Source organism: Schistocerca gregaria, chromosome 8 (assembly GCF_023897955.1).
Source record: "Schistocerca gregaria isolate iqSchGreg1 chromosome 8, iqSchGreg1.2, whole genome shotgun sequence".
Taxonomy (NCBI): Eukaryota; Metazoa; Arthropoda; class Insecta; order Orthoptera; family Acrididae; genus Schistocerca; species Schistocerca gregaria.
The window spans coordinates 438,808,100-438,880,188 of NC_064927.1; the positions used below are offsets into that span (position 1 = coordinate 438,808,100).

Sequence of the window (72,089 nt, forward strand, 5' to 3'; positions counted from 1 at the left end):
TAGTTATCATACTAATATAAGATCGCTGATAATGTTTTCGTGAATTTTAAATGATTAGAGTTGCAGATCTCTGATATGGATATTTAAAAATATCACTATCGGTCCACGAATTACGTGAATGAGTATCGATATATCGACGGGAAAAATATACACTCTCCTGTCTACAAAAGTAATGGCTGCACATTGTAAATAAACATCTGGTTTTAGAGTCGTATATTTAGATTTCACTTGTTGTTACATATTCTGTACATCAACAGGCAAGCAGACTGTTTATAGCTCTTAGAGCAAGAACTGAAAGGAAAAAGATGCACGTTCACGCTTGCCAATAACAACTTTACTGTCATTCGGTGTCGTCACATATTGGATTTGTCCTGAACATTTCATGCTGACTTCCCTGATTTTATGTTTCTGTTAACGCCAACGACGTGGCAGCTGCAGTGTCAAAATTGAGGGGATGAAGTTAATCGTTGCAGGTACTGCTGGTAGCGCCGATCGTGGATTACGTCATCATTTCTCCTCAGACATCTCCGCCCGCAACTGTTTTTGGAGAATGCCGATTTGAACCAGTAGAGTTAATTTGTTTTTTAGAGCAACTGCTGTGGTAGTTGTCCACATCGGAAATCTTGTGATCCCATTCTCACCTCGACTCGCCACTGCCATTTGATTTTTTCTTTGTGCCACCTATAATTGGTTCACGCAGTCAAAGGGGAAGTTTGGACGTCATGAACGCTCAAAAAGTAGTAAGTCTCCTTCACGTTGTCAAAGTAAAATTGTGTTCTACGATAATTTGAAAAGAACAATTTCAAATATTTACCAAAAGTTACGAAAAAAATATAAAATAAAAATATCGGCGCTAGATATTTCCATTCTGTTATCTATATACCGGCGCAAAAACAGCCCCCATTTATTTCGATGTTTTTGGAAAAAACGACATGTGAATATTTTATCGACTGGCTTGCTAGTGTATACCAGGCGTGAAAAGCATTAGATGCTATAACTATGAAGTGTAATATAGCGTTACCTACCGAGTTTTCCAGGGGCCTCATTGTTTGTCTCCATTTCGCCAGTTGGTCGAAACGGACAAAATCCAAAATTGTGTGATATTTGAAGGTGACCGTGGTCTGACACTGGACTGCATGTGGCGTGACGGCAGGTACACCAGTCGTCGTCATACCAATCGAGTACTTCTGCCACCGCGAGACAGGATTTCCGTACTGAATGTCAAGCACATTGCACAGCGATCACATCCACAGATCTGGGCGTGCCGTGGGATACAGTATCCAATAACTCGAGAAAGAAATGAGATACCGTTCTGCTCTCACTTTGAAATAAAATTGCGATATCTTATCTACAATTCATTGACTGCAATGCTCGAGCTAATATCAACCACACACAAAGATTACACAACACGTTTTCACCTCAGCAATCACTTTAAAATTTCGTGCATTGTTTTTCTTAATATGATGCAGCGCAGTAAGTGTGACGCATAACGAAAATAAATTCAACTACTTATCGACCGAAGATGTCAGACTTTAAGATATGCAAATACCAATTTTTTTTACGAAATAGTTTTCGTAAAATCGGATGACAATTATTTTTTGTCGCCCGGATAGCAGTCTCTCTCAGATACACGAGAATTTGGCGAGCAGTACAGCGTTTACAGAATTCTCCTCAGCACGGAATGCACAGAGCGCGTCTTTTCAGGGTGCGTGTTCGGCATCAGTGCCTTGCCTTTCACTGTTTCACTATAAATGTTTTCAAAGGCTTCGTCAAGTTGGTTTCACCTAATCACATAAGTTAACAAATTTCGGAATCGCGTATTACTTGAACGGGTGACCATCTAGGAATATAGTGTGTGCTTTGCACAGGACCACCAAAGTCGTCTAACTGGCGTGCAGTTGAGAAACTTACACCAGGTTGTTGCGACAGTGCACTCAGGAGGAGTGCCTTCCTTCTTAGGTGCACTGCACACGTCGTGTAGGCAAGAGGGTATACGCGATTCTCGGCGCAGGGAAAACACAAAACCAGATTTTCCAGGCAAGGCTCCCTCCGAGAGTTGTGGCATAAATACAAACTAAAAGTCCGACAGCAGTCATGAAGTGTCATACAATTCAACATTCACAATGTGTTCAGAGCTCTGTGTACGTACTGAGAGGAGTTTACATCGGTTAAGATTCGCATCTCCAACGATCAGCTGTAGCGTGAAAAGTGCAGTCGATGTGTACTTAATAATGAAGAAGGTGTAAGTGTATTACGCTGACAGAAGATGGGCGCATACCCGAAACGCGTATAGGAACAAATAAAGTTATGCAACAAGTGTGCCGGTTGCAGCACTTCTTCAAGTAACTTCGTACTGGTTCTAACAGGCCTTGCACGAAACTGAAGCACAACGTCGGACTGCATTGCTTTTGAACGTTATGATCTTCTGTTATACACATCTCGATCACTGTGGATATTATAAAAAAGATAAATGCTACCTGTACATAATGATATTAGATTCATTCCTACGCCAGGAATTAGTAATTTTAGACAAGAATTTACTGCGTGTTTCAAATATTAGATGTGTGATGAACTTGATTACAGTATGCGTTTAGCCCAATTCAGGAAAAAAATAACTGTTCTACATTAATGAAAAAAATATGGCTTAAGAACCTGTTCTTCTAATACGCATTTGGGTATGTGTGAAAAAGTGTTTCACCGTTTTCTATCTAGGTTCTTTCCCTTTAATCTCTATGTGAAGCATAGTGAGGTTGATAGAGGTATCACACATTGCATGTCTGTCCTGGTATATACGTATAGTTTCCATCAATGTTTTGCAGGTTTTGAGCTTCACGTGTAGGTTCCTTTCCCCGTATTTAAAGAGTTATTCATTTTTTGTGTTTCATAAAACAGACCACTTTCCACAGGTTAAGCTGCACACTACACTGGTCTGTTTTCGAGGTAATGAGTGTTGTCAAAATTTGTAGAGTATGTTTCAATACTGATCCTAGTCCTACTGCAGTGACGGTTACTGTTGAAATTTATTCTATTTTGTGAATTCTGCGACAAATTTGGCTGAGTACACATCCCTGTTCACAATTATCTCACAGATTTCCCTTGTGGGTTCCTCCTGCTTTAATGGTGATATGCGGATCGCGTCTAAAATCAACACAAATTGAGTATTTTATACATGTTTCGATCTTATGATGGGTAGTGTACAAAGGCATCGATGTAAGCTGGGTTCCTGTTTCTTCCCGCTGTTCATTAAACAATGGTGAGAAATAACAATTCCATCTACGGATATGTTTCACATTCTGTTACGAAACTAATTCTAGAATTTCCAAAAAAATTCGGTGAACCTGTACAAAAAACCTCTGCTATGATCATGATTGTACATCCATTAGAAATTTTATACATCTCAAAACGTAATTACAGTAGGTTATTTTCAAGCTCAATTTGGTTTATGTATTGCTATTATAAAAATTCATATCACAACGTAGACACTCATAGAAAAAGAATTTTCATTTGTTGCCAGTATTCGGTAATAACATTTCAACAAAACACATTTTTGTTAAAAAATGCTATTAACTTTAAATTTAGTGGATGATTATGTGGGTATTGTACCATTGTGCAACCAGATTTATCGGAGACAGTTATTCCGTGAAATACACCTAGAATGTTGTTGCTTTTTCATGTAAGCATGAGTTAATGATTCCAATCGAAACAATAGCAGCAGCGTCACTACAACCGGTTCTTCCCTTACACGTGCAGTGCTTGGAAATGACTTGCGATATTTTCTTGGGCTGATGTAGACAAGGAATCGACACACGTTACTTGCCAGTCATAATTTCAGTGAATTACCGCAATCTAATGTGTTTCCAAGCAATGACAGTGGCCAGAAAGCAACTAGGCAGTGAACATTTAGTTGTGATGTAATGGGCAGCGTGTTTCTTGCTGTGATCAAACGTTTGACGGACAGAGACATAAATGTAATCTGTTTGTCCAATTTTCAGTATAGTATTGTTGCTCCGAAATTCTGAAGGTAGGTATATAGCACTCAGTGCAGTGTACACTAGGGAAAAACTATTTCATGTGGGAAAATTACACCATAATCACATGTCTGTCAGATACGTTGAACAGTGTCATGTCTGCTTGATGACAAATAACAACGTGTTTGTTTTTATGTCCAAATTGTCCATAGATTTACTGAAGGCTAAAATTCTGGATCGTATGAGTCATGCAATAGCAGATGAACAACTGGATTCAAGAAATGTTACAGTGGAAGAGGAAAAGTTGTAGAAGATAGTTGTGTACTGTAATTTGTTAACCAGTGCTGCAAAAAGTGGTCCTCAGTACAAGTACCTTCATCATGGGTCAACAAATTCAACGATTCCGTACAATAACAACGAGATTAAAGCCAGAGTAATGCTTCGCACTGTCAGAAACTCAAAACCACATCGTTGAGCAAGACAGAGAGATTTTACTTCACCTCATGATTACATTGGTCAATGATGGCCAAGTGAGTATCTAACAGGATTCACAGACGAAAAGAAAAGGAATAAAACGCACCACAAAGTAGTTATGCAAATTTGTCACAAATTGATATTCATGCAGGTATCTACAGAAAACGGAAAACTGTAAACTTTGGCGGCCGATGGGTGGCTAAGGGGCGCTGCAGCGCAATTTCACCCCACAGATGGCAAAGGGTAAACAACTGCCTTGTCGATACCAAGAGTGTTAGTAAAATATCGATAACCGATAAGTCAATTTTCTTCAAAATATGTAGATAAATATTGTCGATACTACTTTCCCTGCCTTATCGATATAGCGAGACGAATAGTAACATCGTGTCCCAATATTTTTATGTTTATTCTTTTTCGCAAATTTTCGCAAATTTTGGTAAATATTTTTAATTCTTCTTTTTAAATTGTAGTAGAACATAATCTATTTAATTGTTGGCAACCGCTTTCGGCCCTTTCCTCGCACCATTTCAGGCTTTTGACCGCCATTATGGCTGCTCGTGTCAGAAGACGGAGCGAGACCCGTAAAAGTGACAACTGTACGACTACCAGTGGGCGAGAAATAAAGAGAAGGAGAAAATGCAAGTGGGTTAGAGCGAATGATAATGACAGCCAGAGTCTATGACAGTGACAACGAGGAAGAGAGAGATGTTGGCAGTGAGAAGAAACGACAAAAGTGGTAAGGAATGAATGAGATAGTAGTAAGAGAGAACGAGAGGAAATGAAGTGCTAGGAGATGAGAGGGGACTATTAGCAGGACAGAACGAAGGAGACTATGGCTGTGAGACGGGATGTATTGATAGAGAGACACAGGAAATTATGACAATAAGTTGATGTGAATGAGTGAATGAAATGAGCAGGTGGAAGTGGATGAGTGTGTACGTCTTGACGGGATAGGGTAGTGGGTCTGAGCGAGTTACAGTTAGGGGAGCTGGTGGGAATGAGAAGTGAATGTTAAAAAGAGAGCGAATATATTTGCATGCCATTATTTGTGGGAACATTTTTAAAGGTACTGACGGTGACAGAATGAGGCAGCTGGTACATCACTTTTTAGAGTCTTGACGACTGACGGTTCAAATGGCTCTGAGCACTATGGGACTTAACACCCTAGAACTTAGAACTACTTAAAACCTAATTTTCTAAGAACATAACAAACATCCATGTCTGAGGCAGGATGCGAACCTGCGACCGTAGCAGTCACGCAGTTCCGGATAGAAGCGCCTAGAACCGCTCGGCCACCGCGGCCGGCTGACGATTGATGGTCACAAAGTTAATTAACAGGTGGATTTTCGCTTTTTTGTGCTCAGATAGGATCTGTTTTTCGCTGATGTAATTACTGGGGCAACGCTGCCCTTAGTGTGACCTAGTAGACGGCCTTTACCAGCGATCTGTGCGACAGCGGAGCTACATGGGATGACCGTCAAGGAGCCCCCGACTGGGATCAGTGGAAGAATGATATGAATGTAACATTGTATTAACAGAGTCTCGTACTGTCTTCAGATGTATACGGTATTGCATGTACGCACCAGGGCAGATTTGTTGTTATTAATTTCAACTGGAATAATACTGATTCATGTTAGTTAGGGAATGACGACGCAACATTATGTGGGAAAAGGAAATCTATGTTACCAGTAATTTGTTGCACTTTTGGAGTTCATTGGTAGTTCGACTTTATTGACTACATTACGTAATGTACTGGCTTGATTTGAAGTTAATATTGGTCAGTTACATTCTTTATTGTGTGAGAAAATATTCACATGAAAGTGATAGTTTATTTACACTTAGAAAGAGCTATAGACTCTGTCCCAACACTGATCACGAAGTCTGATAAATATAATGAATATCCAGGGCTAGTTAACTGAGGTAAATGGCAAATTACAGGAGGATGCATATTTTTAGGCCCATTTCTGTAGTGTCTACTAGGGTCGATGACTCTTACTGGCTGCATCCATGTTCTTGGACTGTTGCTGCACTAAGATAGTGTGGTTGATGTCTTCGTTGGTCAACGGGGCTCAGTTCGAAACCGGATTCATCACTGAAGACAATTCTACTCCTGTCAGTCAGATTCCAGGCCTGTATCGTATCTGGCGACCCAAGGACAGCAGTGGGTTACCGACCGCACTGTCGCTCACCGAACAGCCAGACAACCACTGTAAGTAGGCTCAGTCAGTGTCACCCATTCACAGGAATCTGTTGCATAACGATCGGATTTACGATTCCAGTTTTATGGGACCATTCGGCAAGACTGTTAATACGATAACAGGGTATGGGGCCTGAAGATGGCAATATTGAGTTGCCGAAACTACTAGCATTTGAGATATAAAATAAAATAAACCAAAACACACGGCTGTTGGTAAAGTTTTTTCAATTAAAAAACCACGAGTAATGGTCTCGGGTGCCGTTTCTTTTCATAACGAGTCCCCTTCGGTTATCATCTGCGGCGTCTTTTGGCACAGTGGTAAGTCGACGACATTCTACGCTCCGACTTGTTGCCCTTTGTGGCAAGCAGTCTTTGGCTTATATTTCAACAAGGTAGTGCCCTGACGATTATTACTGCTTGTCTTCGTTCTTGCCAAACGCTACCTCGGCCAACGAAGTTGCCGGATCTCTCCCCAAAGGAGAACGTTCGGAGCATTAAGGGCAAGGACCTGCAACGAGCGCGGGATTTTGACTATCTGACGTGCAATTTGAAGTTGTTAAGTGGTCTAGGTGTAGCGTCTTTGGTTAGTAATCAAAACGTCCTTGGTCTCGGGTTCAAAACCTGCCACCACTTATATTATGATTAATAATCATCATTTGCGGCCGAAGACTTCCGGCATAAGAAGTTAACCTCATTCCGCCAACGGCCTTGTCAAAGAGGGCGGACGAGCGGACGAAATTCAGGCTCTCTCTTATCCTTGTGGTACCACTAAAGGCAGAAGAATCAGCAACGACAAAGGGATGAGGGTACAGAGGGTAATGGAAACCATAACATTAACGATACATAACGTGTATCCACAGGAAATACAGCCTGTAATTGAATAAGAGTCATAATGATCCCTCCTTTAGCAAAATATTTCGGAATAGTCCCCCCTTCGAATTACTGGAAAGGGACTAACAAATGGGAGGTGACCGTGAGCAAAAGATTGAATAATTAACGAAACGATAACCTTCTACGAACCGAGGAATGGAATGTCAGAAGCCTGAGTGTGGTAGGAAAGCTAGAAAATCTAAAAATGGAAATGTAAAAGCTCAATCTAGATATGGTAGGGGTCCGTGAAATGAAATGGAAAGAAGACAAGGACTTCTGGTCATATGAGTACAGCGTAATATCAACAGATGCAGAAAGTGGTATAATAGGAGTAGGATGCGCTATGAATAGGGAGGTAGAGCAAAGGGTATGTTAAAGTCAACAATTCAGTGATAGGGTTGCTCTTACCAGAATCGACAACAAACCAACGTCGACAACGATATTTCATATGTACATGCCGACATCGCAAGCTCAAGATGTAGAGAAAGTGTATGAGGATGCTGAAATAGTAACCTAGTACATAAAGGGAGATGAAAATCGAACATAGGGGACTGGAATGCAGTTGTAGGGGAAGTGTTAGCAGGAAAGATAAAGGAGAATGTGGGCTTGGGGAAAGGAGTGAGAGATCAGAAAGACTAACTGAGTTCTGTAATAAGTATCAGCCAGTAACAGCGCATACTCTGTTCAAGAATCACAAAAGGAGGAGGTGTACTTGGAAAAGACAGAGATTCTGAAATCAGAAACTGGATTGTAAGGTGTACCCAGGAGCAGGCATAGACTAAGATCACAATACAGTAGTGAGGAAGAATGGGCTGAAGTTCAAGAGATTAGCTAAGGAGAATTAATACGCCACGAAGTGGGGAACGGAAGTACTAAGGGACGACGAGGTACAGTTGAAGTTCTCTATGGCTAAAGATATCACAGAAGTTGTAAAGAAAAACATAGGTACAAAGAAGGTAACTCCAAAGAAATAATGGGTAACAGAAGAAATACCTCAGTTGGTCGATGAAAGAAGGAAGTACAAAAATTGTTGAAGGAAATTCAGGAATAGATAAATACAAGTCGCTGAGGAATGAGATAAATAGGAAGTACAGGGAGGATAATACGAAATGGATGCATGAAAAATGTGAAGAAATTGAGAAAGAAATGATTGTTGGAAGGACTAACTCAGCACACAGGAAAGTCAAAACAACCTTCGGTGACATTAAAGGCAAGGGTAGTAGAATAAAGAGTGCAACGGGACTTCCACTGTTAAATGCTGAGAGAGGGTAGATAGGTGGAAAGAGTACATAGGAGGCGTCTATGAGAGGGAAGATTTGTCTGATGTGATAGAAGAAGAAACAGGAGTCTGGAAGAGACAGGTGATTCAGTATCAGTAGAGCTTTTGAGAACTGCGGATCGAAAAAGCAGAAGCGGTAGACAACATTCCATCAAAACTTCTAAAATCATTAGGAGAAGTGGCTACAAAACGACTCTTCACGATGGTGTGTAGAATGTATGAGTCTGGCGATATACAATCTGACTTTCAGAAAAATTCCGATGACTACAAGCGAATTGACTCATAATCAGCTTAACAGCTCATGCATCCAAGTTCCTAACAAGGATAATACACAGAAAAATGGAAAAGAAAATTGAGGGCGTTCTAAATGACGATGGGTTTTGCTTTAGGAGATGTAATGGCACCAGAGAGGCAGTTCTGGCTTTGCGGTTTATAATGGATGCAAGACTAAACGAAAATAAAGACACTTTCATAGGATTTGTTGACCTGTAAAAAACGTTCGACAATGTGAGATGGTGCAAGATGATCGGAATTCTGAAAAAAGTAGGGGTAAGCTATATGGAGAGACGGGTCATGTACAATATGTACAAGAGCCAAGAGGGAATAATAGAAGTGAACGACCAAGAACGAAGCGTTCGGATTAAAAAGGATGTAAGAGAGGGATGTAGTCTTTCGCTCCTACTGTTCAATCTTTACATAGAAAAAGTTATGAAGGAAAAAAAGAAAAGTTCAGGAGTGGAATTAAAATTCAAGGTGAAGGGATATCAATGACACGATCACTGAGTGAAAGTCAAGAAGAATTATATAATTGCTGAATGTAATGAACAGTCTAATGAGTACAGTTGTGGGTTGACAGTAAATCGAAGAAAGACGAAAGTAATGAGAAGTAGCAGAAATTAGAACAGCGAGAAACTTAACATGACGATTGATGGTCCCAAAGTTAATGAAGTTAAGGAGTGCTGTTACCTAGGCAGCAAAATAGCGAAGGACGGACGGAGCAAGGAGGACATTAAAAGCAAAAGGGGCATTTCTGGACAAGAGAGGTCTACTAGTATCAAATATAGGTCTTAAAATGAGGATGAAATTTCAAAGAATGTACCTTTGGATCACAGCATTGCATGGTAGTGAAAAAACCGGGACAGAAGGGAACCGAAGCATTTGAGATGTGGTGGAACGGACGAATGTGGAAAATTAGGTGGACTGAGAAGGTACGGAATGGGAAGGTTCTGCGCAGAATAGGAGAGGAAAGGAATACATGGAATACATGGAAAACACTGACAAGGAGGAGGGACAGTACGATAGGACATCTCTTAAGACGTCAGGGAATAAGTTCCATGGTACCAGAGGGAGCTGTAGAGGTCAAAAATTGTATAGGAAGATAGAGACCGGAATACATTCAACAAACAATTGTGAACGTAGGTTTCAAGTGCTATTCTTAGATGATGAGATTGTCACAGGAGAGGAATCAAAGGCGGGTCGCATCAAACCAGTCAGAAGACATAACCTCCCTTCCCCCTTCCCTTACCCCACACAAAAAAAACGCACCATTTGGACAGAATCTGGCACGATGGTAGTCTAGAGGACAGCCAACAACTCTATTAATCAATGCCAAGCCGAATGACTGCTTGTATGATGGTCAGAGGTGGACCATCGCGTTACTGACTTGCTCAGTTTGTGAAGTTCATTATTTAGAATAAAACATCCAATTTTTCTGAAATAGTAATCATTTGTATGTACATCACATCTTCTATTGGTTTTCGTCACATTTGTTAATTCCTTCTTGGTGTGTTGTTCTTTCTTTTTCCTTGATTAATTTCGCTACTGCTGTGTACAAAGTCCTATGGTAGACAACAATGTCACTAGATGATGGAAACATTCAGGCACAGTTTGCAGCTGGCACCAATCAGTTCTGATTCATCGCCACTCAATTCCACAAAGTAGAGCGCAAATTATATAGTGGATAAATATAGGCAAACCGCCCCCATGTTTTCAGTTGCGTATCTAGTTCATATCTCGTGCATTTCCGGTCTACAGTTATCATCAGCCGACGCAAATCAACAGTGGCTTCCGTAACTTTATTTATTTATTTAGTATGGCATCAAGGATACATTACCGAAATTAAATAACAATGATGTTAATGGTGGTATACCCATGGGAAAGTTACTAAGATACGGCTAAGTAGTCTACAGATAAAGACTGCTTGATCTCTGGAGATTCGTAATTACCTCATTACCTCAGGATATCCCACATACTAGAGGATACATAACAATGAGCCACCGTAATAGCAAATGGCTATATACGAGTGATCGTTGGATAGTTAAACGCCGAGAATCTACTGAAATTCATATTCGAAGACTTTACTTAATAAATGTCACGGACAGCAGACTGAACGAAAACTCTGTAGATTAGATACCATAGTTAACTTTCATTGTGTTAGCTGAGTTAGATAATAGGACTTGCACATAGTGCCACGCACTAGGCTGTCAAATCTGTGTATTATGTACGCAGTCTTTTAATAAATATCTCTTGCATGTTTCACATTGTATTTCTCGTATTACTTGTGAGTAGATTCGTTGCAAGTGTGCATGCCAGATACCTTCTACCCAATCGCCTATTCTGTGTAGGCGGTTCGCTCAATGCCACATTGTGTGTTTGGCGTTAGACTTGCTTCATTGACTACAATACCCTACAATACCCTTCTCAAAATATTCTGATTTGTCTTAGTATATATCATTATGAACTGTGACGATGTCAAATATTTAGGCACATTGTGCCTCGACTTAAAATTATACTGTAAGATGTCCTAAAACAGCATGTTTGACGAAATCCTTTAAGCAATTAATTGGGCAACGTATCTCAGCCATCTGGTGAAAAACAATCATTTCACTTAATTTTTTAAGGCAAAAACATTTTTCAGTGTCAGTGTCTTGTTACAGTAAAACATTATTACAAGTTCTTCAGAAACGAATCATGTCGTTACCTAAGAATATGGAAAGGTAAATGAGCTGTGTGCGAAATACAAAGTATTGTTGCAACATATATTTATTTTTCACAAATTCGAGAATAAGATATTTTAAGTCTGGAACATAGTACAATTCCTTTCATATACTTTGTGCAGGCAGCATTCATGCGTTGCAGTGGTTGCGAGGTGAATGGTAGTAACTCTTGTTCCTGTCAAAGTCCTCTTCACAGTCTACTAGACTGCCTCATGGAGCCGTTAAAATCAAAGTAGAATACCTGTAAAACAAAAATAACAGATCTAAATCAGTGTAAATAGCCAGAAAACAGTAACCAAAAGAAAGTTAAAACAGCGCAAGTAATTTAGAGGGATTTTGCATTAAGCCTTACGAAATCTCTGACAACTTCAGAGAACTTTCTACCTTGAAAAAACTTAACGAATAATCGCTAAGAAGTGTACCTGCTTAAAAAAAAAATGCTGCCATCTTACTAAACTAAAAATGTGAGCAAACAGAAATTCTTGTCCGCGATCGTCAGTGAGATTTGGCTGCAGAGTCGACGATGCATATATCCTTATAAAGAATAAGGTAAGGTAGTTATTCCACGTGTTATGACATAACAGTCTGATTTTTCCATTAAATACGTACTACAGCCCAAAATAGGTAATATCCTGAAATATCGTATTAAAACCGTGTAGTGTAGCTTTCTAGTGCGCTACAGATATTATAAGACCTATAATGGTAAGGTTAAAACTGAAAGAGACTCATAAAATCGTAGAATATTTGGTTTAGTGAATAGGTTTTTAATTAAATTTTGGAAAATTGTGTTAAGTTCCTATGGGACCGAACTTCTGTGGTCATGTGCCCCTGGGCTTACACACTTCTTAATCTAACTTAAACTTACTTACAGTAGTTACAACACACACACCCATGCCCGAGGGAGGACTCGAACCTCCGACGGGGTGAGCCGCGCGAACCGTGGCAAAGCGCCTCAAACCACGCGGCTATCCCGAGCAGCTTCTAATTAAAACAGAGTAAAAATATACTTCAGGATTTTTTATCTGTTCCGAGACGTTAGATGGTTCAAATGGCTCTGAGCACTATGGGACTCAACTGCTGTGGTCATCAGTCCCCTAGAACTTAGAACTTCTTAAACCTAACTAACCTAAGGACATCACACACATCCATGCCCGAGGCACGATTCGAACCTGCGACCGTAGCAGTCGCACGGTTCCGGACTGCGCGTCTAGAACCGCGAGACCACCGCGGTCAGCGAGACGTTAGAGATTTTGGAATTAGTACATATTCAATAGGTACAGAAGTATCCTTGGATGATAATTTTTAAATAACTTGAAATTATTAATTTTCAGAAAAAAATATGGGACTGTAGATAGGTTCTTTCAGATGAAGCAGAACGCCATGAGCACAAGGCAGGGCTGCCATCCGTCCCGATATATCGGAACCGCCATCATTATGCACGTTCTTATCCCGACGTGACCCAATTTTATCCCTATGTTGCAAAATACTGCTACGAGCTTAGCTCAAGTACTGAAGTAACGCCATATGTTAGCGAAAATTGTAAAAGCAGCCTCGGTTTTATTTATGTCAATAAGTTTATGTTGACAAGTTCGTCTCACAGATGGCGTCGCATGTTGCATCTCCTGTATCGATGATTCAAGCACCTTCTGGATCCGGCGCTATCATTCGAGAAAATACCAGACTTATGCAGTAGCACCGGGCTGGAACTATTTAAGTAGCTCCACGCCTAAGAATCGGGCAGTTCCCATCTGAATAGGGATCTGATAAGACGATTCTTTCTAATCTCTATACGAACAACGAGCGCAAGTTTGAAGTGTTTACTGTGGGTATATAGGGCGTAAAGCGTATAGTGACATGGTTTCGATAGGTAAAGTCTTATGGTTGACTTTTTAACGACTATCAAAGTTATCATAGCTTAGAAACTGCCAAAGGATGGAAAGAGAAACCATCACTGTTCGGATGATTACACACAAGAGTGGTCTTTTTTCAGGGAAGGACGTACGGATCAGGAAGCGTTGTGTGAGACTTGTAGCTGTTTCATTTCAGAGACTCACGAAAGTAAGGCAAATGTGAGGCATCACATTTCTACGAGGAATCTTAGGAATAGATACGCAGTAGCATCGGCATCAAAACCTAATTCTACAATCGTGATTAATGAAGATGCACAGGAACAACTGTTCGTTCCCGCTACAGAACTAACAACAACTTATAAAGTTGTCAAGCATCACCATTTCTTCAGTTGTCGTGGCTGTACCGTAAAACTGAATGCTGCAATGTATCCTGACTCCAAAGTTGCCTAAAAGCAGTCTGCAGCCAGGAACAAATCTACAGCGATTGTTAAAAATATTCTCACACCACACTCCGTCTCCGAATGTATAAATCCATTGCAAGACGTTTCATTTTATTGCATTTTACGGCATAGGCGCCGACGCATCGAATCACATTGGTGAAAAGATGTTTCCTTCAGTTGTTCAATACTTCACTGAAACTGACAGAATTCAACATAAGGTGCTGAAGTTTGATCGCTGCCTAACGAAACATAGGAGACAATTGCAAAGTTTTGTCTATACGCTTTAAGACAACTGCAAATTCCATTAGGTAAATTAATCGCTTTCTTTCTTTCTTTCTTTAGGCAATACAAGTACCAACTTCGAAGGTGTTCACCGACGTGGCCAGCAGAATGTATTTCACCATGTTACCATGTTAAAGAAGAACTAGGAAAAATGTAGAAGGAATTGAATGTCCTGCCCATATTCTCGACAATACTATGCCAAGCCCTGCTGGAGACCTAATCAACATTGAAATTAATTATTTTTCAATACACAAAGTACGAACTGAGAAGAGTTCTGCATGTACGTTAATGTCAATCATCAGACTCTTTTATCTCAGTCCGAAACAAGATGGCTGCCGTTGATGCCCGCAGTTGACAGCATTCTTAAGCTTTGGATTCCATTGAAACAATTTTTTACCTCCGTAGACAGTCCACCTAGAATAATAACAGATATTTTCATTTTTCTGCAGTCAAACTTTGCTCAGTTTAAAAAAAATGTATAAAAGGCGTGAAGAAGATTAAAGTCTCGATAATTTAAATAAGAAATACACTCCTCGAAATTGAAATAACAACACCGTGAATTCATTGTCCCAGGAAGGGGAAACTTTATTAACACATACCTGGGGTCAGATACATCACATGATCACACTGACAGAACCACAGGCATATAGACACAGGCAACAGAGCATGCACAATGTCGGCACTAGTACAGTGTATATCCACCTTTCGCGGCAATGCAGGCTGCTATTCTCCCATGGAGACGATCGTAGAGATGCTGGATGTAGTCCTGTGGAACGGCATGCCATGCCATTTCCACCTGAGGCCTCAGTTGGACCAGCGTTCGTGCTGGACGTGCAGACCGCGTGAGACGACGTTTCATCCAGTCCCAAACATGCTCAATGGGGGACACATCCGGAGATCTTGCTGGCCAGGGTAGTTGACTTACACGTTCTAGAGCACGTTGGGTGGCACGGGATACATGCGGACGTGCATTGTCCTGTTGGAACAGCAAGTTCCCTTGCCGGTCTAGGAATGGTAGAACGATAGGTTCGATGACGGTTTGCATGTACCGTGCACTATTCAGTGTCCCATCGACGATCACCAGAGGTGTACGGCCAGTGTAGGAGATCGCTCCCCACACCATGATGCCGGGTGTTGGCCCTGTGTGCCTCGGTCGTATGCAGTCCTGATTGTGGCGCTCACCTGCACGGCGCCAAACGCGCATACAACCATCATTGGCACCAAGGCAGAAGCGACTCTCATCGCTGAAGACGACACGTCTCCATTCGTTCCTCCATTCACGTCTGTCGCGACACCACTGGAGGCGGGCTGCACGATGTTGGGGCGTGAGCGGAAGACGGCCTAACGGTGTGCGGGACCGTAGCCCAGCTTCATGGAGACGGTTGCGAATGGTCCTCGCCGATACCCCAGGAGCAACAGTGTCCCTAATTTGCTGGGAAGTGGCGGTGCTGTTCCCTACGGCACTGCGTAGGATCCTACGGTCTTGGCGTGCATCCGTGCGTCTCTGCGGTCCGGTCCCAGGTCGACGGGCACGTGCACCTTCCGCCGACCACTGGCGAAAACATCGATGTACTGTGGAGACCTCACGCCCCACGTGTTGATCAATTCGGCGGTACGTCCACCCGGCCTCCCGCATGCCCACTATACGCCCTCGCTCAAAGTCCATCAACTGCACATACGGTTCACGTCCACGCTGTCGCGGCGTGCTACCAGTGTTAAAGACTGCGATGGAGCTCCGTATGCCACGGCAAACTGGCTGACACCGACGGCGGCGGTGCCCAAATGCTGCGCAGCTAGCGCCATTCGACGGCCAACACCGCGGTTCCTGGTGTGTCCGCTGTGCCGTGCGTGTGATCATTGTTTGTACAGCCCTCTCGCAGTGTCCGGAGCAAGTATTGTGGGTCTGACACACTGGTGTCAATGAGTTCTTTTTTCCATTTCCAGGAGTGTATCTTAATCGACAGTCAAAGATGTCTGAATCAATTTTATTGGCATGCAAACCAACTTCTTGGAGTTGAAAAAATGAAAGATGATGAACCCTAGCCAAGATATAATTAATTTGATTTGGATATCTGAGGAAGAGACAATGGATTTCTACCCCACAGAATTTGCTTACTTAAAGAAATTGGCTATTTCTTTTAATAAATAACAAGTACCGGTATTTGATTGGATGACGCTATCTGAAACAACGGATTAGGTAATAACTGAAAACACTATTATATAACTGTCTAAAAACAGTGAAAGGATTACAGACGACAATTGTATGTATCTGAAGATTTTTTTAGAATCTAACCATGACTCGGAAGACTGGAAGTCTAAACTGTCCAAGGGAAAGAGCTGGGTTTACTAGTAGGTTTACTTTCTTAAGAAAAATGGAAATCCTGCAAGTAAATACCAACTGCTAAAATTAAGCGAGTATTTGTTTTCTATTCTCATATGCAACGCCATTGTGGAACGAGCATTTTCGCTGATGTCGGTACAGCGGACTGATGAAGGAAATCGATTGCTGCCGGGGATTGTGGAATCAGTCTTACAGTGCCAGTTTAACTACAAGCTGACTTGCATGGAGTTTTACAAATACATAAAAGGGCAAAATGACTTGCTAAAAAAGGTGAAATCCTCCGAAAATTATGGTGTTACAACTACTTCTGTTGCAATACGTTCCATGTAATTGTGTCCCAAATAGAAAGTATATTAAATAAATTTTTTACTTCATTTCTACAGCCCCATCTCTGTATGTCCCGACGATGTCCCAGATAGGTAAGACAACACTAGCATAAAGCTAGTTACTTCGGTTGGGAGACTGTTAGAGACTTAGGTAACGGACCATCGTAGCTGTGCACAAGACCGTTAATCGTTAATTAACGCAGTTAAATTTTTAAGTAACTGATTAATTTTTAAGTTAATTTAAAAAAAACTGTAATAACAGACTTTAACATCGGCTGAATTTCTTTCAGTCGGTTAATAGATAATTAGGTATCTATTATTTATGACAGAAATGACGTCTCGGCGCGCAAAGAGCTCATGTTCTGACAAGTCCAGGTCTTATAGATGTATTGCTACGCCGGGGTTCGTGCGATTCGTGATTCGTGTAAACAACAAAGAGCGAGAGAGAGTAACTAGTTGTAGGCTGTTCATTGTTGTTTGTTTACTATGCTCACGTTAAGTACTTTTGTTAGTGGATTGGTTGTGGAAACTAAAGCATTGAGTCGGATTTTCTGTAAGCAAAAACGTTTAGTCTTCTAAACGAGCCTCGCTTTCGGGTATAAACCTTAACATTTTGATGTTTATGATGGTAAATCTTAAAATAGAAAGATTTCCCAAAGTCAGGGAGCGCGTGTAAGTGAGTAAGACTAAATAATTGTGCGTCATTACATACCTAATACATGGTAAGAGTGTACAAGGCACAGTTGTTACTGATGAAAGGTTTTATATTACTAATCCTTGAGCGGTTTTCCCTTGCTTATTTCATTACTGTCCTATCGATCAGGGGACCATTATGATCATATGGACTTGTGACCTTTGTTTTCAAAGTGTATTTGAATATCCTACTCACTTGATTGTTTACGCGAATCACGTGCACGCCGGCGTAGCCACACATCTACACAACCCGAACTTGTCAGAACATGATTTTCTTGGGCCCCACGGCGTCATCTGTGTCGTAAATAGTAGATACCTAATCAACAGTTAAAGGAGAGAAAGAAAGTCAACCGAAGTTAGTCTTTACGATAAAATTAAAAATCAATCGCTTACTTGAAAATTTAACTTCGTTAATTAGCGGTTAACAGATTAATTTTCTTGTGCCCAGCTATAATGGTCGGTTACCAAAGTCTCCAACAGTCTCCCAGCAGAAATAACTAGCCTTGTGCTAGGATTGCCATATTTAACTGGGACCTCGACGGCACACTCTGAGATGCCGCTGTAGAAATGTGGACAGATGACTACAGTATTTTACTCACCTATGGCTTCGGACACAACATGAACGTGCACGCAGCATTCTTGCCATCTGCGCTGCATTTACAAATGTTGCAGTCGTCCTTGAACGTTGAATTCGGCTTGCAGGACACCTCTGTAACAAAACGTTGGTAGCTGCTACACCAGTGCTGGTCTACAGGTGTCCGCAGATTTTGACAAGAGTGAACCCATGCAATACAAAGATTGCCGTTCATCAGCGTCTGACGCTATGTTTCAGCTTTATAGAGAGAAACAGCTCATGTGGTATCGCGTCTGCGTTAGTCAACAGAAAACATCGACGTCATTTAATTTGCAAACGAACGCCACGATGAGAACATGAGATTACCGAAAATGCACACAAAACGTACATTTAGTAATGGTACGTATACATGTATACATACATACACACACACACGCACGCACACAATGGCACACATACAGACACACACACACACACACACACACACACACACACACACACACACATTTTAAATTGTCGCAGTATCCTTCAGTTTAATCAACATATACAACTAGCATTTACAGAGTTACAACAGTAGTTAATTCAGTATTGTAACTAATTCCTTAAGACAGAGGTTGAAAATACCGCTCCAATTGTAAAATTGTTTTGTTATTACGACCCGTTTCGGTCTCTTATAATCCCATCCTCAGGTGTTGCAACTGTGCTGTGACCCCCGAGCGCCGCGGTGGACATGTACTAGGCGCGGTGTACTACCTATGAGCGAAGAAACAAATTGGAATAACCATTCAAAAACAGAGTAGTTCGTCGAGTAATACATGTTGGGAATAACCACGAGAGGCAGAAAACACGTAGAGGGTTAAGGAAACAGATTGGAATGCAACAAGTAATTATGACCATAATCCAAGTAACATGCACATAGGCAGGTGAATGGATGGGAGACAGACATCGGAAACTCTACATTGGATACCGAAATACAAGGACAATCGAGACTGTGGCCTCACGGACGGTGGGAAAATGACACGAAAACGTCTAGGAGTCGTATTATTGGAGACACCAATGCACAGAAAATTCTAGACAGCTCTTTTACGTATCTATGGTTATCAAACAGCTGCTGCTATTGATGATGAAGCTATTATTAGACAATGTCGGACGAAGCATGCAAATGACAGTTACTCTTCTATGTGATGCGTACATCATAGCTTTCATCAGTAATTTATTTTACCACTGTTTATATGAAATTTATACATATTTCACTAAAACAGGGTAAGACTGATAACAGCAGAAACGAAAAGCACTGCGAGTGATTTACTATGAACAGCTTAGTGACTGCTTATTATTGCCAAGAAAGAAATAATGTCCACAGCCACCACAGTGTTTCAAGTTTATACATAGTTCTGCAGAGAATGAAAGAATGACGAGATAAAAAGTAGTTCTGAGATCGTTGTGGCCCTGAAAATTTGATTGCGATGGGAAACCGGAATTTCGTAGCAGAAAAATGAAGAGAACGAAAAATGATAAGATACCTCGGACTGGGGGAAAAGAAATGGAAGAGGAAGCCGCTTGGTAGAATTTGGCACACAGCACAATTAACCGTCACTAGCACTTAAAATCATGAAAGAACGTACTACACGTGAAAGAGGTCTGGAGACACAGAAAGGTTTGAAATAGCTTCCAAAATAGTAAGACAGAAATCACGAAATAACGTTTTAAACAGTAAAACATATTCAGTGACAGATGTGTCGACTCTGACCATAATTTACTGGCTATGAACTGTCAGTCAAAATTACAGAAATTGTATAAAAGTAGGACATCCCGGAGATGAGATCTGTATAAAGTGAAAGAACCAAAGGGTATTGAGAGTATCCAAAAGAACAACTGGGAATGAAACAGAGGTAAGGAGCACAATAGAAAGACGATTGGATAGCCCTGAAAATCGAGATAATGAACGATGCAAAGGATCAAATAGCAATAAAACAAAGCCGAGTAGGAATCGTTGGATAATGCACGAGATACTGAATCTAATTGAAGAAAGTAGAAAATATAAAAAACGCAGCAAATGAAGCAGAAAAAAGGAAATGCAAAGTCTAAGAATGAGATTGACAGGAAGTGCAAAAAGGAGAAGCAGGAATGATTAAGAGAAGAATACAAGGATGTTAAAGCAGGCATTACTATTGTAAGGATAGTAGCAGCCTATAGGAAAATTGAAGGGTACCTTGGAGAAGAGAGAAGCAGCTGGATAAATATCAAGAACGAGGATGGAAAATCATCATTAAGTAAAGGAGGGAAGGCTGAAAAGTGAAGAAATATGTAGAAGGGCTCTGAAAGGGAAACGAACTTTAAGACAATATCAGAGAAAGGGAAGAGGAAGTCGATGAAGATGAGTTGAGAGATACGACTCTGAGAGAATAATTCGATACAGCACTGAAGGACCTAAGTTGAAACAAGGTCCCTAAAGTAGACGGTATTCCCTCAGAGTTATTGAGATACATCTACATCTACACCCATACTCCGCAAGCCAGCTGACGGTGTGTGGTGAGTCATAATTATAATAACAGAAATTAATAAGTAATGGTTACCAAATACTGGTGCGGGCTATTTACAGGGAATAGAAAAATCGGTAGAAGCTGAGCTCGGGAAAGATCAGTTTGGTTCTCGGAAGAAGATAGGTGCACGTTAGCTAACACTAACCCAATTACTTACTTCATAAGAGATGTTTATAGCATATGCAGATTTACCAAAAGCTTTTGACAATTCTCTGGGTAACAGCAATAAGGGATATGCAGTGAAAGGCTATCTGCAACTAAATAAAATATCCTAAGATTTCAGCCGCGTCAACTTGTTAACTGCCCTCGAGGTTTCGGCAGAGATCTCCTCTGCCACTGTGAAGTAGTTGATTGTGTTGTGGATGACGCTGCCGTGCTTACATAGCCACGCTTCCACCAGTGACGTCACTGGTGCTCATTCCTGCACCATTTATATGGTAACGCTTTGGTGGCGCGACAACCACGCCCGCTTCAACTTCTCGATAATAGGATGCCAGGCCACACTCAGCAGCAGTCTACTGTCTTTATCGACCGTTTTGTCCAATATTATAGTCTCTACTGTTTCGTCTATTCCGCTGTCTCACAAGCTGTTGTTCCGTTTAACAACAGAAGTGTCGTCGAATGCAAGTCGGTGTTCGTTTTCCAATGTATGTTCCGCTACAGCAGATTTTTCGGGGTAGCGTAACCGGAAACACCTTTCACGTATTATGTGGCGTTGTTCAACAGTGTGGACAGTCTGACCAACATAAAACTGCCTACATCCGCACGGTATTTTATTACATTCCAGGTGTTCTGAGGCCTACATCGTCTTTCATAGGCTACATCAGTTGCCGTATCTACGCTGGGTGCCTGAAGACGGTAGATTTGATGACTCTTAAGAATCCGTCTAATCTTCCCCGTTATTGGGCTACAAAACTGTAAAAACACCGTCTTCTTCGTGTCTTTTTCGGAGGCCTTCTGATTTCGTGGTTTACATGAAACTGCTTCCGAAATCAGTCTGTTGTAACCCTTTCCCCTGAAAAAACTACACACGTAGCACAGTTCACTCGACATGTTTTCGGCGTCTGTCACGGTTTCAGCTCGACGTACCAAGGTCCACAGAACGTACCGTTTCCGTGCTGGTTGGTGGTAGCCGGTGGCTTGCAGATACGGCTCCGTGTGGGTGCGACTGCGATAAACATTGTGGCCGAGACTCCTGTTCGGTTTACGGCGGACAACGATCTACAACTTTATGTGGTCGTGAATGCTGATGACGTGTACCCGGAACTATTCCAACATTTTATGTCCATGACGTCGTAGGACGAAGGTATCGTCGACGTAGCGATAAAAACAACAAGGCTTTGCAGGAATCGTGTAGAGGGTGATGTGTTCGAAATGCTCCATAAAGAGATTGCCTGCAACTCATGCTAATGGGCTCCCCAAAGAGACGCCGCTCGCCTATTTCAAATATGCAGTTACAAAAAGGAGCGGCCGAACTTTCATGAAACATTCCTCACACACAAAGAAAGAAAATATGTTAAGTGGACATGTGTCCGGAAACGCTTACTTTCCATGATAGAGGTCATTTTATTATTTCTCTTCAAATTACATTAATCATGGAATGGAAACACACAGCAACAGAACGTACCAGCGTGACTTCAAACACTTTGTTACCGGCAATGTTCAAAATGTCCTCTGTTAGCGAGGATACATGCATCCACCCTCCGTCGCATGGAATCTCTGATGCGCTGATGCAGCCCTGGAGAATGGCATATTGTATCACAGCCGTCCACAATACGAGCACGAAGAGTCTCTCCATTTGGTACCGGGGTTGCGTAGACAAGAGCTTTCAAATGCCCCCATAAATGAAAGTCAAGAGGGTTGACGTCAGGAGAGCGTGGAGGCCATGGAATTGGTCCGCCTCTACCAATCCATCGGTCACCGAATCTGTTGTTGAGAAACGTACGAACACTTCGACTGAAATGTGCAGGAGCTCCATCGTACATGAACCACACGTTGTGTCGTACTTGTAAAGGCACATGTTCTAGCATCACAGGTAGAGTATCCCGTATGAAATCATGATAGCGTGCTCCATTGACTGTAGGTGGAAGAACATGGGGCCCAATCAAGACATCACTAACAATGCCTGCACAAACGTTCACAGAAAATCTGTGTTGATGACGTGATTGCACAATTGCTTGCGGATTCTCGTCAGCCCACACATGTCGATTATGAAAATTTACAATTTGGTCACGTTGGAATGAAGCCTCATCCGTAAAGAGAACATTTGCACTGAAATGAGGATTGACACATTGTTGGATGAACCATTCGCAGAAGTGTACCCGTGGTGGCCAATCGGCTGCTGTTAGCGCCTACACACGCTGTACATGGTACGGAAACAACTGGTTCTCCCGTAGTACTCTCCATACAGTGACGTGGTCAACGTTACCTTGTACAGCAGCAACTTCTCTGACTCTGACATTAGGGTTATCGTCAACTGCACGAAGAATTGCCTCGTCCATTGCAGGTGTCCTCGTCGTTCTAGGTCTTCCCCAGTCGCGAGTCATAGGCTGGAATGTTCCGTGCTCCCTAAGACGCCGATCAATTGCATCGAACGTCTTCCTGTTCTGGAAACCCGTCTCGATACAAACGTACCGCGCCACGGCATCTGTTTGACTGACTGCAAAACCACGTTCGTGATGAACACTAACCTGATGATGCTACGTACTGATGTGCTTGATGCTAGTACTGTAGAGCAATGAGTCGCATGTCAACACAAGCACCGAATCCAAATTACCTTCCTTCAATTGGGCCAACTGGCGGTGAATCGAAGACGTACAGTACATACTGACGAAACTGAAATGAGTTCTAACATGGAAATTAAGCGTTTCCAGACACATGTCCACATAACATCTTTTCTTTATTTGTGTGTGAGGAATGTTTCCTGAAAGTTTGGCCGTACCTTTTTGTAATAACCTGTATAAGCACGGCAGCGGCACCCGCATGACAGTCAACCACTTCACAATGATAGACGAGCTATCTGCCGAAACCTCGTGTGCAGTTAACTACCTGACGCGGCTTTAAACCCGAGAACGTCATATTAATGGATATCGGCGCGAGGGCCTGCATTCGTACATATCTCTAACTTGTTTAGAAACCAGACTGCAGCTACAAGAGTGGAAGGACTTGAAAGATGAGCCTTTCACAATGTTGAACAAAATACACTACTATATTCTGAAGATACCAGGGATAACGTACAGGGGGCGAACAGTTGTTCATAACTTGTACAGAAACCAGACGGCAAATAATTTGTCGAAGTACATGAAAGCTAATCTATATTTAAGAAGTGAGTGAAATAGGGTTGCAGCCTATCCCCGGTGGTAGGCGATCTATACACTGTGCAAACTCTAAATAAAAGGGAAGTGAAATTAGGAAAAGTAGTTAAAGTTCAGGGAGAAGAAATGAAAGCTTTGAAATTTTCCGATGACGTCGTGAACCTTTCGGAGACTCCAAAGTACTTTACAGAGCGGTTGAACGGAATGGATAGCGTCTTGAAAAAAGATGATAAAATGAACGTCAAGTAAAACAAAGATAATGGAATGTCGTCAAACTGAATCAGTCGATGCTGACAGAATTTGATAAGCAAATGAGATACTAAAGGCAGTAGATGAGTTTTGCTATTCTGGTAGCAAAATAACTTATAGTGGACTCTTACACAGAAGATTATAGGAACCAGTCACATTTTAAAATTCTATATGTTTACTTAAATAGCGCCGTTACCGGTTTCGAACCGATAGGTTCATCTTCAGACGGCTAGGTCACGTTTTACATTACATTTTGAATTTTGTTTCCCCGCCTGGTGAAACTTCCTTGGGGTGGTGATGCCATTGGCGCGGATTCTTCAATGGCATCACCACCTCAAGTACTCAAGTATCGTCAGATAGGGAAACAAAACTCAAATGGTAGTGTAAAACGTGAACTAGCAGTCTGACGATAAATCTATCAGTTCTAAACTGGCAACGGCGCTATTTAAGTAAATAAATAGCGTTATAAAAAGTGGCTGGTTGCTGTAATCTTCTGTTTGAGAGCCAACCTATATTTTGTACACAACCACGGGCTCAATGTCAGTTTTTGAGAAAATAGAGAATAAATGATAAGGGGACAAGTAGAGAGGATGCAAACTGCCGACTGGCACTTCTGCAAAAGACGAATATGTCAACATCCAATATTAATTTAAGTGTTAGGAACTCTTATTTGAAGTTATTCGTCTGTGGTGTGGCCTACTAAGGGAAACGAACCGCTCGACCACTCCGGCCGGCTCGACACAGCACTGAAGGACCTAAGTTGAAATAAGGCCACTAGAGTAGACGGTATTCCCTCAGAGTTACTGAGATACTTTGGAGACTCATAATTATAAAAACATAACTTAATAAGTAATGGTTACCAAATACTGGTGCGTGCCATTTACAGACAATAGAAAAATCGTTAGAAGCCGAGCTCGAGAAAGATCAGTTTGGTTCCCAGAAGAAGATAGGTGCACGGTAGGAAACACTGAACCAATGTATGGAAGTGCAATGTGGACAAAAAACACTTCAGACAAGAAGACAAGAAGAGGACAGAATCTTTTGAAACGTGGTGCTGTAGAGGAGTGTTGCAGATTAACTAGGTAGATCCAATGAAAAACGAAGAGACAGCGAAACGAATAGGAGAAAATATAAATGTATGGCACAAGTTGAGTAAAAGAAGGGAGCGGATGATTGGACACAGCCTGAGTCATGAAGAAGTCGTCAGAATGGCAATAGAGTTAAGTATGGGAGGTGGTCTAGGGGCAGCCGGCACGGTAGCTAGCGTGTTCGGTCAGAGGGTTACGCGCCCTCTGTAATAAAAAAACTGAGTCAATCGATCAACAACAAACATAAATGGATGTCTTACGACGTCCGCCCCGAGCAGATGCAACGATCAAAAGCGAACAAAGTGAGATTGAAAAAAAAAAGGGTTAGCGTCTTTGATTCATAACCACAACGTCTTCGGTCCTGGGTTCGATACCCGCCACTGCCTAAATTTTGATAAATAATCAGTATTAGCGGCCGAAGACTTCCGGCATAAGACGTCAGCCTCATTCCTGCCAACGGCCTTGTCAAAGAGGGCGGAGGAGCGGAAGTTCAGGGCACTCTTGTCCTAGGGGTGGGAAATTGCCCCTAAAGGCGGAAGAATCAGCAATGATCAACGACATGAGGATGCAGAAGGCAATGGAAACCACTGCATTAAAGACACGTCACGTGTATCCACAGGACATGTGGCCTGTAGTTGAAGAAGTGTCATGATGATCTCTCCATTGGCAAAAGATTCCCGAATAGTCCCCCATTCGGATCTCCGGGAGGGGACTGCCAAGGGGGAGGTTACCATGAGAAAAAGATTGAATAATCAACGAAAGGATAATGTTCTACGAGTCGGGCGTGGAATGTCAGAAGCTTGAACGTGGTAGGAAAACTAGAAAATCTGAAAAGGGAAATGCAAAGGCTCAATCTAGATATACACTCCTGGAAATTGAAATAAGAACATCGTGAATTCATTGTCCCAGGGAGGGGAAACTTTATTGACACATTCCTGGGGTCAGATACATCACATGATCACACTGACAGAACCACAGGCACATAGACACAGGCAACAGAGCATGCACAATGTCGGCACTAGTACAGTGTATATCCACATTTCGCAGCAATGCAGGCTGCTATTCTCCCATGGAGACGTTCGCCCCCCACACCATGATGCCGGGTGTTGGCCCTGTGTGCCTCGGTCGTATGCAGTCCTGCTTGTGGCGCTCACCTGCACGGCGCCAAACACGCATACGACCATCATTGGCACCAAGGCAGAAGCGACTCTCATCGCTGAAGACGACACGTCTCCATTCGTCCTGTCGCGACACCACTGGAGGCGGGCTGCACGATGTTGGGGCGTGAGCGGAAGACGGCCTAACGGTGTGCGGGACCGTAGCCCAGCTTCATGGAGACGGTTGCGAATGGTCTTCGCCGATACCCCAGGAGCAACAGTGTCCCTAATTTGCTGGGAAGTGGCGGTGCGGTCCCCTACGGCACTGCGTAGGATCCTACGGTCTTGGCGTGCATCCGTGCGTCGCTGCGGTCCGGTCCCGGGTCGACGGGCACGTGCACCTTCCGCCGACCACTGGCGACAACATCGATGTACTGTGGAGACCTCACGCCCCACGTGTTGAGCAATTCGGAGGTACGTCCACCCGCCCTCCCGCATGCCCACTATACGCCCTCGCTCAAAGTCCGTCAACTGCACATACGGTTCACGTCCACGCTGTCACGGCATGCTACCAGTGTTAAAGACTGCGATGGAGCTCCGTATGCCACGGCAAACTGGCTGACACTGACGGCGGCGGTGCACAAATGCTGCGCAACTAGCGCCATTCGACGGCCAACACCGCGGTTCCTGGTGTGTCCGCTGCGCCGTGCGTGTGATTATTGCTTGTACAGCCCTCTCGCAGTGTCCGGAGCAAGTATGGTGAGTCTGACACACCGGTGTCAATGTGTTCTTTTTTCCATTTCCAGGAGTGTAGTAGGGGTCAGGGAAGTAAAGTGGAAGGAAGACAAGGATTTCTGGTCAGATGAGTATCGGGTAATATCAACAGCACCAGAAAATGGTATAACAGGTGTAGGATTCGTTATGAATAGGAAGGTAGGGCAGAGGGTGTGTTACTGTGAACAGTTCAGTGACCGGGTTGTTCTAATCAGAATCGACAGCAGAGCAACACCGACAACGATAGTTCAGGTATACCTGCCGACGTCGCAAGCTGAAGATGAACAGATAGAGAAAGTGTATGAGGATATTGAAAGGGTAATGCAGTATGTAAAGGGGGACGAAAATCTAATAGTCATGAGCGACTGGAATGCAGTTGTAGCGGAAGGAGTAGAAGAAAAGGTTACAGGAGAATATGGGCTTGGGACAAGGAATGAAAGAGGAGAAAGACTAATTGAGCTCTGTAACAAGTTTCAGCTAGTAATAGCGGATACCCTGTACAAGAATCACAAGAGGAGGAGGAATACTTGGAAAAGGCCGGGAGATAGGGGAAGATTTCTATTAGATTACATCATGGTCAGACAGAGATTCCGAAATCAGATATTGGATTGTAAGGCGTACCCAGGAGCAGATATAGACTCAGATCACAATATAGTAGTGATGAAGAGTAGGCTGAAGTTCAAGACATTAGTCAGGAAGAGTCAGTACGCAAAGAAGTGGGATACGGAAATTCTAAGTAATGACGAGATACGTTTGAAGTTCTCTAACGCTATAGATACAGCAATAAGGAATAGCGCAGTAGGCAACACAGTTGAAGAGGAATGGACATCTCTAAAAAGGGCCATCACAGAAGTTGGGAAGGAAACCATAGGTACAAAGAAGGCAGCTGCGAAGAAACCATGGGTAACAGAAGAAATACTTCAGTTGATTGATGAAAGGAGGAAGTACAAACATGTTCCGGGGAAATCAGGAATACAGAAATACAAGTCGCTGAGGAATGAAATAAACAGGAAGTGCAGGGAAGCTAAGACGAAATGGCTGCAGGAAAAATGTGAAGACATCGAAAAAGATATGATTGTTGGAAGGACAGACTCAGCATACAGGAAAGTCAAAACAACCTTTGGTGACATTAAAAGTAACGGTAGTAACATTAAGAGTGCAACGGGAATTCCAATGTTAAGAGCACAGGAGAGAGCAGATAGGTGGAAAGAATACATTGAAAGCCTCTATGAGGGTGAAGATTTGTTTGATGTGATAGAAGAAGAAACAGGAGTCGATTTAGAAGAGATAGGGGATCCAGTATTAGAATCAGAATTTAAAAGAGTTTTGGAGGACTTACGGTCAAATAAGGCAGAAGGGATAGATAACGTTCCATCAGAATTTCTAAAATCATTAGGGGAAGTGGCAACAAAACGGCTATTCACGTTGGTGTGAAGAATATATGAGTCTGGCGACATACCATCTGACTTTCAGAAAAGCATCATCCACACAATTGCGAAGACGGCAAGAGCTGACAAGTGAGAGAATTATCGCACAATCAGCTTAACAGCTCATGCATCCAAGCTGCTTACAAGAATAATATACGGTAGAATGGAAAAGAAAATTGAAAATGCGCTAGGTGACGATCAGTTTGGCTTTAGGAAAAGTAAAGGCACGAGAGAGGCAATTTTGACGTTAGGCTAATAATAGAAGCAAGGCTAAAGAAAAATCAAGACACGTTCATAGGATTTGTCGACCTGGAAAAAGCGTTCGACAATATAAAATGGTGCAAGCTGTTCAAGATTCTGAAAAAAGTTGGGGTAAGCTATAGGGAGAGACTGGTCATATACAATATGTACAACAACCAAGAGGGGATAATAAGAGTGGACGATCAAGAACGAAGTGCTCGTGTTAAGAAGGGTGTAAGACAAGGCTGTAGCCTTTCGCCCCTACTCTTCAATCTGTACATCGAGGAAGCAATGATGGAAATAAAAGAAAGGTTCAGGAGTGGAATTACAAGGTGAAAGGATATCAATGATACGATACGATGATGACATTGCTATCCTGAGTGAAAGTGAAGAAGAATTAAATGATCTGCTGAATGGAATGAACATTCTAATAAGTACACAGTATGGTTTGAGAGTAAATCGGAGAAAGACGAAGGTAATGAGAAGTAGTAGAAATGAGAACAGCGAGAAACTTAACATCAGGACTGATGGTCACGAAGACAATGAAGTTAAGGAATTCTGCTACCTAGGCAGTAAAATAACCAATGACGGACGGAGCAAGGAGGACATCAAAAGCAGAGTCGCTATGGCAAAAAAGGCATTTCTGGCCAAGATAAGTCTACTAATATCAAATACCGGCCTTAATTTGAGGAAGAAATTTATGAGGATGTACGTCTGGAGTACAGCATTCTATGGTAGTGAAACATGGACTGTGGGAAAACCGGAACAGAAGAGAATCGAAGCATTTGAGATGTGGTGCTATAGACGAATATTGAAAATTAGGTGGACTGATAAGGTAAGGAATGAGGAGTTTCTACGCAGAGTCGGAGAGGAAAGGAATATGTGGAAAACACTGATAAACAGAAGGGACAGGATGATAGGACATCTGCTAAGACATGAGGGAATGACTTCCATGGTACTAGAGGGAGCTGTAGAGGGCAAAAAAAAAAAAAAATTAAAAAATGGGTGCTACAACTTATAGTGGGAGTCCAAGGGGTCAATACAGTGGGCATGTTCAATGGGTTCTGAGTAGAAGGGGCTCGCACGTGATAGGTTAGAGTGGACAGGTGTATCAAACCAGTCTTCGGAGTGAAATGCACAAAAGCAACATTTAAGATACATGAATCAAGCATTACCTGTACATACACTCTAAGGAAAGTGTCTAACAACGAAGGAATTATCCATATGCTTCGGATATCGATAGATATGGTGAACGTGTACAGATAAACACATGATTACAATTGGAAAAAAATTGACGATTTATTCAAGAGAAAGTGCATCACAAATTGAGGAACTCAGTAACGCATTTGTGCACCTCTGACCTTATTCAGCAAGTTATTGGGCTTGGCATTGACTAATAGGGTTGCTGGATGTCCCCCTGAGGGATATCGTGAGAAATTCTTTTCAATTGGAAAGCTAGATTGTCTAAATACTGAGTTGGTTGGAGGTCTCTGTCCATAACACTGCGAACACTGTCAATTGGAGAGAGGTCAACGACCTTGTGACCAAGGTAGAATTTAGCAAGCACGAAAAGCAGTAGCAATGCCCGCTGTGTGTGGCCGGCCAATGTCTTGATGAAATGTAAGCCCAGGATGGCTTACCATGAAGGGCAAGAGAACAGGATGAATACTGTACTATTTGCCAATTTATTAAGACTCTCTCGAGATGTCGATACTCTGTTGTATAATCAATATCTCAACCAACTGTTGCTCTTAGAATTTTCACTTTTATGTCGTCAGTGTGTGGTTGCAGAACATGTTAAACTGTAATTCCCCTGTGAGAGCCAGATTAAGTCAGTTCCAACATCAGAACTAGGCACAGGCATGCTACTTACAACAGGACAGTATATTTAAAACAATCGTGTGGTTGATTACAGCTTTGCTTGATTACACTTTGGAATGTCTCTTATTCATCTGTTTAATTATTTACGCATATAAAACGTGGTTTTGTGCGCATAGATCACGGGGCCTCTCGTTACTCTTTTCTACGTTCTTGCACAGATTTATTTTGTTGCCTCTAATTTAATTTTTAAGTACACTAGATCGCGTGTTGCATTCTAAGCTTTTCTGGCAAATGAAGCCCACAGAAGCATGGTCGTTTTAAGAATGTACGTCTGACCAAAATACTACTGTGGTAGCATGAGTCAAATGTTTTTTTTATCATACCTTTTGCGTTCTCGTAGTAATATTCCATAGAAATTTTCATCTCCTTACATGTATTTCTTTAGATGTAATCGAGATGTGAAATACCAGTTTTCATTGATTTAGCTTCAAAAAGCATTAATATAACTAAATATCTTATATTTTCATCCCTATTTCAATCCATTAGGAGTTAAACTGCCAAAAAAGTGAACAATTTTTACTTAAATTTCTAACCGAGAATTCAAATACCAGTTTGCACAGATGCAGCCGTAAAAATTCTTTAGTGATTCTTTAGTAACAATTTACTTTCACAAAAGTTTTCATCCATGTTTTACACCTTAGAATTTGAATTTCAGTAAATGCTGAAACAGGTTTTTTTTCTGACTGAGAAACCAAATAATAATCTTCGTAGGTCTAGCTTCAAATTGTCTTAGTAGCGACATATTTTCGGAATTCTTTTATCGCTTATTTCACTCCCTTAAAGGCGGAATTTCGAAAAACACCTTCCTAAACGACGCACACAGTGTAAGATAAACTCCCTCTACAAACTTCAGGTTTCTGTCCTTAGTGGTTTGGGCTGGACGATAATGAGTCAGCGAGGGGAATCTATTAGCCAATCGAGACATTGCCTTCTATATAAAGTGATTACGATTACCTAAGTATTGCTCGTACCTTTCCTGCCAATCACACACACGGAATAAGTGAAGCCAATACTAAGTTAAGTTGTGATGGGGTGAATTCTGAGTCTTCCGGTCTTTAAAATGGTGGAAGAGGAGGGGGTAAAGGTCTATATTGTTGTTGTTGGAGGAGCTTTCCTGGGATATTTTTGTTGTGAAAACCGCCAGCTGGTAGGAAGGAAGGAATGTAGGAATGTTACTATCACTAGAGACAGATCATAGGCTCGGATTGTGAAAGAAAGAATTTGCAAGGAACTCAGCCGTATTGATTATGGAAGAGACCCAGGTATTCCTCTTAATCAGTTGGGGGAAACCAAGAAAAACCCAAATCTCGGTGACCAGGCAGGGATTTGAACAACACTCCAGAATTAGAGGCCATAGACTTAGCACTGCACCAAATCGATCGGTCGCAAGTAGCTGTTCTCGAATATTGATGTTCACTTCTCTGGAATCCATATGAAAGTGGAATGGTTAAGGTAATAATGCTCAACAAACTCCAGTGCCAGACCCTGTTAGCAGATCATGGTGAATGACAACCAAGACTAATCTTAGCTCGTTGAAGATTTTAAGAAGGCATTACTTTCGTCTGCATAGTTGCCATGCAATAACAACTGGAGACAAATTAGGGAAACTAAATTACGCAATACGAGGAAAAAATTTTGAGAGTATAAGAGCATTGTATGGAAGTGAAACGTTGGCAAACGGAAACCTGGCGAATAACTGACTATAAGCATTTCAGATGTATTGGTGTGAAAGAGCATTCCAAAATTAATTTTTGTTTTTGGATGAAATCCGCCTTGAGCAAACAGTTGTTCTAGTTTCTTTTTCTTTTACCAACACCCACTTGATGGCAACGGGACGTTAAAACCTACTCTTCCATCCTTCCTTCGTTTCTTTTTACCCAGACACGTTTCGCTGTTGTTACAGCATCATCAGATCTTTTTATTCTCTTTCTAATTAATAACAGGAAAATTTCTCTTACTATCTGTACATATATAAACAAGACACGTTTTTCTTATACGTACCTTGTAACCACATCCTGTGGTTTATGTGGCTGTCTGTGTTTTGCGTTACAGTTGCCGCTCATTCACTGTTTGCCATTTGCAACCAAAGATACACACACACACACACACACACACACACACACACACACAAAATCTTCCACATACAATAAAATATGTTATTTTTACCGTGAGATCCCCAAATCGTAAATTTTCTAAGTAAAATACTTTTTGCATAAAGCTCTCTATGCTTGAAAATGACAAACAATAAAAAAAGCAACTGTAACGCAAAACACAGAAAACGACAACCACAGAGTCTGCTAATGAAGTACATATATTTAAAAAATCATGTATGTTTTCGAATTCTTGAATACTTTCTTAAAAACTCAAATTTATATGTGTACAGATGTTAAAGAGGAATTTTACTGTTATTCAACAGAAATAAAATGAAAAAAAGCTGGTGACGCTATAAATTCAGCGAAAAATGTAAAAGAAGAAAGACTGATTTATTTTCAACCAAACACGGATACAAAAGCTTCAACCGCAAGATTAATGCTTTCAGACCTGAAGTTTTTCTGTACAAAAGAAATCCTTCTTTGTTCTATAATGCTGTTAGGTGATCTTTTAATGACTCCAAACGTAATACTTATACAAAAATATGTACCCGTTTCCAAAATTATAATTTTTATACCTACCTTCTCGTTATAGGCCACAATAAATTATTTTGAAATATTCACTGTTGTAATAAATTCACTGATCATTCACTATCACGCACAGCGTTATTCAGTTATACAGTGAACTATAACTAATCAACCACTTCCGTGTATTCCGGCAGTCACAAGCTGCTGCTTGCTGCTACATTGGCTTGTTGATGTATTTTTATAGTGACCCCCAAAAGTTGGCAGCAATTGCACATGATTAAGACTGAAGATTCACAAATGTGTATATGAGGTCTCCATTAGGAAAAAATATGTCTGTTGCAGCTAAGACACGTTAAACGATAATCTACACCACTATAGCCAGAGGGTCTGCAAGAATTAATCTTACAGAACTGATAGACTGTTAAAGTATTAGAAATGCTAAAAAGAAGAGACTTACCAAAATAGCTGGCAAATTTGTGTGAGGTATTTGCTACATCATCCAGAAATAGTTAACTTTGTGCTGGAAGGAGCAGTTGAACTGAATAGAGGCATACCGAGACTAGAATATGCAAAGCGTATTACAGAGTGGTCTTGGTGTAGTAGTTAATGTAGCAAAGAAAAGACTAGAAAACAATAAGAAATGTTGGAGGATACCATAAAACTAGTCAAGAGAAGTAAGTCTCATAATATTGAGAGATGTAGGAATCCAGAGGGAGGGTGGTATATTCTGACTGTGCAGTGTAGAACTGGACGCGTCCCGGGGTACAAAGACAGACCCCCTAGCCTGTCAGGGTGCCCATGGAAGACATCGTTTTGCAACAGAAAGAAGTCCTAGGGCAATTAGGGGAGAGAGAGAGAGAGTGAGAGAGAGGGAGGGAGAGAGAGAGAGAGAGAGAGAGAGAGAGAGAGAGAGAGAGGAGAGGAAGTACTTCATGCTTTGCTGGAATACAGGACACGTCTGCACGTGTCCCAAAGCTTCGGCCGTGTTTTGCAGCAGTCAGTGGGTCCTCCCCATCATTGGTCACTCAGATGAAATGCGTGGGAGCTTGTCAGGCAGCGTATTTTACGAGAAAAAACAACTTATGCCGGGCAAGTAGGCCGTAATAGTTAGTGCCTGACTATTGAAAGCATAGATTTAAGTCGAAGAAAATTTAAAATTAGCGATGAAGATTCCCGATCCCTATTAGACTGCCTAGGTGACCCGCAAAGCGCGCAGGAGTCTTATACAACGCAATCTCTGTTTACTTGATGCCTCAGATCTGCCGAAAAATCTCTACCTTTCGACAAAACTGACGGTTGTAGCTGCTGTTCGTAGTCCATAGACAGCCGGTGATTGATCTGTGTATGTCATCATTACGACACGGGGCCAATAAACTGACAGTGTTGTATACGTAGTTTGGAATGTATTCGGGACCAAATCTGATCTCATAACAGGACTCTTGGCTGAACTAGTTTGAAAATTGTGAAGTCGCTTGTAATGATGCAGCTGTACGCTCTGGCAGACACTTACCACGACGCCTGCGACCGGAGCACTCTTTAAGCGTGCAGGCTGCTGTGCTGCCGTCCGAACCACAGACGCAGATGTTGCAGTCTTCTTTGAAAGTAGTGCCAGGCTCACATTTCATTTGGACTGTGAACATTTAAAACAATAAAATAAATACTTTTTGGACTTAATTTTCTATTCGCTTCACTTAATTTTTTGCAGAACAAAAGCATAACGAAAATTTGACCTTGTTAGGAATGGTTCAGTAATTTTTTTTGCGATAATTTGTTTTTCTTTCTGCTTGGTATCTTATCAGGGCAGATCACAGAGGAAGAAGTAAGATTGCGGAAAGTACTTGCAGTTACTTGCGGTCAGACACGCACACAAGCGTATCCCAATTCGAAATCTTTTCATCTCCCTATACGAAACTCACATCCATCCGTACCTACACACACTGACCTCTTCTCAGTTGATATCAAAAATATCCGAACAGCTATTAGTGAACATAAATAAGGAGTTTGTCCACTCTCGCTACTTTCTTGAGGACACTTTCAGTGGGGTATCAAAATGTCTATCGGGGAAGGCTACATATTCTTTCTAAGGAACCGAAACCAGAGAACAGTAGCGATTTTGGATGATGTGGTCTAGATCGAAGATGGCGTTCTAACCCGTTTCAAATGTGTTCCATTGAATTCAGGTCAGGACGCTGCGAAGGTCAACCTGTTTCAGGAACGCTACTGTCCTCACTTTATTGCCTCACAGGTGCCGCTTTAAGACATGCTGCAAAATGGGTTTCCGTCCTTCCGCTTCTGTCGTTGTAACTTTCTTTAACCTTCTTTCTTCATGATACTTGAGTGAGTGCCTGTGCGCATAACAAATAAATTAAGTTGGCTTACTTGATATGCTTTGTCGCACATTGAAAGAAAGTGTAACATTCTTTAAAAAATATTTTTTGTAGTACATTGAATGAATGCGTGACTGAGGAATGGATACAAACTAGAGATATCGTGCAGCGTGTTATAAACAAATTGTGTACTTACTCGGTGTTATTGTTAGCAAAAACTTTATACGAACTGATTGGGCAATGCAACTCCCAGTGCTAATAAAGAAATATAGTCACTGCAAAACACATTCAGCCCCTTGGGCACTTAATCCTCTGGGTCTGTTCAAAACTGATAACTTTGGTCCCTGTGCACATAACAAATAAATTGAGTTGTCTTATCTCTAAAGCAGTAACGGTGGAGCGCGATATGTTCTGATCTCTTATTTTAAAAAAAAAGTATAAATATGCTAGCTACAGCCTCAGCGGTGTGCAATGCTGACCGTAATACTTTGGAATGTACATGAAATTCGTTTGGCTGATATATGAAAATATTTAAGAAAAAACCTACTTCTTTGAAAACCATATGACCTGGGCCGGGAGGTGGTACTAATTGTGGTGAATCACTAACACAGATTTTTTTTTTAGTGAATTATATTCCAAGCAAAGTTTGGCCTGTCAAAACATCTGAAACTTGAAATTACAGTGCTCACAAAATTAGATGATATTTATCAGTTGAGCCACAAACAATGAGATTTACACAGCAAGTATTATCTAACCTCACTAAACAAGCACAAATACAAATCATTTAATTGCATATACCAGTGTTAATATATCTTAGAAAATTACAAAAAGGTAAATATCTTATTAACCTTTTTGTCAAATCAGTATACTCCCATTCTGGGTTTTCTCAACAATCACAAATTATCACAACTCATATATGCTAACGCACTGGCAAAAGGAAAGTCGTAATTATTTAAGATCTTTATCTTGTTTGCGAGAAGACTCCTGCTTCCATGTTCTCGTAATTTCTGTATTAATCTAAACTTGCTGGCCTCAGAGAGCACACCACAAAAACTGCCTACTCCATCCTCTTTCGCTCATAGACAGCTAGCATCACTGTGCGCCAAGCGCTCTCTTACTACATTACTACAATCTTTGACTAGAAGCAGTATCTTTGGGTTTGTGGTAGAGCACAGTGAGCGATCCGCTTTATAAAACCTATCAGAGACATGCTTCGTTTATAATACGAGGTGCAACAATAAAGTAATGAGACTGATTTCCTTTGGAAGATGTGGCAACCCTTCAGGCTTGTGTAGGCACAATATCTTTGACCTGGTCTATAAGCTGCTCCTAGTCCAAGTGGCACATAGATGCAACTGCTCAGTCGTTAGTTGTGCTATAATAACTCAACAAGTGTTTGTGTCTCTCATCACGCAAATGGAACCGCATAATATTGCGCAACGGTATGCCATTTCTTTTTGCGTTAAATTGGGTGAAAACGTGACGGAAACTTACAGCAAGCTTCAGAAGGCTTTTCGAGAGGAGGTTATGTCAAGAGCTCAAGTTTTTCGTTGGCATAAAATGTTTAGTGAAGGCAGAACGAATGTTGAAGATGAAGACTGCAGTGGACGACCATCAACCTCACGGACAGATGACAACTTGGCCAGGGTGAGTGAAATCGTACTATCTGATTGGGGAATCAATCCAGAATTGTTGAGCCGTGTTATCACTGGTGATGAAAGTTGTTTTTTTTTCACTACGATTCAGAGACAAAACTTCAAAGTTCGCAATGGTGCCCAAAGGGATCACCCAGACCAAAAAAAGCTCGCATGTCAAAGTCAAAAGTGAAATGAATGCTTGTGTGATTCTTTTATTCCAAGGGAATTGTTCGTAAGGCGTGGGTACCTCCGGGGCAAACAGTTAACCAATATTACTACGTATTACCAATATTACTACGAACAAATTTTAGAAAGACTTCGTAAAAGAGTTCTTTGTGTCCTTGCCAACATTCCCGATAACTGGATTCTGCATCACAATAATGGGCCATCCCATACTGCTCTGCCAGTACAGCAATTTTGAACCTCAAAACAAGTTTCAGTACTACCACAGCCACCTTATTCACCAGATATCGCCCCGTGCGACTTTCTTCTATTTCCAAGAGTCAAAACGGCGGTCAAGGGACACCATTTTAAAACAACACAGGATTTCCTAAAAGCTGTGTTGAGGGTCTTGGAGTATCTTACAGAAGATGAGGTCCAGAAATGTTACCATCAATGGCAGAAGGGCTGGAAAATGTGCAAACAGAAGGGAACTACTTTCAAAGAGACAACACTAAACTTGACTAAAACGGTAAGCAAAATTTTTTTCCACATCAATCACATTACTTTATTGTCGCACCTCGTATACTTGTGTCATTTTACTTTAATTTATCTTTTTATCATATTCGGGAGCCACATACAAGTGTGCCCCAGTAGACTGGTTTCATCGTTTTCTGTAGCACAGTCTGGGGACCACACCCCAGCCAAGAAAAACAAACCCATCCCGTAACACCATTTTCTCTGTAATTCATAGTTGTCACTGCACACGATGGCAGGTAAGCTTCTCCATGCGTTTGCTTACCCCAAACACTTCTATCTGACTGAGACAGGATATAGCGTGAATCGTCACTCCCCATGATTCGTTTCCAATCTTCCTACGTTCTGTAGCGTTGCTCTTTGCAGCACCTCAAGTGTCGCTTAAAAGTGACTACGGATATGGCATGGCTTACGACTAGCTGATTGACTGCTGTACCACAGTCCTGTTTAACTCAATAAACTCAACGGGGGCGCTAGCCAGACTGCTGGTAGCATTTCGGTTTCACGATCCTCCACCACTGTCGACGGTTCCTGACCGTTAGCACATTAGGTCTCTCTGGTCTTGGCTCAGCTACAGTTGTTACTTCGCTCTCCCACTTCACATCCACATCACGAACGGTCGAATTTTGGCTGATGGAGTTGTCACTCACGTGACATCCAGTGACTAGTCCACGCTCGAAGTCACTGAGTTTCCCTGACCGATCCAATCTGCTCTTACTGCTTCTCTACTGACGACTCAATAGTCCCCGCCTACTTTTATACTGGTGGTCCGCAGTTTTATAGCGGTGTAAGGATATTTTTGATGAAAACGCCAGATAACAGGGAACGATAGTCCCAGTACTTTGAGATAAGCCAAAATTGATCACCAGTTCATATTATTTAGTTCATTACTGCGATAAGCAGCTTACTTCTTATAGCGACAACTTACAATCGTCACAGCTCGTAAACCTGAACTTTTTCCTTGATTTTTCACACACACGTGGAGAGGCCTCAGTGCTGGTTTCCTTCAGTCCTTACGATAAGTACCGAATTTTTTGATTAATATACGATTCAATCAGAGCCTCCCGGAAAGCCGCGCGCATTAGCACGCCGCTTTCGAGATGTGGAGAGAGGAGCCGGCCCAACTCGGATGAGGTCGGCAGGTTAACGCCAAGTGCCACTGTGACGGCCAAGCTGGATGTGATTTTTAAGCGGTCTCCCACATACGACTAGGTGAATACCGGGCTGGTACCCACGTCTCACCTAAGTTACATGATAATCAAACATTTAGTTAAGGTTTCCACATTTTCACATGGGATAAAACTAGGCGTAGACAGTTGGGGAACTGTCCCTGTGCAGGAAGGGGTAGCGACACGAAAGGCATGTGAAGAACTAATATTACCGCATCTGGAAATTAACATGCTGACTGCGTGAAGGTACGGGACAAAGGCCAGGAAAAAGAAGAAACAATATATGATCTCGTCACAGATTCATACAGGAGAGAAAGTAACAAATCTGATGAACACAATCATGGGCCTGTTGCGTGTGCATTTAATTAGCTGGAAATCTGATACGCAGATGTTCACTGTAACATCAACCGACAAGAGATAATCCACCGCACGTGCTATGTTGCGGAGGTCGGAGCTAATGCACATGCCGCACTTCGCGTTCCCAAGTCGTTTCTAGCATGATCAACAATATCTACCTGCTTCTCCCAATTTCGTCTCGTGGTCAACAATGTCTCCTAGCTTCTTCTCAAGAAGGTTCGCCGGTCCGTGTGGCCGTGCGGTTTTAGGCGCTTCAGTGTGGAACCGCGCGACCACTACGGTCGCAGGTTCGAATCCTGCCTCTGGCACGGATGTGTGTTCTGGCCTTAGGTTAGTTAGGTTTACGTAGTTCTAAGTTCTAGGGGACTGAGGACCTCAAATGTTAACTCCCATAGTGCTCAGAGCCATTTGAACCAAGAAGGTTCCACGCAACTACACTGTTTACGACTCCCTAGGGGCCATACGAATAATTTAATGTTCAGGATGAACTGCCAGTCTCCACATGTGTCATCAATCCTCAGCAGTTCCTTCTTCTGTCTACGAACAGAGGGCGCTCAGTTTCGGAAGACCTCTGTTTATCACAATCCTGAAATACGTTGACAGTAGCCAGTATGCCATACTTAGGTGCATCTGTCCTACATTCCTCACTGAAAATGAGAATGTCCTGCGCTTTACTTTTCTTTCTTTTTTTTTTTCGTCGCTGGGTATCCTTCACTGTTCCAGCGACCTACATAAACTAATGCTAAAAGGAGAGGGCATTCTTTCGCGTAATACTCTGAAGAATCTCACCGATACTTCTTCTGCTTTAGATTCCATGCCACTGTTAAACAATTGTAACGGCACGAAAAGGGACTACAGACATTAACCGAACGCGTGCATTGATTTAAACCACTAGTCAAAGTTGAAAGCTTGTGCCAGACTGCATTTCGAACCCTGGTCTCTTGTTTACTAGGCAGACGCGCTGAACATTGTGCCATCCGGGCATAGCAGCCAGCGCGACTGCACGGTCTACCCTAGTACGCGTCCCGTCAGATCCAAATTCTCAACGTATCCATACATTACGAATGTAGCGCCCGTTGTCCATTATCAACTTTAGTCGAGGCATTTCTCCTATTCTCATTAGAGGTCGAGCCTGGTGGACATCCGCACTGGATGTGCGGATTCTTTATTGATTTAGTTGTTCGTTGTTAAAAGGCCAAGGAATACGAATAATCAATTTCTTCACTTTTAAGAGACCATAGAGCCAAGATATATCTGAAATACCTTAATGTTATGTCATTAATAATCAGCAGTTTAAAGGCCAAGCAGCCAAGATATCAGTTTCTCACTTTCTAGAGGCCAAGGAGACATAATAAGTTTGTAATATAATTGTTTACTCCCAATTAGTAGTATTTGTGTGTAAGAATGAACATGTCTGTGAGAATGAACATTACTATCCTGCTCAGTATAAAATTATTCATGACTCGCGTACATGATATTTCCTGATGCTCACTGAAACCTTTAGATGACTGTCCAGACGTTAGAGCAGGGACTTGTGCACTTTATAATGACTTTGGCTTGAGAGTTGATCAGTTCATGTTTGTGTGCAGGCTCTGGACAGGAATATTTATGCTAATCAGCCCAGGTCTGTGGCAGCTGGTCGGTGACATTTGGATGCTGGCAGCACCAGCTAAAGTTAGAATACGCTTGCTTCACGAATGCCGTATAGAACACAATTGTTTCAAAGCTGCTATGGAAGATACTTGGTCTTTGCAGAGAGCTGCAGAGGGACGTGTTTCCAACATAGAGAAGACTACAGACAACGAACCAAACGAAGAATTTTCAGCCAATACCGCAGCCGTCTTCTACACTCGCACAGCTGAAGAGTAATAAGCATGAGCAGTCATTGCAACCACCGAGGGGAGACGTGCGTGGAGTCAATTAATATGCATCAGAGTTGCGTTTTACTGCTTTAATGTTAACAACAAGCTAGTTGTACCCACCATGCGCTTAGGCCACAGTAGTGCTTTTCCAGTTTTTTTCAGTTTTCTGACTGATTTGCCACAAATTCCTCTCCTGTGCCAATCTTTCCATTTCACAGTATAACTTGCAACATACGTTCTTAATTACTTGCTGGATGTATTCCAATCTCTATCTTCCTCTACAATTTTTACCCTCTGCACTTCCCTGTAGTATCACTGAACTTACTCATTGACGTCCTAACAGATTTACGATTATGCTGTCTCTTCTTGTCGGTGTTTCCTATGTCTTCCTTTACTCGCCGATTCTGTGCAGAGCTTCCTCGTTGTATATCTTATCAGTACACTTAATTTTCAACATTCTTTTGAAGCAGCACATTTCAAAGTTTCGTTTCTCTTCTGTTCCGGTTTCCCACGTCCATGTTTCACTATCATGCAATACTGTGTTCCAAACGTACATTCTCAGATATTTCTTCATTAGATTAAGACCCGTGTTTCATATTAGTAGACTTCTCTTGGTCAGGAATGCCCTTTTTCCCAGTGCTAGTCTTCTTCTCATTTCCCCCTTGCTCCGGCCGTCACGTGTTAATTTGCTGCCTGAGTAGCAGAATTCCTTAACTTCTTCTACTTCGTGATCACCAATCCTATTGTTAAGTTTCTTGCTGTTGTCATTTCAGCTACTTCTCATTGCTTTCGTCTTATTCCGTATATTGTACTCACTGGACTGTTCATTCCATGCAGCACGTTCACTTTCATCTTGAATTTTAATTCCACTCTTGAAGTTTTATTTCCGTCATTGCTTTTTTGATGTATAGATTGGACTATAGCGGTGAAAGACTACATCCCAGTCTTACATCCTTTACTTATTGTATATTACCCCCCTTTCCCTCTTTCCCTATAGCTTATCCCTATTTTCTCAGAATTGCGAACATCTTGCACCATTTGACACTGTCGAACGCTTTTTCCAAGTTGACAGATCATATGAACGTGTACTGGTTTTTCTGTAGTCTTGCATTCATTGTCAACCACAAAATCATAACCGCTTCTCTTGTGTCTTTAACTTTCATAAAGCCGAACTGATCGTCATCTAACACATCCGATGATCATTCTTTAAATCATTAATCTTTTTCCACGATCACTGACCAAATTCACGATGTAGTTTTATACGGTCATTTTATCTAACCGCCAACCTGTGCAAGGCCATAGTTAATTTTTGCAATCCTATCTCCATTTGTTAAATGTTTCCATGATCAGTAGATATATCATCTTTTTGGTGTCTTTTGGCCATAAACTAAATCTTTTTTGTGACCAGTAGTGTCTTCTTGTAGTATGATGACTTCGTTCATTAATATGTCCTTAGAATCCCTACTTTCATGATTAATTGGCCATCCCTAGTAATTTTTACTTAAAGAAACGTTATCCATTGCTCGACCTTGTTTCTTTTAAGGGAACATTCTACGTGAAATTCGTTGAAATTTGACATTTTCTATTTTCTACTCTATAATGTACTTTGGACTTTCCTGAACATTTTGGTATACAATACATTGAAATCAGACAATTGTGAGACCTTCAAATAATATTTGAACATTGACTCGTGACTGTCAAATTTCGCAGCTATGCATATACTGCCACAGTTGTGAGGTCATATTTTGGGAACTACACAGTCTAGAAGGCTGTGAATTGCTTTACATTGTGCCTATTGCTACGTTTCAGAAGTTGGCTTTACGAATAAGCAAATCAGTCCTTTGTTTCTGATACTAGTTTTCGTTAAAGTGGTGTGATTATCGGCTGTTTTTTGTAGTAAGCTAACAGCTATTGCTTTTTATACATAAATAAAATGACTAAGCGTAAAAATAACTTCAAGAAATGCAAATTTTCGTGTAACAGAGATGTGAGTTTTTCTTTCATCGAATATCAGCCGATGAAAAGCCATGTCATGCTTTGTCTCCACCTCTAAACACTTCATGTAAAGATAGGTAAGTCGAATTTTCTGGCACCCTGCACCAAATTACATATAAATATTAAGTTAACAGTGTCTGATGCTGTAATAACTTTTAATGTTGGGAACTATACAAGGCTTAAGGTTCTGGAGAAGTTAGGGGTAAGATCTGGACAGAACACAGCTAAAGGACTGCGAGAATTTGATGAGCTTCGTGTACGTGAAGCAGAGTTAACTGCTCAGCAAATAACAAAAGAAGCAAGAAAGAAACGAGGGGCAAGCACTGGGTTTTTCTGACGCAGAAGAAGACACAGACTATGAGCCAGGGCAACTCTAGTGCATAAAATATGCAGAAAAATAAGTTTGTATAAGGAGTTACAACAAAAAATTTTAAACTTCAATATCCCTGAACTACATTTTTTGCAATAAATGATCCGTTTTTTTTTAAAAAAAAGTACTAATGGTGGAGACAAGAAATTTTCACAGCGTGCCAAGTGTGAAACTCAACACATATGGAACTAGATTGATTAAAATATCATGAGTTGTTTTGTTTTTATGTTCACTTATTTATAAAATTCTGTCAAAAAATTTAGTGTTTGAAAAAAAAAGATAACATGCCCCACAATAGAATTTTAGTAATAGGTCTAGTTCAGTGTATCTGGAAAGGTGGATTCAATGATTATGAAAAAATTGTAAGTTGATGTCTTAAAAAGTTTCCAAGATAATGGGTCACAAAATTCGATAATTTACCATTGGCGGCATAGGATATACAATGTCCTCTTAAATTCACGTGATCCTATGTGGAGCTTCCCATTTCCATAGGTCACCACGTATAGTATTTGTAGCATCGTAGACGTATGCTAAACAACTCAGCTGACACCTCATATTTCCTATTCCTTGATGAGTTATGTCAATATCTGACATCTTAGTATTCGCGTGACGATTGAAAAGAGGAACCCTACTACTATTTTTCACTGTGAAACAAACAGATGGTAGGGTATCTGTGAGAGAGAGGAGATTTCGAGTGTTACTCACCTTCCTTAACTGTGGGACAAGCTATCTTGGTGCATGCCCAGCCGGCACCTTTTACACAAGTACACCAGTTGCAGTCAATCTTCTTCCTTTCGCCCGGAGTACATGCTGAAACATTTGAAAGTGTGGATATTGTACAAGTTTGGGGTTGTTGTATGACTGTCATAAACGGTCTGGTCGATTACCCGAAACATATAAATTTAGGAACTACAATTTCTCTTTCAATTTCTTGGAACGTTACTATTTTGTGTCTCTCTTTCTCTAAAACATTGTTTTCACTTATACCCCAATTTTTTACATTTTTGTGGAGTGTAAGTGGCACTTTATGCTTCTAATTCTGAAACATGAGGCACTCGGAAAAATTTGTAAGTAGACTGTGATTTCTACATTAAACTGTTCTTTGCTAGATTTTTTGTCACTTGGTCATACTGAACAGAATTCTCAAGATGTTTGATATTTTGTGCACTTAAAACTATTTCTGAAAAAAATCCGAGGTACTGTTAAGAAGTAATTCCCCTAGAAAAGCCAGACATCTACAAACCGGAAAAAGGAAGAAAATACATTTGCCACTCCTAATTCATAAAGTTAGTCCACCAACTCCTGGAACGTAAATGATGTGCATCAAAACTGCTGTTATTTGCACGTGAATTGCTCATTATAGAGAATCACGCGTCTTACGCTAGTTCCTCATCACAAAATCTACTGACTTGTTAACTCTCAGATGTACAGTAACTATCATCATAAATATTTTAGAACGATTACACGTCCACGTTTTTCATAAGTAATCAGGATTGCTTTCCTGGAAGTTCTTTGCCTTAAGACGAATGTAAAGCTATCAGGAGAACTTTTACTGGGAAATTTAAGTGCTCGGAAGTTTCTGTGGAAGATGATCTTGTGGGTATGTATGGCAGTGGTAATTTATACATTCTTTAGTTGGTCGTGGGGCCATGTATAAATGATTTATTTATGAAAACAGCGTATCAGTGTAGGAATGCGAGATATGCAGGATTATTAGCGTCGGAATAAATTGAAGTGATTCACCGTATTTTCGTAATGCATCCTGCCATATCAAGTCTCACCTTCGTTAAATGTGACAGACACCCACAAAAGGGTTTCTCTTACTTCCCAAAAAGCAAATAATTAAAGCAGTAAGTTACTCAGAAAGGAGTGGTAACCCGGGTTTCCGGGTTCGATTCCCAACGGGGTCAGGGATTTTCTCTGCCTCGTGATGACTGGGTGTTGTGTGATGTCCTTAGGTTACTTAGGTTTAAGTAGTTCTAAGTTCTAGGGGACTGATGACCGTAGATGTTAAGTCCCATAGTGCTCAGAGCCATTTGAACCATTTTGAAGGAGTGGTAAAATTTGTTATTAACTACGTGAACATGAATGGAAGTTCATAGGAGCATATCGGTAATCTTAACCGACAATGAAGTGCACTTGAACTTCATGTTAGAATTTGAAATACCCTCACTAATTAAAACAATAAATCACAAATTTTGTTGGAATTTACTACAGGTACGTTCCTGGAATAAGTAACTGTAGGCTGTGCCCTACCCCGTTTGTTAGCGCGAGTGATGCCTTGCCTAAATAATTAGGTAACGTAATACTAAATCAACGGGAGGTTTGCACAATACAAGAAAACACAGAATTTTGGGTGGAAGACCGATGTCTTACAAAATTCAGGTTATATGTGTCGAAATAATACAGTGATTATGGGCTAGTGTAGGTCTGACATACGACAGTGGGACTGGTAACACAGGTGCTCCACCCTACCGTTCAGTAAAACATCTTGCTTCCCTACTGCCTCCACGTGTTGGTCAGCATGTACGTTCGGCAGATTTCATACGTCGATTTCAGAAATTGTATTTGAGGAGGGTGACATATTTTAGTAAGTTCTGACGTGTCCTCTCTTCAATCGCGTTCTTTTGTCGGATTTGTTATAGCTGGAGTTAGGTTCGTTGTTAACTTTCTAATGGTACTTGAATTACGTAACCATTACGGCACCTCAACTCAACCTCTCGATAGCAGCAAAATTCTACTGTGTTTCTGTTAACTACTTAACATATTTCTGAGACAATTTTCAGATTTGATTTCATTAATGTAGAGGTATTTTGATACATCGATATGTTTATATTGCAATGATATTATTCTTATGTGTATTCTTTCTTTTGTCACTATGATCTTTGACGTACTTGTAACTCTTGATTTTTGAGTGCGTAAGCAATTAGTTAGAGAGTCGGACCTCAGAAAGTCAAGTCTTGGACGTCATGTTGGAAAGACGCATAACGTAGTCAGCTTATAAAATGTGAACTTTAACAGCGAGGAAGATGTTTTCAAGTATGTTTTGTATTGTGAAGTGATCTTTTGTGTGTTACGTGATATTGCAACAAAAGCAATAAAAAGGAAGTGTAACTTAAAGTTGGAGTGCTGATTATTTTTTTACATCACCATTGTGCTAACGTTGAAAGGTTTAATCTTCAAGAATGGTTTGTGAAGCACATCTACAAAACTTTTGAATATAGCAGAATAAAACCTAGGCCTCTTTGGATCCGAGCTTGGAATCATCACCACCTAGGTTTTCGACGATTGAGCCATGATTTTACAACGAGACCAGCGTGGGAAACACGAAAAGATGAGTGCCTAGTTTATTCATTATTACATGAAATGACTTTATTAACTGTGCTCTAATGACACCTGCCACATAATAACTATGTTGTTGATCGAAAATGCACTATTTAGCAGCGTGAGCAACACTACAATGATTATTAAATTTTGACCTTTGTTGTGGTAGGGTTGTTAGAACTTAAATAACTTGTTTCGAGGTGTATTGATTTCCAATTACTTTTCGTTCCACGGCCAGTTTTGTGAGCAGACCGATGGAATTACCATGGAGAGAACTTTCTCACCTGCTGCTGCCAATTATTTTTGGAAGATTTCTAGGAGCTTGCCGACATTGAAAGCACATTGCTTTTTAGAAACGTTGACGATATTTTTAATGTTGACGATACTCTTGTTATTTTAGTCATATGACAGTGTGAATTCGCATAAACTTATAGAACATCTGTAAGCGCTCGTTTTATTCTGTTTTACTCTTCATTCTGATTACTGCAAACAATGGTTGATTTGTGCTTACGTCTTTGATTGATATGTACGCAGTTTCTTGGGAATAGCTACACAGCAGAAACGTAGTGGTACGCAAAATGAAAATAAATAAATGTCAATTGGAAAGAGTAAACTTATTTATTTCAAGACGTTTATCAGGGTTGTGGATCCTTTTGTAACAAAATCATTAAAACGTCTCAGCTTAAGCCACTTTGAGCAGGTAGCGTTTCCAAAAGGTTGATGGAAAAGGAATGCTACCTTCTCTTCCTTGAGGTGGTGGTCAAGGCGAAGGATGATAATACATTGTGACATGCCGTTTTTATGAAGTAAGCTTTTGCATCTTCAACAGTTTAGTTGTCAGCATGCGACTCAGGGTCAAAGGGTACTTCCAACCTTCGTTGGAAGGACCGCGTCTACCGACACTTTGCCACCTGAATAGGCAACCTTCAAGTTGCCTTTCACCAAAACGTATATAGAGGGAGACAGATCACACGTGAGTCTCGCTATCGACCAGCTGTGAATCGATTGAGTGATGGGGTGGCGTCTTGCCTTGAGCAGGTAGCGTTTCCAAAAGGTTGGTCAAATTCTGAGAAAACGCGTTGAGGTGTGTTTTTTGATCACCACATAAAATTAAACCCTTTTAGGGTGAGAATTTAAAAACTGAACTGACTAATTTCAAGTTATAAATAGCGGGAATTAGTTAAGTGCGAAGGCGGGAAGAGCGTGACTTCTGTTTTGGACTGTACAGAATTATCTATAAAATCAAATAGGGCCGTGCAGGAGAAGGCTTATTAATGAATAAGAAAATAGGTATGTGTCTAAGCTACTAATAGCACCGTTGTGTACACATCATCGTAGCCAAGATAGAACCGAAGCCAACAACACCATAGTAGTACAAGCTTGTACGCCAACTAGCTCCGCAGATATTGAAAGGATTGAAAGAACTTATTATTAGTCAAATAAGTTATTCATACACTATTCAGACGAAATTTGTAATGGGTGACTGGAATTCGATACTAGGAAAAAGAAGATAAGGAATAATAGTAGGAGAAACGTGCTACGGGAAAGTACTGAAAGAGAAAGCCGCCTGATAGAATTCTGCCCAGTACATAATTTAACCATCATTAACATTTGGTTTAAGAATCATGAAAGGAGCTTGTATACATGGAAGAAAATGAGGCAAGCTGGTAGCTTTCAGACCTGATTACGGAACTTAAGGCAGAGATTCGGAGACCGCATTTTAAACTGTAAGACTTTTCCACCGGTAGATATGCACTCCGACCATAATTTCTTGGTTATGAACTGCGGATGAAAACTGAAGAAGATGCAAACTTGAGGAACTTACGGAGGTGAAACCTGGATAGACTGAAGGAACCAGAGGTTGTTGAGAGTTTCAAAGCCAGAATTGGGCAACGATGGACTGAAGCAGAGGAAATGAATGCAACAGAAGACGAATGGGTAGCTTTGACAGGTTCAATACGGACAGCAGGAGTGGATCAGGTAGGTAACAAGACAAGGCCCAGTAGAAATCGTTGGATAATAGAAAGACATTTATTTGAATTGACAAAAGGAGACTGAGGAGAAAGGAACAAATGAAGTAGGTGATAGATATAACAGACGTCTATAGAATAAGATTGACATGAAGTGCAAAACAGCTGAGCAGAAATGTCTAGAAGACAAATACAACTAGGAGAAAGATATCTACTGCCTACAGGAAATACAACTAGGAGAAAGATATCTACTGCCTACAGGAAAATTAAAGAGTCCTTTCGAGTAAAGAGAAACAGTTTCATGATTATTAGGAGTTCAGATGGGAAGCCAGTAGTAAGCAAATAATGGATAGTTGAAAGGTGGAAGGAATATAAATACAGGGTCTACACAAGGATAACAAACTTGGGAACCCAATTATTGAAACAGAAGAGGAGATGGAGGATTGATATTGCGTGATGTCTTTGACGGGATACTGAAAGATCTAGGTGGAAACAAGGACCCTGCAGTATACGACACACTCTCAGAGTTAGAGATCCATGGGAGAGCCAGTCATGACAAAATTCTTCCACCTGATGTGCACGATTTACCTGAAGGTACTTGAAGATTTCAGGAAGAATGTAATAACTCCAGTTCCACTGAAGGCACATGCTGAAAGTTGTGGATAGTACTGAACTATCAGTATAATAAATCATGGTTGTATAATATTGACGCGAATTATTTATAGAATAGGACATGCTGGACCTTACCGCCACAGTTTGGCTGAAATCAGCACATCGATGTAGAAGGAACTTTCTACCCGTGGCTTTGCCCGTGTTCGCACATGTCACATATATTTCACATAAATTTAAAACATTTCACACATATTTGTAGATATATTTCCCCTGAATCTCTGGAAAATATTGCCCTGTTGTTCCATTTTCACGCAGCTCAATGTCATGACGTCATATCTCCTGAACTAAGTGTGGTAAAATGACTTAATTTTGCAGGTAATACAGTGATATATGTGAATGCTGTCTGCAAAGTGAATTGTAAATGGAATTAACAGTAAAGAAGTAATAAATTAAAAGTTCATGTCCGATGCAACAGTTGGACTCCATGATCAGTGGAAATGTGACTTCTTTCCTTTCAGCATTTTGTGGAGAAAGCGAGAAAAAGGGTCATAAAGGTCTGAAATCATAAATTCAGCCTGACCTCTTACTTTCTCTCTGATGGTTCTTTCCAAACTATAAGTGTAAAGTGTACCGAATGTAGCTGAAATCTGTCTAGTGGTTTTGGAGGAGATGTGGAAAAGTCCTACACACATACACTTTTATACCCTGAATCGCCAAAGAAATTGGTAGAGGAATGCGAATCCAAATACAGAGACAACTAAACAGGAAAATACGGCGCAGCTGTCGGCAACGGCTATATAAGACAACAAGTATCTATTGCAGATGTTGGATCGCTTACTGCTGCTACATTGGTAGGTTAATAAGTTTTAAGTGAGTTTGAACGTTGTGTTGTAGTCGCCGCACGTGCGATGGGATACATCTCCGAGCTAGCGATGAAGTGGGGATTTACCCGTACTACCATTTCACGGGTGTACCGATAATATGAGGAAGCGGGTAAAACATTGAATCTTCGACATCGCTGCGGCCGGAAAAATATCCTGCAAGAACGGGACCAACGACTACTGAAGACAATCGTTCAACGTGACAGAAGTGCAACACTTCCTCATATTTACTGCACATTTCAGTGCTGGGCCATCAACAAGTATCACCGTGCGAACCATTCACTGAAACATCATTGATATAGGCTTTCGGAGCCAAGGCGCACTCCTGCACCCTTGATGACTGCACGACGCAAAGCTTTACGGCTCGTCTGGGCCCGTCAGCACCGACATTGGATAGTTGATAGCTACTAACATATTGCCTCGTTGGACGAGTTTCGCTTCAAATTGTATCTAGCGGATGGACATGCAGACGCTACGGGTATGAAGACAACCGCATGAATCCATGAAACATGCATGTCAGCAGGCGATCGTTCAAGCTGGTGGAGGCTGTGTAGTAGTGTCGGCCGTGTGCATTTGGAATGATATGGGACTCCTGATACATCTACATACGATTGTAACAAGTGATGCGTACGTAAGCATCCTGTCTGATCACCTGCATCCATTCATGTCCATTGTGCATCCCGACAGACTGGGGAAATTTCAGCAAGACAATGGGACATCCCACACATCCAGAATTGCTACAGAGTTGCTCCAGGAAAACCCTTCTGAGTTAACTTCCGCTGGCCACCAACCTCCTAGACATGAGTACTATTGAGCATATCTGGGGTGCCTTGCAACGTGCTTTCCAAAAGAGTTCTCCACCCCCTCGTATTCACGGATTTATGGACAGCCCTGTAGGATTCATGGTGTCAATTCCCTCCAGCATCACTTCAGACATTAGTCGAGTCCATTCCATGTCGTGCTGCGGCACTTCTGCGTGCTCGTGGGGTTCTACACGGTATTAGGCATGTGTACCAGTTTCTTCGGCTCTTCAGTGTAATACGTGTGGATATAGAGGCTATTGCTCAAATTCTGCCTGAACTCTTGCTTTTTCTCTGGCAAACCTCAGAGGGAGGAGTTTGCGCTGCTTGATTACCTGTCGTTAATTAGAGTATCACTATTGATAAATACAGTTTTAGTTGTTTACTGTGTGTGTTATTTTCCCACAAACACCGCCTTTTCATCCGTGGTTTCCATAGGCTGACCGTTACAGTGTATAGTGGTCCCTCAATTTTTATTTTTTTTTTAGCTTACAAGGGAAGGCATGTAGGAGGTAGATACTCATCTGCCGAAATACCGACGGTCGTCGAAAATATTAGCTGGTCATTTTCCCGCAAGTTATTTGAGCATTGAGTATGTTGTGTGCGTATGTGTTGCTATGCCTCCCGATACCGCCTAAGGACTGCAGCGTACAAGTGGCAGAACGACACACACGCAGACATCATATCATCTACCTAAGTCAACTCCCATGGAACTACATAACTGGTATAAATTGACATAATGCGTCGGTGCTGTGATGTTGCTATTTAAAAGTGTGAGATACAAGATTATGACTCAGAGCGCAAGTGGCGGGAAGTGGTGTTGAACTACGACAGTACGAGTACAGTGACGTCACTCACCGTCCTGTACCTTGGGGCAGGCCATCTCTGTGCACGCCCAGACACCGCCCTTGGCACAGATGCACGAGTTGCAGTCATCCTTCTTCGTGTCGCCTGGATTACACTCTGAAACATGAGGAAGTGTTGTTTGTTTTTATAGTGGACACGGTAAACTGGCTGGGACATTTGCAAAAATGGTTCAAATGGCTCTGAGCGCTATGGGACTTAACTTCTGAGGTCATCAGTCGCCTAGAACTTAGAGCTAAGTAAACTTAATTAAACTAAGGACATCACACACATCCATGCCCGAGGCAGGATTCGAACCTGCGACCGTAACGGTCGCCGGTTCCAGACTGTAGCGCCTAGAACCGTAAGGCCACTCCGGCCGGCGGACATTTGCATTTATTAAATTTTTTTCTTTATTTGCAAGAATTGGCCAAGTAAGGACAGCGTTTAAAATTACATTTCATATTCACTTTTTTCTTTCTCTTCTCTCGGGCTGCTCTTCTGCTTGCTGCCATTTTTACCAGATGTTCATTTGTTAGTTTCCTGTTCGTCTTCGGTTTTGGAGCCTCCCGAAAAATCACGAATTCAGTTATTGCCCCTATTCATTGCGTCCATTTCAGTAAGTCCAAGTTCACCGAGGTCTTTCTTTATTCCTTGCAACCAAGAGTTGGGTGTTTTCCTGCGTTGAATTATATTGAAGATTTTCTTCGTTAATCGTCGTTATTTGTTAATTCGGTGTTAATACTTTTTTTAATCATCTGTCTTCAGACTGGTTTGATGCGGCCCTCCAAGCATTCCTTTCCTGTGGCAACCTCTTCACTTGCTATTATTTGCTGGATGTACTCCAGTATCTGACGTCCTCTACAATTTTTGACTTTCTCAGCATCCCTAGTACCATGGAACTTATTCCCCGACCTCTTACGTGATGTCCTATCGTCTTGTCCCTTCTCCTTGTCAATGTTTTCTACTTATTCCTTTCCTCTCCGATTCTGTGCAGAAACTTCTCATTCTTTACCTTCCCAATCCACCTAATTTCACACATTCGTCTGTATCAACACATCTCAAATGCTTCGATTCTCTAATGTACCTGTTTTCCCACAGTTCATGTTTCACTACCACACTATGCTGTGCTCCAAACTTACATTCCCCGAAGTTTAATCCTCATTTTAAGGCCTATGTTTGATGCTAATAGATTTCTCTCGTCCAGGAATGGCGTTCTTTCCAGTGCTAGTCTGCTTTTGATGTCCTCCTTGCTCCGTCCGTCACTGATTATTTTGCTGCCCAGGTATCACCATTCCTTAACTTCGTCTGCTTCCTGTCCCTCAATCGTGATGTTAAAATTCTCGCTGTTCTAATTTTTACTGCTTCTCCTTACTTTCGTCTTTCTTCGATTTATTCTCATTTCATATTCGGTACTCATTAAATTGTAGATTGATATTCTTTGTACTTGATTTTAATCCCATTCCTGAACCTTTCTTTTATTTCCATCATGACTTCTTCGATGTACAGGTTGAATAGTAGAAGCGAAAGACTACATCCTTGTCTCGCACCCTTTTTTTATAGATGCCTGCCTGCTGAGCTACTCCTTACTGCTGTACCTATTGCCTTCGAGAACTTCAAGCGCATCTATTCGTTCCTTTATATTTCCGTATCCCACTTTGCGTATTGATTCTTCCTGAGTAAGCTTTCAAACTGCAACCTACCGTTCATTATTACCGCGTTGTGTCTGAGCCCTTATCTGCTCCTGAGTACGCTTTACAATCCAGTATATGATTCCGGAATCTCTGACGGACCATGATGTAATCTATCTGAAATCTTTCTGTATCACGCGGCATTTTCCAAGTATTGTTCAATAGAGTATTCGCTATTACTAGCTGAAATTTATTACAACTCAGTTAGCCTTTTTCCTGTTTAATTTCTTATCCCAAGCCCCTATTCCCCTGTAACCGTTTCTTCTACTCCTTCCCGTATAACTAAATTCCAGTTCCCTATGACTATTAGATGTTTCATCTCCTTTTACGTACTGTACTACCCGTTAAATATCCTCATATGCTTTCTCTGTCTCTTCATCTTCAGTTTGCGACGTCGGCATGTATACCTGTACAATAGTTATCGTTATTGATCTGCTGTCGATTCTGATAAGGTCAACCCTGTTACTGAAGAGTTCACAGTAACACACTTCCTGCCCTACATTGCTATTCATAACGAATCCCACTCCCGTTATATAATTTTTCGCTGCTGTTGATATTACCTATTCTCATCTGACCAGCAATGCTGATCTTCTTTCAATTTCATTTCACTGACCCCTACTATACCTACAATGTGCCTTTGCATTTCCATTTTCAGATTTGCTAGCTTCCCTACAACGTTCAAGCTTCTGACATTCTACGCATCGACTCGTAGAAGATTATCTTTTCTTTTGTTATTCAGTCTTTTTCTCATTGTCACTTGCCACTTGACAGTCGCCTTTCGGAAATCCCCATGGGGGTCTATTCTGGAATCTCATCTTGTGTTCACGGTAGATGATCACAGCCAAACAGTTGTAGGGTATAGATTTATTAAAATTCATGACCACGGTTTCGGTATATCTAAATATACCTTCATCAGAAGTTCAAAAAAGGTTCAAATGGCTCTGAGAACTATGGGACTTAACATCTTAGGTCATCAGTCACCTAGAACCTAGAACTACTTAAACCTAACTAACCTAAGGACATCACACACATCCATGCCCAAGGCAAGATTCCAACCTGCGACCGTAGCAGTCCCGCGGCTCCAGACTGCAGCGCCTAGAACCGCACGGCCTTCATCAGAAGTAAAATACACTAAAATCACATCCTGCAGTGGAGATACATAAAACAATTGTGCCAAAGGCGTCATCATCTCCATTTATACAACGTAATTATGGACAGAGGGTTGATGCGAACACAGCACAATTGTTTTATTTATCTCCACTGCAGGACGTGATTTTAGTGTATTTTACTTCTGATGAAATTATATTTAGAAATACCGAAACCGTGGTCAAGAATTTTAATAAATCTTTATCCTGCAACTGTTTGACTGTTATCATTTACCGTGAAGAATTTCAACAGTTGCTATTTCAGCTATGTTTAAAATCTCATCTTGTGTCTTGTGACCATCGAGGGGATTTCCAAGAACACTTGACAGACTCGAGTTCTTTCTCGGCTAGTTGCGACACATATCCATCGATAGCCAGAGGGTGGCAGCACAAGTTAAGAAGGAACATTGTCAACCACCAAGTGTCCATCAAATAGTGGATATACAGAGAAGGTCTTCAAATTTGCGTACCGGAAATGAGTATTAGCTTGATGCGGGCTAGAGCACACTTTCAAGCAGCCGCTTCCAGCAATCAATCTGAAATCCAACACTCGTGAGTGTCTAGGTAAAGGATTTTGGCACCATTTTCGGTAAAATGTGGTATACAGTACATAGTGTGTGTACACTGACATAAGTACAGAACTCTACTTATCCACTGTAATTGCTGTTGTAGCAGCTTGGTAAATGTCTTGTACATTTCTCATTTTAGTCAGGAAAAATCTCTATCGTTACTATTCAGAAAAACAGAAAATGATATTTTAAAAATTACAGATCTTTTGATTTAATTTATCAGCATAAATGATTTTCTCCTGATTTTAGTTATTTGAAAACATTGTAAGTAGTCACTGGATATATCAGCTAACAACAGCCTATACAAACATTTGCCCCGCAGGCTTAAAAGGGAGCGTCAAGAGCACATACGAAGCCCACCTACTATGGTTGTGGGGAGAACATCCTCACTAATCCTCACTGGATGTGAATCAGTAAGCTTTGGAAAATGGTTCTGTTTCATAATACAGGTTTTAGTGAAAAAAAAAGCACCAAGTCTGTCTGAATTTACAGCGTTACTTGTCCTGGATGGGGAAAAGCATCTAGTGAAGATTCCCCACGTCAATAGCGACAGTATCGTTTTGAAGAAGGGCGTAGCATGTGACAGATAGTGGCAGTACCCATGCAGGAAGTTTACTCACAACCACTTGTCATGAAACCTCAATCTTACTGTGCTATTCAACAATAAACTAATAAGCGTCCCCGCAAGATACGTATGGAGCAATCGAAACAGCGTATAGAAGAACAGATACTAGGCAGAAAACTGAAAAATATAGTGATTGCAAGTTTCTTAGAGAAGGAAAACTACAAGACTGACCTCCATCCGCTAGCGCTCTCGTCGCTATGGAGACGAGCAGGAGAGTGCTAGCTAGTGCAGCTGCGACCTTCATGTCTGGTGTTGAGGGTGGTCCCGAACAGTGTCTGCCTACCAACTGCCTGCCATTCCTTTTATGCTCTTCTTATCCCCACCACTGATATTTTGGTTTCCACCGTTACGGGAAGAGGGGAACCACTTACACAGTGGACTAACGACGTGGCTCCCTATCGGACCACCTCTCGAGATAACGCACATATTTGAAAAGAAGCGTGTTGCTCTAGGACGGTCGCGTGGCGCATAATGTTTCCCCAACGACCAATAACTATTAACGGGAAACTGGATGACTAACAAATTGTGAGAAACGTAATGACATTTCTGAAAACTGTAATACGGTAATGTTCACAGGAAAACGTCTATAGCAAACAGCAACTTATACTCGGTCCCACTTAAGCTTTGTACCGTAAACATCTACAGAGGAATGCATAAAAAATAATTAGATGATACACAAATAGAATTTCGACAGACAATTAAAGAATTACGCAGGAAAATGTCACATTCCCCGCGGCTGTGATGCCTGCCTTAAACAAGCACATAGAGGGTAGTCATGATGAAGAGAAAGCTAACGATAAACCATAAGATAATCAGATATTACACAAAGCTAAAGAAATATAATAAAACTCCGTGTAACTACAAAAGTGGCTCTGTGCACTATGGGACGTAACATATATGGTCATCAGTCCCCTAGACCTTAGAACTACTTAAACCTAACTAAGAACGGCACACAAGAGCCAGTCATCACGAGGCAGAGAAAATCCCTGACCCCGCCGGGAATCGAACCCCGAAACCCGGGCGCTGGAAGCGAGAACGCTACCGCACGACCACGAGCTGCGGACGTGTAATTACAGAATGCATCAGTACAGAGAAGTCAAAAAGGAAACCAGTAGGAAATACGAAGGATAAAATACAGAGTAACTTAATGCGTAACGAGATATACAATAAGCTGAAAAACTATACACTCTAAAACCCAAACAGTCAGAAAAATGGATGATTTATTCAACATAAAGAGTTTCATAAATCGAACAAGTCAGTAAACTTTGGGTCACTTCTAGCGTCATGCAAGCAATTATTTGGCTTGGCACTGATTCATAGAATTCTTGGGTGTCTTTCTGAAGGACATCATGCCGAATTCTGTCAAATTGGCGTGCAAGATCGTCAAAATCCAGAGCTGATGGAGGGTCCTGCCCATAATGCTCCAACTGGGGAGAGACACAGCAACCATACTGGGTACGTTAGGGCTTAGCATGCACGACTATAAACAGTGGAAACTCTAGCCGCGTGCGGACGGGCATTATCTTGCTGAAATGTAATCCCAGTGTGGCTTGTCACAATGGGTAATAAAACGGGTCATAGAATATCGTCGACGTACCGTTGTACTTTAAGGGATGGGTATGACAACCAAAGGGGTTCTGCCATGAAAATAAATGCCACACCAGACCATTATTACTGAATGTCGGGCCATACGGAGGGCGAAGATCAGGTTGGTATCCCACCGCTGTCGGCGCCGTCTCCAAAAACTTCTTCGCTAGTCAACAGGGCTCAGTACGAAGCAGGACCCATCACTGAAGACAGTTTTACTCCAGCCAATGAGATTCTAGGCCGAAGATGTGTCTAAAGACGCCCTGGACAGCGGTGGGATACCAATCTGACCGGGGATGGCAACCAAAGTGGTCCTGCTACCGGAACTTTGACGAACGCGCCAACTAAACAGAATGTGGCTCGATATCTGTCAAGAGCACATCCAACAACTCTGTGAATCAATGCCAACCGCAATAACTGCTTGCATAAGGACCAACGCGTTACTGACTTGCTTAATTTATGTAGCTGTTTCTCTTAAATAAATCATCCGATTTTTCTGAAAGTGTAATCACTTTTTGTCTGTACATGTACATCGCATCTACAATTCCCGTTCCATACGGATAGTTCCTTCATGAGGCATCATTTTTTCCTTAGTGTATTACATCAAAGAGATGGACTGCAAACTGGAAATGGAATGGATAAGGCAGGAAATTTTTCCGTGTCCTTTCCGAAGGAACCATCCCACAATTGGAATAAATAGATTCAAGAACCTAAACCTGCAAGACCAGGCAAGGATCTGAAGAAATGTAAATGTGAAGGCAAAACCGTTTTGTATGCACGGACATTAACTGTACTTTTGGGAGACCGAGAGTTAGAGCTGTTATTACTAGACGTATGATTAGGAAACCACTGTGACTGAACCTAGAACAAAGAATTTCAAACCAATAGGAATAGCGCCACGACAGAACAAATAAATGAGACTGTTGTGAAGAAAATAGACAGTCCTGGTACGTTCTGAGTTAGAGCAGTGGAAAAACAAGACAAGTAAAATACATATTAAGCTAAATAAAACAGGAACAAAGTAATGTGGAAAGGAATTTCAACATACCTCAAACACATAGGAGGAAATTTTCGAAAATTCTATTACGTTCACATGTTTAGGTAAGTTTGCGGATTATTTTCGAAAATCTAAAGTAGAATAAGACACTGATCAGCCTAAAGCGCCTAGAACGGCTCGCCCACCGAGGCTGGCCTTTAATAAAGAGATAGTGGACAGACTCTAAATAGAAACGAGACGGTAACTACGGTCGGGTTAATATGAGTTTCGTGTCAGCTGTTTCGTAATACTTGGGCTGCCAAATTTAGTAAACCGTATGATGATTTCATATAGTGGAAAGAAGTCTGAATTTGTCCATTATAAATGGTTTTGCCAAAGCCAGCGTCTTTGATAACAACAGGTTTTTTTATAACATTCATTTTATTCACATTATTTTTGTAACAATCATTTTATTCATATTGTACAGGGCCCTTTTCGGGAAACGATTCCTATTTTCAAGTGTTTCTGTTTGTACTATTCCAGTTTCATGTAATGTTTTCGATGTGTGTGGTTTTGCTTTGTTTTGTTCACTTTTTTATATAGTGGAGTAAAGTCAAAAAAACAAGGCAGGACCCCAAACGTCAAAAACATTACGTAAAAATGGTGTAGTACACACTTGAAAACGGGCATCATTTCCTGACATTTCCTGAAACGCGTCGTGAGTAAAAGAAAATCGTGTCTGATAACAGAGAAGTTATGTATAAATAACCACAGTGGAAAGAAATGCAGCACAGCATCACATTTTTAAAGGAAAGTTTAGTTTCATCAGAATACCCTGCCCATTATGTTATTTTTCTAATATGCATATTCTTCTTCCTTTTCAGCTGCTGTGAACTGGATATTTCCCGGAAGAGTTGTGTTGCGCGATGCTCAGCTTTCAGAATGTCTGTTCACTTTGTGAGATCCTGGAGCCATTATTGTGTTCTGCCAGTTCCTCCTTTGCCATCTCCTCCCTCTATGAAAAGTAGACACCATCCCTGAGCTCCCCCTTTAGTGAAGGAAACGCAAAAGATGCAGTGGAGGACAGGAACATACGGTGTTCCCCTAGCTTAGAGCCTTCGATGAAATTAAAAGCAAGGGTGGTAACATTAAGAGTGTAACGGGAATTCCACTGTTGAATGCACAGGAGAGAGCGGATAAGTGGAAAAAGGACACTGATGGACTCTATGTGGGGGGATAATTTATGTAAGAAGAAACGGGAGGATAAGCGATCCAGTATTACAACCTGAATTTGAAACAGCTTTGGAGGACTTAAGATCAAATAAGGCAGAATGGATAGATAACATTCCATATGAATTTCTAAAGTCATTAAGAGTTGTGGCAACAATATGATTATTCATATTGATGGGTAGAATGTATGAGTCTAGCGACATACCATCTTACTTTCGGAAGAATATCAACGACAGAAATACGAAGACTGCAGGAGCAGACAAGTGCGAGAATTATTGCATAATCAGTTTAACAGCTCATGTATCCACGTTGCTGATAGGATTAATGTACAGAAGAATGGAAAAGAAAATTCAAGTTGTGCTAGATGTCCATCACTTTGGCTTTAGAAAATGTGAAGGCATCAGAGAGGTAATTCTGACGTTGAAATTGATAATGGAAGCAAGACTAAAGAAAAATGAAGACACGTTCGTAAGATTTGTCGAGGGACAAAATCGCTCGACAATGTAAAATGGTGCAAGATGTTCTCTGTTCTGAGAAAAATTGGGTAAGCTATAGGGATAGACGAGTAATACGTATACAATATGTACAAGAGCCAAGGGGGAATAATAAGAGTTGACAACCAAGAAAAAAGCGTTCGGATTAAAAAGGATGTAAGACAGGGATCTAGTCTTCCCTCCTACTGTTCAATCTGTACATCGAAGAAGCAATGACGGAAATAAAAGAAAGGTTCAGAATTGGAATTAAAATTCAAAATGAAATGATATCAATTATAGGATTCGCTGATGACATTGATATCCTGAAAAAGAATTAAAAGATCTGCTGAATGAATAAACTATCTAATGAATACCGAATATAGATTGAGAATAAATGGAAGAAAGACGAAATAAGAGAAGTAGCAGAAATGAGAACAGCGAGGAACTTAACATCACGATTCATGGTCAGGAAGCGGATGGAGCTAAGAAGCTCTGCTACCTAGGCAGCAAAATAAAGAATGACGGACGGAGCAAGGAGGACATCAAAAACAGACTAGCTCTCGCAGAAATGGCATTTCTGCCTAAGAGAAGTCTACTAGTATCAAACATAGGACTTGCGTTGAGGAAGAAATTTCTGACAATGTACGTCCTGAGCACAACATGGTATGGTAGTGAAACATGGACTGTAGGAAAACCGGATTAGAAGAGAATCGGAACTATTGAGATGTGGTGCTACAGAAGAATGTAAAAAAAGTAGGTGGACTGATAAGGTAAGGGATGAAGAAGTTTCTCGCAGAATCCAAGAGGAAACGAATATGTGGAAGTCACTGACAGGATGATAGGATATCTGTCAAGACATCAGGGGAAGGCTTTCATGGTACTGGAGTGAGCTGTAGAGGGTGTATACTTTAAACAATACGTAAATTTCCGTTGGGAAAGAGGAGCCTTGGAATAAAAGTTGTTCGAGGCAAGCGACGTTACCTTATTACTGGAGTCTTAGTATGTGGTCTCACTGCTTGTGTAGGTGCTTTGTTTCTTTACGATCGCTACTGACTGTTGTAGTCGTGTTATGGCATGCAGTGTCACGTCTTGTTGTTTTGGATCTCCTACGTTTTGATCCCTTCTGAATCATGTTCACTTAGTGTGTTGGTTCGTTCTCCAGTTTCGGAATCCGTGGTCCTGCTTGTATCTTCCCATGTGGTTTGTTGTTTGTGGTTGTCTACGCCTCCTTCCATATGACCTTTGGCGCTTGTATTCTTTCGCCCAGGGTTTTCGATTTATTGTGTTCCAGTCATGGGGATTACGTATTATTCTGGCAACGTCATTATCGTTAAGTATAGGTCTCACATGTGCTAGGATGTTGCATAGCAGTGTGACATGTTCTGGTGTCCCAGTTTCTCCTTGCAATGCATATTTCATCGTTAGTTAGTCCCATGCGATTTAAGTGTACTGGGTATGGCCCGTGGCCAGGAAATGGATCATCTCCCGGCTTGGGTCGACATGTTTCAGTTGTAATCTTTCGCGTTCGTCTTGAAAGAATGTATGTACGCGGCAACCGTTGTCGTATGCCTCCCACTCTCTCTGCTATGTTTGAATCCGCGACTGTTTCATTCGTGTTTTGTTTATGATGTTAGTTCCTGTGATCTCGGTGGTTTTATCTAGTCTGTCCCCCTCAAGCCAGTAAAGTACAGCTTTATAACGAATTGTTATATCCATAGGGCAAGTCCCCATCGCAACACAGAGTGCAGAGCGTCTAGTGACGTGCTGATTATCTGGAGTACGCTACGTTGAACTCGTCTTGCGGTTGTCTTGTTAGTCTGTACGTTCAGTCCGCGAGTCCAAGCACTTGAAGCGAAGCATGTGATGGATTCAAATATCGTAGTGTACAAGGTCCTTATCGTCTTAATAGCTAATTTCTACTGTGTTGAGTGTTGCTAGTTTGTGCATAATTTTGCAAGCTCTGTTAACTGCCAGTTTGATATGTTCGTTGAAAGCCTGTTTTTCGTCAAGATGGAGTCCTCGACAGCGTATGGCGTACTTCCTCTGTATGCTAGTATTGTCTAATTTTAAAATTGGATTCCTCTGTAGCGTCCTTTTGAGCAGTAAATACACTATAATATTCGCGATCTTTCTCCCTCGTCCCCAATAGAGAGCAATTCTACACAAAGACCCATCTGCGTTATCAACGTCCGCGCCATGCTCGTTAAGTAATCTTGTCTCGTTCTCTGATGGTAATAACGTCCATCATGGCACATTGTAACGATTTTGACTGTTCAAGGAAAGGACAAGGACTAATAGGGTTGAGAGAAGAGAAGAAGCGGAGGAACAGGATACATAAGGATGACGAAAGCGGGGAGAGTGTCATCAGTGTGGCACTTAACGCTCGTCCGCTGTTGGACAAGAGAAAAGCAGATGTCATGTTGTAAGTTGAAAGCTAAGCCTAAGACAACAGGAAAAGCGTTGATCTCTTCTAGAGTATAGCATGATTCCGGAACTCACCTTGTTAACTGCATAGCCTCGCCCACTCTGTTATGATTGAAAATGGGAGGGAGAAACACTTGAAGTTAGTTGACCATGGATAAAGGCAAGATTTCGGTAGTATCATCTCTTGTATTAAAGATATTAAATGACGATAACTATTTGACATTGTGTGGTAAACATTGAGGACATCAATGACGAAGAAATTCATGAATTAGTCGCTCCATATGGAGCTTACGGACTAATGTAAAACAAATTGTTACACACAAACATTACGCAAAAATTTATGACTAGCTGGAGTCCTCTGAAGTTTTTATTACTTGCGCTTTATTGGACTGCAAAGCAATACTAGAGGGTCAGCAAGACTAATTTTGAACTAGCTTTATTGTGCCGGAGTTCAAATTTTACGGAGAGTATTAGCTTGGACGTACTGTGCTGTAAGTGCATGGAAGAGGATTTTCTCAAAAATTAACAAACTTATCTCTCCAGGGCTCTAATATAAGCGTTTGTATTGTGCAGGACCGTATAGAATCATTCATTAAAAAACTTACATTTTGGGATGCCGGGTGCAAAACGGTTCAAATGGCACTAAGCACCTAACTAACCTAAGGACACAACACGCATCAATTCCCGAGGCAGGATTCGAACCTGCGACCGTAGCAGCAGCGCGGTTCCGAACTGAAGGGCCTAGAACGGCTCAGCCACAGCGGCCGGCGACTTCCTAACGGAAAATCCTCTTTCTTTGGACTAATATGTCAAGAACATGGCTAAAGAACATTTGAAGAGACTTGGAAAAACATTCAGAGAATATTTCCCTGCTATATACAATAATAACAATTGGATTCGCAATCCGTTCGAAGAATCAGCAATTTTAGAATCCACATTAAGCGTAAAAACTTATTTCCGTCATGTCGCCTTCGATGTGTAGATTGATCAGCAGGGGTGAAAGACTACATCCCTAACTTACACCCTTTTTAATTAGAACACTTCGTTCATGGTTTTCCACTTTTATTGTTCCCTCTTGCTTCTTCTACTTATTGTATATTACCCGTCATTCCCTACAGATTAACCCTATATTTCTCCCAATTTTGAACCTCTTGCGCCATTTGACATTGTAGAACGCTTTTTCCAGGTCGAAAACCACTATGTAAGTGTCTTGATTTTTCTTTAGTCTTGCTACCATTATCAACCGCAACGACAGAATTGCTCTCTCTGGGGCCTTTTCCTTCCCTAAAGCCAAAGCGTTCGTCATCTAACACATCCTCAATTTCCTATTTCATTCTTCTGTATATTATTCTTGTCAGAACTTGGACGCATAAGCTGTGAAGCTGGCTGTGCGATAATTCTGATTCCAATACTTCATCCCCTATATCTTCTACATCGACTCCTATTTGTTCTTCTAGTACGTCATCAGACAAGTCTTCCTCCTCTTAGATGCCTTCACTGAACTCTTTCCATCTATCCGCTCTCCCTCTGCGTTCAACAGTGGAATCCCGTCACCATCTTAATGTTGCCACCCTTGCTTTTAATTTCACCAAAGGTTGTTTTGACTTTCCTATATCCTGAACCAGTCCTTCCGACAGTAAATTCTTTCTTCGATTTCTTCACATTCTTCATACAGCTATTTCGCCTTACCTTCCCTGTACTTCCTATTTATTTCGTTCCTAAGTGAGTTGTATTTCTGTAATCGTGTATTACTGTGAACATTTTTGTTACTTCCTTATTTCGTCGATCAGCTAAATTATTTCTTGTCCTACTAATGTTTTCTTTGCATTTACCTCCCTTGTCACCAAGTTTAACTCTCCACCTTCTGTTCAAAAAATGATTCTAATGGCTCTAAGCACTATGGGACTTAACATCTGAGGTCATCAGTCCTCTAGACTTAGAACTACTTAAACCTAACTAACCTAAGGTCATCACACACATCCATGCCCGAGGCAGGATTGGAACCTGCGACGGTAGGAACAGCGCGGTTCCGGACTGTAGCGCCTAGAATCGCTCGGCCACAGCGACAGACCCAACTTCTGTGATTGCCCTCTTTAGAGACGTCTATTCGTCATCAACTGAACTGCTTACTGAGCTATTCCTTATTGCAGTATATACAGTCTTTGAGAACTACAAGTATTTCTCTTCATTCCTTAGTTCTTCCGTATCCCACTTCTTTGCGCACTGATTCTTCCTGCTCTAGTCTCTAAACTTCAGCGCACTCTTCATCATTACTAAATTGTTACGTGAGTCTACATCTGCTCCCGAGCGCTATATGATATCGGATTCTCTGCCTGACCATGATGTAACGTAGCTTAAATCTTAGCGTACCTCCAGGCCTTTTCTAAGTATACCCCTTCCTGTTGTGATTCTTGAACAGAGTATTCGCAATTACTAGTTGAAATTTAGTGCAGAACCCAATTAGTCTTTGTGCTCTCTGATTCCTCGTACCAAGCCCATATCTCTCGTAACCCTTTCTTCTATTCCTCCCCCTGCAACCACATTCCAGTCCCCCTTTACTATTAGTTTTTCATCTCCTTTTACGTACTTAATTGCTCGTTCAATACCTTCATGTAGCCTACTTTCTCTCTCTCTCTTCATATTCAGTTTGCCGCGTCAGACTGTATACATCAACTATCATGGTCAGTGTTGGTTTACTGTCGATTCTGATGAGAACACTATCACTGGTCTGTTTACAATAACTCACTCTCTGCCCTACCTTCCCACTCATAACGAATCTAACTCGTATTGTACTATTCTCTGCTGCTGTTGATATTGCTCTACACTCATCTCTTCAGTGTACTGGGAGAATTTCAGAGAAGTTCTGTTCGCCTGTCAAGAAGGCCGCTCAAAGAACACTTGCGCGACCCTTTCCTGAGTACCGCTCGAGCGTCTGGAAACCCAGTCACGTCGAGTTAACGAAAGATATCGATGCAATTCAGAAGCTTGCTACTAGATTTGTTACCGGTAAGTTGGATCAACATTCGATTATTACTATGATGCTCCGGGAACTCACATGGGAAATATTTTTGAGAAGGTTTAGAGAACTGACATTTTCAGACTGCACAACTGGCCTTCTCCTAGCAGCATACACCAGCATAAGGACGTGAACACAGGATCAGGAAAGTCAAGGCTCGTACGGAAGCCCATAGATGGTCGGTTTTCCATAGCACTGTTTTCGTGTGGAACAAAATGGTTCAAATGGCTCTGAGTACTATTGGACTTAACGTCTGAGGTCATCAGTCCCCTATAACTTACAACTACTTAAACCTAACTAATCTAAGGACATCACACACCTCCATGGCCGAGGCAGGATTCGAACCTGCGACCGTAGAGGTAGCCCGGTTCCGGACTGAAGCGCCTAGAACCGCTTGGCCACGCGGCCGGCTCGGGTGGAAGAAAACAGAGAATGACTGCCAGTAGTAAACGGTACTGTCCTCCATGCACCGTATGGTGACTTCCGGAATATGTATGTAGATGTAGATGAAATGTTCTTACAAAACTTATGGATCCCAGATAGACAACAGAGAGATACTTGTCTACTCAGACAAGTTGTTTTGTTCAATTTATATGCTCATCTACTTATAATCATTGTAACAAGATTTTTTGATGTTGTGTTGGTGACTTATCAATATACATCAAGAAGTATAGGAGCACAAGTTCCACGAAAATTTTAGCTGAGCAACATTTGGGCTGACGCGAGACGACTCTGAGTCTTTGAGGTACATATCTACAATATTTTAACACAGGTGTCTTTTAAATACAGGAAAAACGGAAAAGGAACAGGAATTGAACCCTGGAAAACTTCTTACACCACTCTTTTCCATTACGACTCCTCTGCCTAAGAACAACTCGTTAACAGACACGACGGAAAGAACAGCAACACCAAGAAGGAGTTGTGCGAACGAACGAAAGTTAGTAGACGTGTTTCGACATCTGAAAGATGATATCTATTACAATTTCGCGCTACTCGCATAAGAGTGAGGAAACATATCGAGTTTTCTTTAAATATACGACGTAGCGGTCGTGAGCGTTAGTTCTTTCAGATTGGACGTAGTGATATTGCAGAAAGACTTGGCACGAATGTAGCCACTGCACATTTATGTTGGCAGCGGCGGTCACGAGAATGTACGGACGCCAGAAGGCCGGGCCCCCTACGGTTGCGTGACACTACCCAGAGGAAAGACCATCGCGTTCGGCGTACGACTCTGGCGCATAGTACTGCATCTGCAACAGCAATATGAACAGCTGTTGACCCCACAGTGACACAACGCACTGTTACGTATCAGTTACTTCAACGACAGCTCCGAGCCAGACGCCCTGTAGCATGCATTCCACTGAACCCAAACCACCGCCATTTCCGACTCCATTGGTGTCATGCGAGAGCTCGTTGGTTGGAGGTTGGTTGGTGATGGCCGCGTGTTGGTTAGAAAGAGCCCAGATGGGGGTCTGAAACCGACCTGTTTACCTGCTAGACACATTGGCGTTAAATCTGGAGCTATCGTGTGGGGTGCGATTTCGTACGACAGCAGGAGTACTCTTGTCGTTATCCAATATACCTTGGCTGCAAATGTGTACATCTGGTGATTCGACTTGTTGTGCAGCTATTCATGAACAGCATTCCAGGAGCTTTGGTTTGCTACTGATAACACCCGTCCATATACCGCTGTTGTAGTGTCGACATCTGGCCTTGACCAACTCCATGACCACGTCTGTCTCCAGTTTACGAGTTTTAACCGGACAATTCCAACGTCTTCCAGAAACCGTAGTAACCGTCCCTGTATTGACCGACCAAGTGCAGCAAGCACGGACCTCCATCCCACAAACTAACATTCAGCACCTGTACAACACAATGCAACACTTTTGCGGTTACACCTGTTATTAATGTCCCAGCCTTTGAAATTTGCAATCGTAAAATATGCGTTAGATGAGTATGTGCCAAACAAAATCATAAGACATGGAAAAGAGCCACCGTGGTACAACAACCGAGTTAGAAAACTTCTGCGGAAGCAAAGGGAACTTCACAGCAAACATAAACATAGCCAAAGCCCTGCAGACTAACAAAAATTACGCCAAGCGAAATGTAATGTGAGGAGGGCTATGGGAGAGGCGTTCAATGAATTCGAAAGTAAAGTTCTATGTACTGACTTGGCAGAAAATCCTAAGAAATTTTGATCTTATGTCAAAGCGGTAGGTGGATCAAAACAAAATGTCCAGACACTCTGTGACCAAATTGGTACTGAAACAGAGGATGACAGACTAAAGGCCGAAATACTAAATGTCTTCTTCCAAAGCTGTTTCACAGAGGAAGACTGCACTGTAGTTCCTTCTCTAGATTGTCGCACAGATGACAAAATGGTAGATATCGAAATAGACGACAGAGGGATAGAGAAACAATTAAAATCGCTCAAAAGAGGAAAGGCCGCTGGACCTGATGGGATACCAGTTCGATTTTACACAGAAAACGTCTTCCGAGATTGTCCTAAATGCATTCTCCGAAAATTATTTAGAGCAGTTAGTCCACGAACCCACGCGAATTGTAAATGGTTGTGAAAACACACTTGACCTCTTAGCCACAAACAATCCAGAGCTGATAGAGAGCATCATGACTGATACAGGGATTAGTGATCACAAGGTCATTGTAGCTAGGCTCAATACCATTTCTTCCAAATCCATCAGAAACAAACGCAAAATAATTTTATTTAAAAAAGCGGATAAAGTGCCACTAGAAGCCTTCCTAAAAGACAATTTCCATTCCTTCCAAACTGACTATGCGAATGTAGACGAGATGTGGCTCAAATTCAAAGATATAGTAGCAACAGCAATTGAGATATTCATACCTCATAAATTGGTAAGAGATGGAACGGATCCCCCGTGGTACACAAAAAAGGTCCGAACGCTGTTGCAGAGGCAACGGAAAAAGCATGCGAAGTTCAGAAGAACGCGAAATCCTGAAGATGGGCTAAAAATTACAGACGCGCGAAATTTGGCACGTACTTCGATGCGAGATGCCTTTAATAGGTTCCACAACGAAACATTGTCTCGAAATTTGGTAGAAAATCCGAAGAAATGCTGGTCGTATGTAAAGTACACAAGCGGCAAGACGCAGTCAATACCTTCGCTGCGCAGTGCCGATGGTACTGTTATCGACGACTGTGCCGCTAAAGCGGAGTTATTGAACGCAGTTTTCCGAAATTCCTTCACCAGGGAAGACGAATGGAATATTCCAGAATTTGAAACACGAACATCTGCTAGCATGAGTTTCTTAGAAGTAGATACCTTAGGGGTTGCGAAGCAACTCAAATCGCTTGATACGGGCAAGTCTTCAGGTCCAGATTGTATACCGATTAGGTTCCTTTCAGATTACGCTGATACTATAGCTCCCTACTTAGCACTCATATACAACCGCTCGCTCACCGATAGATCTGTACCTACAGATTGGAAAATTACGCAGGTCGCACCAGTGTTCAAGAAGGGTAGTAGGAGTAATCCATTTAACTACAGACCTATATCATTGACGTCGGTTTGCAGTAGGGTTTTGGAGCATATACTGTATTCAAACATTATGAATCACCTCGAAGAGAACGATCTATTGACACGTAATCAGCATGGCTTCAGAAAACATCGCTCTTGTGCAACGCAGCTAGCTCTTTATTCGCACGAAGTAATGGCCGCTATCGACAGGGGATCTCAAGTTTATTCCGTATTTCTAGATTTCCGGAAAGCTTTTGACACCGTTCCTCACAAGCGACTTCTAATCAAGCTGCGGAGCTATGGGGTATCGTCTCAGTTGTGCGACTGGATTCGTGATTTCCTGTCAGGAAGGTCGCAGTTCGTAGTAATAGACGGCAAATCATCGAGTAAAACTGAAGTGATATCAGGTGTTCCCCAGGGAAGCGTCCTGGGACCTCTACTGTTCCTGATCTATATAAATGACCTGGGTGACAATCTGAGCAGTTCTCTTAGACTGTTCGCAGATGATGCTGTAATTTACCGTCTAGTAAGGACATCCGAAGACCAGTATCAGCTGCAAAGCGATTTAGAAAAGATTGCTGTATGGTGTGTCAGGTGGCAGTTGACGCTAAATAACGAAAAGTGTGAGATGATCCACATGAGTTCCAAAAGAACTCCGTTGGAATACGATTACTCGATAAATAGTACAATTCTCAAGGCTGTCAATACAACTAAGTACCTGGGTGTTAAAATTACGAACAACTTCAGTTGGAAGGACCACATAGATAATATTGTCGGGAAGGCGAGCCAAAGGTTGCGTTTCATTGGCAGGACACTTAGAAGATGCAACAAGTCCACTAAAGAGACAGCTTACACTACACTCGTTCGTCCTCTGTTAGAATATTGCTGCGCGGTGTGGGATCCTTACCAGGTGGGATTGACGGAGGACATCGAGAGGGTGCAAAGAAGGGCAGCTCGTTTTGTATTATCGCGTTATAGAGGAGAGAGTGTGGCAGATATGATACACGAGTTGGGATGGAAGTCATTACAGCATAGACGTTTTTCGTCGCGGCGAGAGCTTTTTACGAAATTTCAGTCACCAACTTTCTCTTCCGAATGCGAAAATATTTTGTTGAGCCAAACCTACATAGGTAGGAATGATCATAAAAATAAAATAAGAGAAATCAGAGCTCGAACAGAAAGGTTTAGGTGTTCGTTTTTCCCGCTCGCTGTTCGGGAGTGGAATAGTAGAGAGATAGTATGATTGTGGTTCGATGAACCCTCTGCCAAGCACTTAAATGTGAATTGCAGAGTAGTCATGTAGATGTAGATGTAGAGTACGCGAAGGAACTTGGCCCCCTTCTTGCAGCGGTGTACCATAGGTCTCTAGAAGAGCGTAGCGTTCCTAAGAATTGGGAAAGGGCACAGATCATCCCCGTTTTCAAGAAGGGACGTCGAACAGATGTGCAGAACTATAGACCTATATCTCTAAAGTCGATCAGTTGCAGAATTTTGGAACACGTATTATGTTCGAGTATAACGACTTTTCTGGAGACTAGAAATCTAGTCTGTAGGAATCAGCATGGGTTTTGAAAAAGACGATCGTGTGAAACCGAGCTCGCGCTATTCGTCCACGAGACTCAGAGGGCCATAGACACGGGTTCACAGGTAGATGCCGTGTTTCTCGCCTTCCGCAAGGCGTTCGATACAGTTCCCCACAGTCATTTAATGAACAAAGTAAGAGCATATGGACTATCAGACCAATTGTGTGATTGGATTGAGGAGTTCCTAGATAACAGAACGCAGCATGTCGTTCTCAATGGAGAGAAGTCTTCCGAAGTAAGAATGATTTCAGATGTGCCGCAGGGGAGTGTCATAGGACCGTTGCTATTCACAATATACATAAATGACCTGGTGGATAACATCGGAAGTTCACTGAGGCTTTGATGTATCTAGAGGTTGTAAAAATAGAAAATTGTACTGAAATGCAGGAGGATCTGCAGCGAATTGGCGCATGGTGCAGGGAATGGCAATTGAATCTCAATGTAGACAAGTGTAATGTGCTGGGAATACATAGAAAGATAGATCCCTTATCATTTAGCTACAAAATAGTTGGTTAGCAACTGGAAGCAGTTAATTCCATAAATTATCTGGGAGTAGGCATTAGGAGTGATTTAAAATGGAATGATCATATAATGTTGATCGTCGGTAAAGCAGATGGCAGACTGAGATTCATTGGAAGAATCCTAAGGAAATGCAATCCGAAAACAAAGGAAGTAGGTTACAGTACGCTTGCTCGCCCACTGCATGAATACTGCTCAGCAGTGTGGGATTCGTACCAGATAGGGTTGATAGAAGAGATAGAGAAGATCCAACGGAGAGCAGCGCGCTTCGTTACAGGATCATTTAGTAATCGCGAAAGCGTTACGGAGATGATAGATAAACTCCAGTGGAAGACTCTGCAGCAGTCTGCAGTAGCTCGGTATGGGCTTTTGTTAAAGTTTCGAGAACAT

The 72,089-nt window shown here is 41.6% G+C and overlaps 1 protein-coding gene across 2 annotated transcripts; it reads right to left on the reverse strand.

The window, feature by feature from the left end:
* Positions 1 to 11,812: 11,812 nt before the first annotated feature.
* LOC126284840 (serine protease inhibitor I/II-like) lies at positions 11,813 to 56,681 on the reverse strand. 2 transcript variants are annotated; one of them, XM_049984065.1, is made up of 6 exons: positions 56,566 to 56,681; positions 52,380 to 52,484; positions 44,640 to 44,744; positions 35,032 to 35,151; positions 18,316 to 18,425; positions 11,813 to 12,025 (listed from the first exon to the last, which is right to left on the reverse strand). In XM_049984065.1, the coding sequence occupies exons 1-5, from the start codon at positions 56,636 to 56,638 to the stop codon at positions 18,316 to 18,318; spliced, it is 513 nt and encodes a 170-aa protein (XP_049840022.1). In that variant the 5' UTR covers positions 56,639 to 56,681; the 3' UTR covers positions 11,813 to 12,025. The 2 variants fall into 2 exon arrangements, with proteins under 2 accessions (XP_049840022.1, XP_049840023.1); XM_049984066.1 differs by lacking the exon at positions 44,640 to 44,744.
* Between the last annotated feature and the right edge of the window lie 15,408 nt (positions 56,682 to 72,089).

Excerpts from the sequence above, each read along its gene's own strand:
- LOC126284840 (XM_049984065.1), bottom strand. The coding sequence starts at position 56,638 with ATGAAGGTCGCAGCTGCACTAGCTAGCACTCTCCTGCTCGTCTCCATA. Across the intron at positions 52,485-56,565 it reads GAGAGCGCTAGCGGATGGAG|AGTGTAATCCAGGCGACACG; the intron begins GTCAGTCTTGTA and ends CTCATGTTTCAG. Across the intron at positions 35,152-44,639 it reads TTGTCCCACAGTTAAGGAAG|TCCAAATGAAATGTGAGCCT; the intron begins GTGAGTAACACT and ends AAATGTTCACAG.